The sequence below is a fragment of the Henckelia pumila genome, chromosome 4 (genome assembly GCF_033568475.1).
Source record: "Henckelia pumila isolate YLH828 chromosome 4, ASM3356847v2, whole genome shotgun sequence".
NCBI classification, from domain to species: Eukaryota; Viridiplantae; Streptophyta; class Magnoliopsida; order Lamiales; family Gesneriaceae; genus Henckelia; species Henckelia pumila.
The window spans coordinates 9,423,800-9,495,888 of record NC_133123.1 but is presented as its reverse complement, the minus strand read 5'-3'; the positions used below and the strand labels follow the sequence as shown (position 1 = coordinate 9,495,888).

The following is a 72,089-nucleotide window of genomic DNA, read 5'->3' as shown; positions in this document are numbered from 1 at the left end:
GCGTACTTCCTTACTACCAAGGATGATGATAAAGCAGCCTCTCCGGAAAAATGGTTAGCTCCCCCTAAAAATTGTTTAAGGTTGGATGTTGATGCGGCCTACAACGAAAAATCTAATGAATTTTCCTTTGGCGGAGTGATAAGGAACCACAAGGGCCATCCTTTTCTTGCATTTGGCAGACCTTTTGTGCAGCCAACATCAGTTAAGGTGGCTGAATTATTAGCCATTGAGGGTGGGTTGAGAATTGCTCAAGAAAATGGATTTCATGTGCATGTACTCACTTCTGACTCTCTTCTAGCAGTACAAGCAGTCACTTGTCTGGAAGAAGATCGTAGTTATGTCGGCTCAATAGCGACGGATGTTCGATCCCTACTGGAACAACAACGGGACATCAACGTTATACACGTGCGAAGATCAGCTAATAAGGTTGCGCATGCTCTTGCTGCTTTTGTTATTTCTTCCTCTTTCCAATTTGTGTGGGATCTAGAAAATTTTCCTCTATGGTTGAATAAGCTTGTAATGATGGACATTTCTATTTCTCAATAATATTACAAGAGTGTTAAAAAAAACAATATATCATCATAAATCAAATATTTTGAATCAGAAATAATAAAGATTACCAACTTTAAAACTTGTCTAAGAAAAGCAAAACTCTAAATATAGAATTTGAATGCAATAAGTAAATAATTTAAAATACATGTGCACAACATGTTCTTTCAAACTCCCCCTTTTTGCCTTTCTGGACAAAACACACACAAGTGTAAATAACTCCCCATATCTTATGCAACTAAAGCTCCCCCTGAATTTAATCATCTCAGAATACAGTGTGGTGCAGTCGTGTTGGCAACACAGATTCACAACACTTACTAGATCAGAGTAGCAGATAGTTTAATAGCATATCAGAGAGTAATAAGGAGCACAAACTAATCAACTCAGAAATATATATCGGACTTAGAGCAAAATAATAAAAATAAAAGATAAGGATAAGAAAAAATCCTAAAACCAATTATGATCAACCACATCTAATCATCTGCCTCTTCAGCTTGCTCAGCACTTGATTCTACTCCCCTTTTTTGTCCAGAGGGCCCTGGTAATCCAAGTTTAGTCCTGCACTCAGCCATTAAGGCTTCATAGTACTCGAGATCATCTTTGACTTGTGCAATTTTCAGTTCAGCATGAGCCATTTGAGCACGAATTGCAGCAGAATTCAACATAATCACAGCAGTATTATGAATGGTCATGGGTGGAACAGACTCAGTGTTGGCAACACTGGGTACAGCACCAGTCCATGGTAGATCAATCTTCTTATTTCCCTTCAGCAAACCAGATGCGATCTTGATAAGCTCATCTCCTCCAATCAACTCTTCATCATCATCCTTTTTGAAGCCTTGAGATTTCAGCATACCATAGATCAATGAAGGAAACGGAAACTTAGTTGCTTTCCAACCACCTTCTCTAAAGGTCATAATATTTTCAAATACCAAATTTTCAAAGTTCAAAGAAGCTTGAGTTCCAATGGCAAACAACGCAAGAGCCTGTGGTTTTGTAGCCACTGTTGTATTGGTAGATGGAGTCCAATTCCTGATTGCAATTTTGTGAAGCACATAGAAGAAGGAAGTAAGCTTTGAAGCTGACAACCTGTCTGGATGCAAAGGAAATGGTTGAACCATTCCTCCAGTGATCACCTTATTGATTTGATCAATATGGGAAAATTAGCATTTTGGTCATGTATGTTGGCTTCTTTTTGGTTTTGGTCATGTATGTTGGCTTGTTTTGGAAACGATCTTGTAACTCGATTTTGTTTTTGGATTTAGTCCTATATGTTGGCTTATTTTGGTTTTGGTCCTGTAAGTTGGTTTGTTTTTTGGTTTTCATCCCGTATGTTATCATGTTTTGGAATTTAAAATTTGATCTCTAATTATTTTTGTAATAAATATTTTTTATTCTTTCATGTTTTATCTGCTTATTGGTTTGAGATAATTACAACTAACTAATAAAAAAATATTTTTTTACGCTTAAACTTTTTTTAATCTAAATAATTTAATAAAATCTAAAATATGTTAATTTAATGTATTAAATGTAACATACTTTTGTTTTTTTAAAAAGTAACAAACAAACATTCAATTATATTGTTCTCAGCTGTAACTTCGATTTTTTTATTTATTTGGCACTAAGTGTTCGCCCACTTAGCACCTATTAATGATCATCAAAATAAGTTCCAACCTAAATTAACAAAATTAGCTAAAAAACTAAAAATATATTTAAAACATACTTTCGTTCTTTTAAAAAGTAACACTCTAATATATTTTTTTATCGTTCTCAACTATGGTTGACTTTTTTTGTTCCGCTTTTCTCGAAAGCAGAGCTTTTTAGGTATGTTTCACTTTTATCACGCTTAATCGCCACTTAAGCGTGCTTTTTAGAACACTGCAAATAAGCAAAATTTTGCTGCTCCCTCCAGTTTCGGCGACGGAGGAAAAATACAAAAAAAAATCAAGTTATTGTACCTTTTAGAACATAATTATTATTTTAAAAAATAATTAGAAGGTCAACATCTAAATTTTAACCTAATTTATTTAATTATAAAATCATAAAAAAAATATTTATTATAAAAGCTTAAGCGGTGAAGTTGGAAAGTCAACTTCTAAATTCTAAATTTAATTTATTATTTTAAAATAAAAAACATAAGTGCTTATTCTAACTTAACCGAGCTTAATTTGATCAAAACCGTATCTTTTCCATGACCAAAATAAAAAAAACAAGTCAACTAATAGGACCAAATCCAAAAAAATCCAAATTCCTGTACTTTTTTTCAAAACATAACTTTGTATAGGACCAAAATAAAAAAGTAAGTCAAATTATAGGACCAAAACCAAAACAATCAACATGTAGGACTAAATCCAAAATAAAAACAAAGTTACAGGATCTTTTCCAAAAAAAGCCAATATACAGGACCAAAACCAAAATGAAGCCAACATACAGGACTAAAATGCTAATTTTCCCTGATCAATATCCTCTGCAACTACATCATCATCTACATCAGCACTCTTGAAGTGTTCATTGATCAGAGCTGTAGTGAAATCATACACCTTTCCCCGGATGTACACTCTTTCAAATTTAAATGATTCTTCATCTCCAGTTCTTGTATTCAGATTGCAGTAAAACTCTAGCACAGCTCTTCTTGAAAATGGTCCGGCAGTAGTGACAGTAGAATATAAATTCTGCTGTTTCAAGAAAGTCACCAAGTTCTGCTTTTCGAAGGACACTTCATCAATAATTCTTTCTTCCCAAAAATCTTTACCAGAAAGGACTTCTCATTCATCAACAGATTCCTTTGAATAAAACTGAATATTGTATGCCTTAGCAGGATCAATCTTAGTGTCAGATTCAGCAGCAGTGTTGTCATCAGTGTTGCAAACACTGACATCAGCAGCTTGTTCCTCAGAACTCTCAGAATCATCAGAAGCAGCATCCTCATAATCTTCTTCCTCAAAACTCGAAGAAGATGAACTATCAGACTTCTGGGGCCGGTTATCCTCATACTCTTGCATCATTTCAGCATCAGGTTCATCATCATCAGATGGAACTAGTGAGGATTCAGCTGGTTTAGCTTTGGATTTCCGAATGTTCGCCATGAATGTGGCCAGTGAAATTTTCTCATCAGTAAACACTGGAGCCTCAGAAGGAATAGTATCTGTTTTGGTTGTTTGATCAGCACCAACATCAACAGGAGCACTAGATTTCTCTTTTTCAACAGTACCCACATCAGAGGAATCTTCATCAGACGAATCATCATCACTAGATGAATCTCCTTTCTTTGATTTGGCATTTTCAGCAACAGAGGTTGTTGTTCTAGCAACTACCTCAAAATTCTGATCCGCAAAATCATCTCCAGATGAGAAATCTTGATCATCTAAAATAGGATGAGACGACTCCCCCTTACCACAAAATCTCTTATTGGTAGTAAAATGGGGGTTGTAACCCGCTTGACGCTTAGACCTCCTCGCTATTGGCTGTGTTGGGAACACACGATTCAACACCGAAAAATCAGGAGGATTCTCAAGGTCAATTTTGTTGTCGGGTTCTCCTGGAGCAATTTCTGTCAACGGTGTAGGTTGAATGACAACAGGTATGATTGCGAGGGTAGGGTTTTCAGAATGAACCTCCGAAGACTTGTCATCCTCTTGGTAACCCATCTCCGATCGTATATCGTGAGAATCAAAAGCTTTGCCTGCCATTATCCAAAAATAAGAAAGTAAGGGTTTAAGAGAATTTTAGCAGAGGGATTTAGAGAAGATTTAGCCCAATAAAGAGTATAGAATCAATCTCCACAGTGATAGAATTATATAGAGAAGAAGGGTTCAAACGGTAAAAAAATCTCAATCCCTATCTATCATATCAAACTTGATTAATTAAGGATACCCTGAAAATCTCTTAATTAAAGAAATTAAATTTGATTAATTAAGGATACCCTGAAAATTATCACTTAATAATATATCAATATTTCCCAAAATAAATAACTCCACATCGAGTTTTAACGCCACTGAAACATATTCAATCACAACCAATTCAATTTTCAGCAAGTTGGGCAATTTTTCTAATTTTTGTTCGTCTTTGAACTTTTAACCATGAGCACGATATGATCACAGTAAATTCAAAATGCATGACCTAATTTATGTCTAAAACACAATGTAATGAGATTAGATCGAAAAAAATAATGCATGCAAAGTGTGTGCAGTACGTGTTAAGCACCAGTATTGACAACACTTCCCAACAACACTGTAGTCTTCAATTTTTTTTTTTTTGAACAAGTCACACTTCCAGAGCCATGTTTTTCTTCTTTTTGTTTTAATTCAGAAGTGGTAGCCTGCACACTAAAAAAACGGTCTTCATTGGACTCTTTTAGGTAGCTTTTTCCAATTTTCTTCCGATTTTAGTTTGATTTTCAAGACATTGGTCACTGAAATTTTATCAAACCATGCTTTTTAATTTTTCAAAACCACTTTTCACATGGGACAAGATCATGTAGTACACAAATATCCCTCAACTACTTCGTGGTTTAAAGCATATTTTCATGGCAAGTGTGATCTGAAAATAACTTTGGCAGAAGAACTACAAAGTGTCAGTCAGTATTACCAAACAGTGCAAAACATAGAACATTATGAATATGCAGTATGCCTAAAGTCCTAAAAATGCACATGCATGTTTGGTGTTGTCCGTCAGTGTTGGAAGCACTTAAGGACAGCACCCATGAGTGCTTATAAAGAACACATGTTGAGAGATTTCTTGAGACTGGATAATCTCTCGAAGTCTAATGCTTTTGTAAAAATATCGGCCAGTTGGTTATTGGTCCCAACAAACTCTATATGGATCACGTTCTTCTCAACTAAATCTCGAATGAAGTGATGTCTTATGTCAATGTGTTTAGTTCGAGAGTGTTGTACTGGGTTTTTTGATATATCTATAGCACTTGAGTTATCACATTACAAAATTGGAGTTTTACTTTTAAGACCATAGTCTTGTAGCATTTGATTCATCCAAATTAATTGAGAACAACAACTTCCCGCTGCCACATATTCGGATTCAACAGTGAAAAGTAACACACAGTTCTGCTTCCTACTATACAATGAAACCAAGTTGTTATCCAAATAAAAACATCCATCCGTGGTGCTTTTTCTCTCATCAACATCTCCTGCCCAATCAGCATCACTATAGCCTACTAAATGAGTATTGGTTTTCTTAGTGTACCATAAACCCAAGTCTAAAGTGCCTGCAACATACTTCAAAATTCTTTTTACAGCTTTCATATGTGTGACTTTAGGATCAGATTGATATCGGGCACACAAACACACACTGAACATAATATCAGGTCGACTTGCACTCAAGTACAGCAGACTCCCAATTATGCTTCTATACAGAGTGTTGTCAACACTGTCAGCAACACTGTTGTTGCACAGTTTTTCATTAGTTCCCATTGGTGTCTTCATATGTCTAACATGATCAGTACAAAACCTCTTTACCAAATTATTAGCATATTGGCTTTGACACAGAAAGATTTCATCACTCATTTGTTTCACTTGTAATCCTAGAAAGTAATTTAACTCACATACCATGCTCATTTCAAAGGTAGCAGTCATGCTTTCAACAAATTCATTCACAAGTTTTTTAGATGAAGCACAGAAAATTGTGTCATCAACATAGATTTGACAGATAAGAATGTTACCTTATACTTTTTGAACAAAAAGTGTTTTATCTACCTCACCTCTTTTGAATCCAATGTCAAGCAAATACTCCGTGAGCCTTCCATACCAAGCACTAGGTGCTTGTTTCAATCCATATAAGCCCTTCTTCAACTTATAAACATGATCAAAATGATGTGGATCTTCAAATCCCTTAGGTTGTCTTACATATACTTCTTCATTCAAAATTCAATTCAAAAATGCGCTTTTGACATCCATTTGAAAAAGTTTTATTTTCATGTGACATGCAATAGCCAACAATAATTTAACAGATTCTATTCGGGCTACAGGTGCGAAAGTTTCATCAAAGTCCACCCCCTCAACTTGTGTATACCCTTGAGCTACCAACCTAGTCTTGTTCCTTACAACATTTCCTGATTCATCGGTTTTGTTCTTAAAAATCCACTTTGTTCCAATGATATTACAATGATCAGGTGGAGGAACTAAGATCCATACATCATTCCTAACAAATTGTTCGAGTTCATCATGCATAGCATTGACCCAAAACTCATCTTTTAAAGCCTCACCAACATTTGTTGGTTCAATGTTTGACACAAAACATGAATGTTTTACCTGAGAGAATGCGGAAGTCATGCACACTAACCCACTCATCTTTTGATAATAAACTTTTTCCTTTCTTCGGGTTTGCATCCTTCTTTGTGCATCTCCTATGATTTGTGAAGTAGGATGGTTTTTCTGAATTCTGCTTGGTACATCATGTCCAACATCTTGTATTTCATCTTCAAAATCATCCTGATCTTCTGTACTCTGTTCATTCACATTCAATTTTGGACTTAGTATTGTGCTGTGTGATTTTTCAGGTGAGACAACACTAGTGACAACACTGGAATCAGTCTGGGGTGTAATAGTATCCAGAAGATCATCAATATTGTCTTCAATTGTTTTCCCTTTCAGATCTGCATTGTCATCAAATCTCACGTTAATAGATTCAATGATAGTTCTAGTTCTCAAGTTAAACACACGATAAGCTCGACTATTCAAAGCATATCCAAGAAATAAACACTTATCGCTTTTTGAATCAAACTTCGCCAACTGCATCCTATCATTTAAAATATAACATATGCATCCAAAAATATGAAACAATTTAAGGTTAGGCCTCTTTCCCATGAAAATTTCATAGGAAGTCATAGTAGAACCTTTCCTTAAATACACCCTATTGGATATATGGCATGCAGTATTTAAAGCCTCAGCCCAAAATCTTTTTGCAATATTTTTTGAGCTTAACATAACCCTTGCCATCTCTTGGAGGGTTCTGTTTTTCCTTTCGGCAATGCCATTCTACTGAGGTGTCTTAGGTGCTGAATATTCATGTGATATACCTTCCTTTTCACATAATTGATCAAACAATGAGTTTTCAAATTCCTTATCATGGTCGGTTCGAATCCTGATAACCTTCAAAGCATACAGATTAGTAATCTGCTTTATCAATTTTGTGAAAGAATCGAATGTCTCAGACTTTTCTCTTAGAAAACTTACCCATGAGTGCCTTGAAAAGTCATCAACACACACAAATGAATATCTCTTACCTCCACATCTTTCAACCTCCATAGGTCTCATTAAATCCATGTGTAGGAGTTCAAGACATCGTGTTGTCCCACAGTGTTGTAACACTGGATGAGATACACGAGTTTGCTTACCTTTCTGACAGTCTCCACACACGTATGGAACTCCTGAAGTCAGATTTGGCATTCCACGTACAACATCATACTGGCTCAGTTTCTTCAGTGCTTTGAAGTTGGCATGTACCAACTTGTGATGCCATAAATTCAAATCATCAACCTTGGTAAATTTGCAAGCAATTTCCTCTCCAAGTTGATAACAGTTGTCCGATGATCTAGACCCTGTCAAAACACACGAATTACTCTTATCAAAAACTTGACACAGATTCTTATCAAATTTAGCATAAAGATCATCATCACAAAGTTGACTAATACTAATAAGATTAGAATTTAATCCTTCAACATGTAGAACATTGTGACGCTTAGGCAGTCTTTCTACATTCAAGGTTCCTTTTTCAACAATCTTTCCATTGGCTCCTCCTCCATAACACTATTCATTTATCCTGTTCAACATAGTCAGAAAGATACTTCTTCAATCCTGTCATGTGGCGTGAACTGCCACTGTCGAAGTGCTAATGACCTGCAACATTAGTTTTCAAGGAAGTATAAACGACATTACAACTAGATTTAGCTTTTGGTACCCAAACTTTTTTCTCAGAATTTTTCTTCCAGACAGTGTTCTGGTTCAGTGTTGGCAACACTGATGGCAACACTTGTTTGGTATTCCAGTACATATAGTCATACCTGAGCTTAAATCAGTAAGGCTTGATGTGACCTTTCTTGTGACAGTAATGAAAAACAAACCTACGCTTCCTTTGTTTTTTCCTCTGAACATGAGCTTGTGCCTTCAATGAAATTGACTTTCCTTTGGAATTACAATTGGAACACTAGCAGAGTTACTGTTCTCTTTGACAAAAACAGTTTGTGATAACTCCCCTACTTCAAACTTGCTATTATGAAAGCCTAGACCAGCTCTATCATCTTTTCCCATCATCAGAATTGAATCCAACTTGGTCTTGCTTGAATTAAACTTTGCGAGAGTTGCATTGGCTCTTCCAAGCTCTTCTTTGACTTTTCATAGTTCTAAATCATTTTTGCTCAGAACAACTTCAAGTCTAGCCACTGATGCCTTCAGTTCACTGTTTTCTTTTGATAAAGCAGAATTTGACTTGTTCCTTACTATCCAATCATTATACAATTCTTCATACATCTTCTGAGCATTATCCCAAGAAAGTTCTACTTCATCAGCTTCCTGATTTGAGTCTCCAGAAACAGATGCATTCAGACAGAATAACTTCTGGTCAGTGTTGTGGCCAAGTGTTGTGTCACCTGTGACAACACTATTTTTCTGATGTACCAGAACTGACAGTGCATTGTGAGTCTCTTCTTCTCCTTGTTCTGTACCCTCCGTCTTCATCATTACTCAAGGAAACATACATTCCTTTGTGAAGTCTGGTTGGGCACTCATTAGCATAGTGACCAAAGCCTGTGCGCTCATGAAACTTTACAGATTCAAACTTCTTCGAGATATGTTTTTCCTTCTTTCTGAAACAGATTTTTACTCTTTGAAGGTATGGTATTCTGTTCTGGTCCGCAAATCCTCAATGGTTTTCCAACAGCAGAAGCATTTAAAACTTTAGGTTTCTGACCAGGTTTCTTATAATCTCTCATTCTCTTCAAGTAGTTACCAAATTGTTTGGTAAGTAAGGCAATAGAATCATCTCCTAATTCAGACTCGTTGACTAACAAAATCATTGTATGAGTCATTGGAAACTTGAAGTGCAATAGACTTACCTTTGTCCTTTTTTCCAAAATTCATCTCCAACTCATAGGTTCGAAGAGAACTCATCAATTCATCCAAGCCCAGAACTGATGTGTCTTTTGATTCATCAATAGCACAAATCTTCATTTGAAATCTTTCAGGCAGTGATCTCAACAATTTTCTCACCAGACGTTCATTCGAAATAGCATCACCAAGATCAATTGCCTCATTCTCGATCTTCCTTAAGCGGCTTTCATAATCATCAATTCTCTCACTCTCTTCCATTCTCAGATTTTCAAATTGAGTAGTGAGAATCCTTTTTTTGGTTCGACGCACACTTTCGGATCCTTCACAGTGCATTTGAAGTTTTTCTCATGCCTTTAGCACATACACAGTTAGTGACTAGTGAAAGCATATTAGAATCAAGAGAAGTAAATATAGCATTAAGGGCTTTGTTGTTCATATTCAAAGCATCCGTTTCATCGGCATTCCAGTCCGTTTCTGGTTTTAGGAGAAAATCTCCTTCTCCATCAGTTCTCCTTGGTGGATTTCAGCCTTTTAACACACGCTGCCAAGATTTTTCATCAATCGGCTTGATGTAGACACGCATCCTAACTTTCCAGATAGCGTAGTTGGATCCATCCAAGATTGGAGGACGTTGATCAGTTCCTGAATAAGGTATCTCCATTGTGATGTCCTGTCAAACACAAAAATAGAATCACACTTAGTATCATCAAGTGAATGTCTCTGACGCCACTTGTAAGGTTTGGACAGTCTAAAATCACAGAAATACCAGAAAACTTTTCGAGTGTGTGTTATCTTTCAGTGTTGTCAACACTTCAAGAAAACGCTGTGCAGCAGAATAATTAACTAACAGTAAAAGTGAATAGCACTCAGATATTTATGCAGAAGTACTAAGTACTTGTACGATGCCTCATGACTAAATAATCACTAGAAAAATCAAATCAGTTTACAAAAACCAACTAGTGATTGTTTTACGAAAAACTACTTTTCTCAACAGTTTGAGAAAATAAATGACTTCCGAAAAACTAGTAAGAACTAGAATAAAATATCAATAGGAAGTTCTAAGCCGAAAAACAAAAACCAAAGAAACACTTTCTGAACAACACTTCACTCGTGTGTTCTTTAGTGTTTCCAACACTACTCGGCAACACAGCGTAGCAATGATGAACACTCCAGAAATTCTTCAACAATCTATCTTCAAAGCTCCAGAATTTCTGCAGTAATTCTTTGTGTATTTTGCTCTCTACGTTCACTTTCTTGTCTCTGTTAATTTCGGTACTCTGATCGGTCCATGCACTCCTATAAATAGATCTTCAATATGTTTTCATAAATAAGAACCTACAAAGTATAGAAACAATATATCATCAGAAATCAAATATTTCGAATCAAAAATAATAAATATTACCAACTTTAAAACTTGTCTAAGAAAGACAAAACTCTAAATATAGAATTTGAATGCAATAAAAAAATAATTTAAAAGACATGTGCACAACATGTTCTTTCACATGGGTCAAACCAAGTCCAGCACACCACAGTTCCGACCAAGCCCAAGGTTAGCTCATATGTAAAGAGGGATTGTTCCTGGGCTCACCCAGAGGTATGACAAAATTGGGAAGCCCCGAGACAGCCCATCTTTGGGAGGCACGGTGCTTACTTTTTCACCAAATAAAATAAAATTGATTTGTATCCAAATCCCTTATATTTTATGCATCTCACATTCACCTCATTCATCAAGTCTAAAATACACAGAATACACAAGAGATGTGAATGTCAAAAATAAAAAGTTCTATACGAGGTGAATGCAAATTATTCTTTAAAACATTATAAAAAATAAATAAATTTTAGAACACCCCATCGTAATCATCATCCACACTTATTTAACCAAACAACACTTAGTCACCGTTTGGTTTGAGTGATAGGATAAGTAATACATAGATAAGTAATATAATGTAAATTAAAAATTAATAAGAAATAATAGTTAATACATTATTTGATTTGATGAATAGATTATAATTTATTTGATTTAATTGATGTAATATATGGATAAATAATATGATAAGAATAACGCGAAATTGAATTAGATAAATTATACGTAGATTAATAATACACCAAACCAAACAATGCCTAACGTGAAAAGTTCATATTTCTAAATTTGACATCCAAATGTGTGATATTCTTAAAAACGATTCTTATAATTCTTAAAATCAAACTGCTCGAAGTTACCATGTATCAAATTTTTTTTTATTAGATTGCATAAAATTCAGCCCGAGAGTGTTTGAGATTACAAAGAAGTAGGTGGTGAAAAGCAATTTAAAAAAAAAAAAGAGTTTGAAGTTTAAAACCAATATAAGCTAAAGTTTAACGATTTTGGCAAAAAATGTTTCCAACATTAATTTTTAATAAAATAACAATAATATCTTTAGCCTATATAATATTTATCTTTTTTAATTTAATTTTGGTACTCAGAAGTGACAACAATCACAACATCAACAATGTATTTATATAATAATAATTATTGTATTTTGAGTATTTTGTATTAGAATTAATTTATAATTTTATAACATGAATGCTTGAATTTATATAAGATTAATAAAATAAAAAAATGACAAAATTTGCATTCATGCACAAAATATGTAAAACATAAAAATCCGGTTATGAACATTATAAAAAAAATGCAAAACATTTTTAAAATAAAGGAGTGAGTCTGACTGTCTGAGAGAGAAAAAGTGGGCAAACATAATTGAAGGTAACAAATGTCAAATTATAATTTAAACCATTAAAAAAACGGAAAAAAAAACATCTTAATCTTACCTTTGATTAACAATTATAAAAGTTGGAGCAGATAATCACAAAAACCCAAAACAATTATAATAATCTAGAACTCATTTGATGAGATCGTATAGCATATGAGTAATACTCAAATCATCCATCCAAAAGTTTTTTTTTTTGTGACGTGGGAACCACGGTGCACTCTGGGTAAACCTTGGACTAACGCAATAGCTTGCAAACTACGCTAGTCAGGTAATCAAAATAGGATATTGAGTTTTAGTAGTCGCATACAAAAAAACCTGCACCTAAAGTGATCAAATTTTTTTAAAAAAAAACCCTTTACAAGTGGAAACCGTAGACAATTGAAGGGAGTTCACTGTACAGAAACCCTTTCCCTTTCTTCACTCGATTTCTGAATTTCTATCTGAGACTACTGTACATACAATAGTTGCGAAGAGGGGAAATTCGTAGGAAGCGGCAAGATGACGGAGGCGATGATAAGAAAGAAAGCGGGGATGGCGAGCGTGAAGGATATGCCCTTACTTCAGGACGGTCCGCCGCCGGGAGGGTTCGCACCGGTCCGATTTGCTCGGCGGATCCCGAGCAAAGGTCCCAGCGCAATGGCCATTTTCCTCGCCACTTTTGGTGCTTTCTCTTGGGGCATGTACCAGGTCGGCAAAGGCAACAAGATTCGCAGGTAAATTTTGATATTATCAAGTGATTTTTTTTAAAAAAAATTCCAGTGTGATTTGAAAGTTTCTGTTATTTATGATGAGCTCCTAATTTAGCATGATGTGTGTTTATTTGATTGGAGAAGCTGGCTGGCTTACTTTTGGTGATCAAATCTCACCTCCTTGTGAGATAGGAAGGTGAAATTTTTTGATGACTTCTTAAAGTTGCTTAGATTATGATGATCTTGAATAATAAGGGGATTGAACGTGGTTTCATTTTTAACATGCGAGGAAGGCTTCAGGGACTTGACATTATATGTTTATCAGTTGAGTTATTGTAAACTTTTAATTTTTACTGATTATATAGGCTATGTTCAAAGTTCCTCTTCAATTTGATGACCTTTGGATTCGAGTGAAAAATATATTTCTCTTGGTATGCTACATCTTATGTGTGTGACTCATGCGTAATCTGGGTACATGTCTACATGAGGGTGGGGATATGGTCTAATATCTGTGGTGTTTAATTTTGTTTGATATTGATGCTAGGATTGACGAAATCCCTAATACATCGAGCTTTCGTGTGGTTCCCACCCAAGAAGATGGATTGTAGGATACGGCATGATACGGATTTGAGATGTGATAATTTTCATAAAACTAGGATACAACCAGAAATATATTTTTGTGTTTGCATGCATAAGTCTATTTTTGTGTGTGACTGTGTAAATATTTTGTGATACTTTAATATGAACATAATCATTATAAATCACCATATATGTGCGAATGACAAATTTTGTAAAATCTAAAACTAAAAAACCAAAGGTATTGTTTCATATCCTAAATCACCTAATGAACGTAGCCAATGGCAGTTTTGGTTCTTGGCTGTATATCGGAATCCTCAAAGAAGGGCTTGAGGAGAGGAAAATGAAAGATGGATGTATATGAGCGGACTCAGTTAAGCCAATGCAGTATGCAACTGAATTTATGCATTCAAGAATTGAAAATAGCTGTAGAACCGATGATCAAGTTTAACATCCTTTTTCGAGGCATAACCGATGATCAAGTTTAACATCCTTTTTCGAGGCATAGCCGCATAGAATCCACTTCTTCAACGTCTTAAGTCCTTTGTTCATAAGCATTGAATAATTGATCCCATAGACTTTGCTTTCTAGCAGAGAAAACCTTCCCTCTTGTCCCTAGCCTGAGTTTGAGAACAGAAGTTTTAGCCAAATAACCCCTGCAAACACCCATCATACTTCTATTTCCTTCCTTGCTCCTTTTTTATGTGCTTTTGTCGATTATATTTTGTAATCTTCTGTTTTTCCTTTGCCATTAAATTTTGTAAATTTTGATACAGGGATAGTGTGAACCTGAGTACATCTTGCAAAACAACAAAAGGAACTAAAAAATTGTTTTAAAAAAGACGGCCATCGATACCGACTAAGAGTCACACAGTCCATATTCAACGAGCCAATTTTCAAGCACTGACTAATTTCTCTTTCTTTGCATAAACCATGATCTTAATAGTAATGGACATTGGCTACATATTAACTTAAAGACAATGAGTTATAAATTCTTGAAAGCCTCTGTAAACAATGAAATATGTTGTCAATATCTAGTTCTCTGGTTTATTTGCAGCCAGGTATGTGAATTATTAGCAAGTTGCTACGACCACTGTAGTATTAAGAGAACAATTCCAATCTTGTTTCTGTATCTCCTTCCTGATTTTACTAATCCTTATATTAGTAATTTTAGGTAGCTATAATGGGAAATATGTCCAATTACTTAAAATGGAGTTAAAAGGTTTCATTCATACAGGGAATTGAAAGAAGAAAAGTATGCCGCACGAAGGGCTATACTGCCAATACTTCAAGCTGAAGAAGATGAAAGGTGATTCATGCATTTCTTCATACCGGCCTTGAATATGATTCTACTTTTGTACGCTGACCTGATGGTCACTTGTTCTTTTGTATCAGATTCGTCAAAGAATGGCAGAAATATCTTGAGGAAGAGGCCAGAATCATGAAAGATGTGCCAGGTTGGAAAGTGGGTGAAAGTGTCTACAACTCGGGAAAATGGATGCCTCCTGCAACAGGCGAGCTCCGCCCTGATATCTGGTAAAATTGGCGCGCTTTGACCTCTGATCTTTCAACATAATGGAGTAAAAACACTGTTACTTACCTGCAAGCTTCACAAATTTCCTTGTGCTTGCTCCGTTTCTAAAATAAAATTGTTCAAAAACCTGTTTTCTTTTATTGGTAATTAGTGAAGAATTGAAGTTTTGATGGCATTGGATTTTACGTTTGATTGCTATACTTGATATGACAAATTGTTAGTCATATGCCGTCTGAAATGTTAATTCTATGAAATAGATAAATGAATAAACCGGTCAATTTGTTTAGTGTCTGCGATACAATAAATCTCCTTTCCAATTTTCAAAATAATGTCGCAAATTTATGTTATCGATCATAAAACTATGTACGAGGGTATGAGCAAATTTACTCATTTGTCGCAATATCGTTAATGTGAAAATCCCATGATTTTACATTGCATATGAATTTACGTGGTGTGACACTGTGGATCTTGTATCTTATATATGCAAATTAAGCTAAAATGGCATTCTCCCATGCCTTCCATTTCTGGTTAAGATTTTTGACGTTTTAATGCATTTGTTGAGGGCTCAAAATGTTACTGGTTAGTGGCAGAAGGTGGTTTTTATTTTTAGCAGTGATAATTCGACTTGGATGGAACAATTCGGGTGGTGATGTCATGTAACTTTGCCAATTTATATTTTGATCCAAGAATCATATGTCAAGGAGAGAGGAGTAGATCTTCTCGAACTTTCATCAACTCATCGTCTTTAGATCGACAAATAATGAACTGTCAATTTGTGCGCAAAATGCTAAATATGAATCATTAGGTTTATTAACAAGAAGTATTATTTACCCTTTAAAACAACACAAAGACGTGTTACCGTCAATTCTATGAGACAATCCAGCTCAGCCCACGGAAAAAATATAAATTTTTTGTCTTTAAAAATATATTAATGTTCACTACATAAATCAGATACTCTTAATTGGTATATTAAAATGATACCAATACACTAACGCATTTCTATTTTTTTTTTTTAAACAAATATCATGGTTATCTCACACAAGGATTTATGCACAACGAATCATGTTTTATCTTTTACAAAGAATTATTTAATATTTATCCTTCCCAAAATATAAATATAAATAGAATATATAAAAAATGTAGCCAATCTACTCGTTGTTTGAATTAGATCTGACAACATACGACGTCTCTTCGGCCAATAAAATGAACGACACAATCCTTTCCACTTTTTTTTTACTCATCACATACTCACATCTCGCCACGTATCCTACGAGCCACGAGGCGAACCCTCTGAGCCCGACACTTGCCAGGCTGTTTGAATTTCAATTCACATCAGCAGCTTTTTTCATTTAATTTCTGTGTTCTCTTTATTTCTTGGAATCTCTGTCAAATGCTCCCATAAACACACAAATCCAAAAACGTCCCCACAACATATATAAATCCTTGAACTTCCTCGAAATAGGAAAACAGAAAACAAGATTTCATACAACCAACCACAGTGAAAAGGAACCCGATTCAAAATCAAGAAAGTCAGCACCACACACATGCACACACATGCATACATAGATGTATACATACATGAGTACCCCACAACGGGTGAAACTAGCATATTAGCGATGGGAGATTTGTTCAGAAGATGAGGAGCGGAGGGCCAGTGCCATCTTCTCTGTCAGGATCAGGTACGGTAGTGTAGCAGTATAGATGGTTGGAGAGTTTCCAGCTCCCGTCTTCTTTTCTCTGCACAGACAGTTGAGGCCATCTGTTTATTCTTACGTAGTGTTCCCTTATCGTCCCATCCTCCAGCAAACCAGTTACAACGGTGTAGCAAGATTCATGGCCTCCCCACACCCCGTCGTCCGCATCGGCAGTAATGCTGCCATCTGGATGGAAGTATCGACGCATCGGAGTTCCAGAGCCCTGCCAGTAGGGATCCATGTTACGCCAGTACACGGGAGCTGCCTGCAGAAGATGAGGGATGATGGTCAGATAAATTGCAATGTAAGGATTTCAACCAACTAAATGCAAATGATGGTTCTTTTTCTTTTTCTTTTTCTTGAAAAGGTGCGTGCCCCTGCTTGGAATGGAATGCATGCATATTTAAGACTAAATAGTGATTATCTTGCTGTAGCTGGAAGTATTTTCAAGATGTGATGTCGAAAGTAAGAAATAAGAGGGTGTTCAAATTTGTAGGTTCGGCAGTAAGAATTGACAAGGGCGCAAGACAAGGAATACAAATGGTCAGGTTTAGGGGTAACTAGGTAAAGGGCTAATGGGTTAAAAGGGATAATGTCTTCCAAACAGTACAAGTTCCTGTATATAATATGCCTTATACATGCTTTCCTCGGCCAGTATTAGTTGTACTTTATATAGGATCGGGGATTGAATGAGCTTATTTCCTGCCTCTCAAATAAATCTCTATGCTATTTAACATGTTTATCCTCGAGAGTTTCATGAGCAGTACACACTATGATAGGATCGAACCACCACTGTGAAAGTGCCCAAATTCATGGAACATAAATTATTAATCTTGCCAATATGAACAAACTTACTTGGCCGGGCCAACGCTGCATCTCATGGACATGATAAGGAGAATTTATTATTGGCTTATTTGAAACTTTGATTCAGAACTAAGTAATGACTAATATGAGATTAATGGAAGCCCTAGAACACTGAGATTGAGGCCACTATAATTTCCTAAAGCAACCACATAGTTGGAGCTTCAACTAAGATTGTGAAAGAATGTATGTGAAGACCTTTTCGAGGCTTCAGGTGATTTCTTCAGTACCCATTTTAGACTGGGCTTCAGATGAAATTATATACTCATGAAGTACCTGAGGAAATTCTGTAGTCAAATAAGTGCCTGCCTGCCCTGCGAGGATTTCTGTCATGCAAAATTCATTTTTATGATTTTCATGATGACTTTGCACTTTCTTAAATTATTCTCTCTATCATGTGATCGACATTAAGGGGTAAATAATCTAATTCAGAATAAAAATTGGTAGCTGAGGTGTTGCAAGACAATATAAATGCTAATGTTGCCAGTCAGGAACAAAGCATGCCAAGGCCACAATAACAAGAAACTTCTAAAAGTCCATCGTTAAGAATCAACCCATAATTCGGTTTCAGAAATACTGAGGCTAATGTAGAAATGGGTTGACATTAAGGGGTAAGTAATCTACTAAAGAAAAATCGGGGAAAATTGCACTGGGTCGGGAATAGCTGAGGTGTTGCAAGACAATATAAATACTAAGTGAAGATATAGTATATATATATATACTTTCTGTATAAAGCTTCAATATACATGATTTTTTGACTGAAGCACATTATGACACAACATACTCAGGGAACACCCTTGATTTTTAACCATGTCGATTTTACTACCTGAGTGAAGATATAGTATATCATCCACTGATGTTATCTTATTCTCCTGCGTTGCTAACTGCCAGATATAAAAAATCCTTCTCTTAGGAAGTGAGTGGACTTAAAAACTGAGATTAAACCCTTTGACCATAAGGCGTCTTCATTCATTTCTGTCTTTTCTGGAGGCCAATATAAGACTAGGTAGTTTATTTGCTTAGTGGATTGAACACTGAACAGGTTATATAAAGCCTTCTCACAAGACCATTTTTCGTACAAGACTTTGATTCTGATCCCTACGCTGTATTGGTATCTTTTGCATAACAAGCAACTGACGGAAAGATCGGAAAGATCTCTTCATCAGGAGGGGTCCTTTTTCTGACATCAATTAGTTAGGGTATAAAGTCTGCCAGAAAATTGAATCAGTTTATAGTTTTGATTTTTGACACACTAGACCAGGATGAGGATAGGCAATTGGCTGACGAGCCACAGTTTGTCAAAAGGATGAGGCAGGGAACTGAATTTGTCTTACCTAGAGCCAGAGTTTGTCCAAAGTAGCAGACAAATATAGATAAAAAATTATCTAGTTCAGTTAAATCCTGTCATCAACCAGTTTAAAAAATCCATCCAAAACAAAGAATAACAAATCCTTATTCTCACGCACAGTTACAGATCTCAGCTGTAAAAACAAAATGCAAATAAATGTCACCAGGTTTAAAGCGTTAAGAATATGCACTAGATTTTACTTAGAAACCACAAAATGTACATGGATCAATTGTGGAAATACAATGGTCACATACCTCAGTAAAATGAAATATCCATACGTGATCACACAGATCATTCCGAGTTATTCTGGTCTGCCAATTAGCAACATTAATTAGAAAAGGCAGAATGGATGGATCATATGCTTTTACACATATTACATCGCACAATATATGTTTGAGTGATTTCATATCTGCGTCACTCACTCGTTTATAATCCATGACAGACAGTGAGTAGGCCGCCAACTTTGAAAGTCCTCCAACTTTTGATATGCGAGGTATGTGTGCCTTCCCCATCCATAACTCTTCACACTGATAAGAAGCCGGAAAGTTTCACTCCATATCACAAATTCATTTGGTTGATAGATAACTTTTATCCAACATAAGTACAAAGCAGCCAGTCAGAACTTCATCTAATAAAGACTATACATGTCACACTGGTAATCAGATGACATTATAAATCAACTTTAAGTAGCAACTCACAAGAGCAATGTGTTACAGATCTTAAGAAATTCAAAAAAGAAAACTTTAGGATGGCGATCATCGGCCAAAGGATGAACTAAATTTAATGATTCTTATAAAAAAGGATGAATTAAATTTAATAAATGCACTGTTAACTTATTAATGTAATTCTCAAGCACCATCACTTCACATTATTTGAACTTTGCATTATTTGATGAACAACTTGCCTCAACTTCTGTCACATAAGCCCTCCCCTCCCAAACATAAACCAAAGAGGAAAGGAAAACACGTCCATGGAAACATATAAATGGTAAGATAAATAATGCCTTTGCCAAATCAACGTTCTAAGCCAGAGGAAATGAAAAATTAAAACTCCAAGAGATGAAGTGGCTTAATGAGGGAGGCAAAAAGAGGATTAGCAGAACCCTGAAGACAAAGCTCAAGGGTGTTGACCCTAAACATTAACTCTGTAGCTCTTAGTTCTTCAGTTGATAATCTTTTCTTTTATAAAAAAATTTGGGCCTAGGAGGACATCTGCAGTAAAATTGGTGTAAAATTCTACCGCTCAAAATCTCAAATGATTTATCGCGTTTACCAAGTGAAAATCTCTACTTTTTTGCGATCTACCAACTACATATTTCTAGGGAACATAACAATCAGTTATCATGAAGCAGGCATCCACTGAAAATGAAGGCAGAAAAGTTTTTGGATTAATGCTTAGGACTATAGTACGACACTCGTCACGAAATTAGTTCTTGTGTTGCACAATTCTTCTTTCAATATTTAATTTGTTGTAGGTTTTCATGTTACGTTTTATTTAGTTCACTAAGTTAAGAGTAATAAGCTCTTTTATTAACTCTTTCATGCAGATAGCCCTTGTACCAATATCTATGCGGGCATCCAACATTCTTGCATCTTTTTGGCTATGTGATAGTAATTTCTAGGGTCGTTGTCTCTTTGGCTCAATTATAATCCCCCTAGCATACATTGGATGGGCCTTCCGTGTCCACTCTTCTAGAAACAACTTCACGAGTGGTTGGTCCTAATTCCCGAGGACGGTGATTGAATGCACCTGTTAACTCGTCCAAACTCATTTCACCATTCAACAAGGACTTTCTCAATAGTGCTAAAATAAATCAACCACTTTATGGCAAATGATTGACCCCAAGTCCAAAGGAAGCTCATCAAACTCACATCATTTCCACAACCCAAATGTAAGATAAAATAAGTACCTTCCATGTTAATGACAAATGATTGACCCAAATGCCAAGGAGAGCTCATTGAATTCATTGTTCTCTCCACAATCAATGTGATACATTCAAATAAGTACCGGATGATTTGAGAGTGACAACTAAAACACACTTGCAAAAACTTCTTCATATCTCACCATTTTAGGTTCAAGGGTAGGAATGACACTGAAGGAAGCTCATCTGACCAGTCGATAGATTATGTCAAACTCTAATCTCGATTTTCGCGAGACTATGAAGCACTCATTTCTCATTTGATATCGAGAGACCATCTAGGTTTGAGTATAGCGACGACAATGCTTTCATACTTGCAAAGACAAAAGCAAATTTGGACCATTTTAGGTTCTAAGATAAGACTGCCAATACTCGAGTAAACTAATCCAACCAACGGATAAATTAGGCCAAACTCTTATCTAGAATCTACAAATATTAAAATAATCACTTCTCATTTGGTATGGAGATATGATCTAAATCTATAATGCAACATAGAATATTTTGCATATCAATGATATCAAATGAGAAGTGATTATTTTAATATTTTGTTTTATTTGGCATAAACATCAGACAAGCACAATTACTTATCTTGTTGGTAAACTACAGTAGGCTTCAGAGAATTGAGTTCTATGGTTGGTAGCCTTTACATAGGGACCAAAGTTGCAATTGGAAAGAGTAGGGTTAGCTGCACAGTGAAATAGATGACAAGGGTTAAATGGCAACACGACGGATATGAGGGGTTCGGTTACGAATGCATTTTTTACTTATGTATATTTGTCAATTTATATGCCTCTACTGATTGTGATGATGTAAGACGCCACAACCATTGACATCAAAGACTAGTAGTACAACACATTAGGATAAAGATCATTCATGAATAATAGTGAAGTTGACCTATTTCTGGTACTAATAAGCTGTTAAGACAAACTTGCAGGGTATGATGTAATGTTTATCGAGATCAAGGTTAAAGTTGATACACGAATTCAAACTAAGATAAGAGTGGGGATAAGGAGAAGTTCTAGTGGAGCAATGTAAGAGTTGTTACAAGGTTCTTAATTTTATATTCCGGATTCTAGTATTTAGTATTTTGGAACTTATTTGTTCAAATTTTAGGGGTCTTCCACTTGATTCCACAATATAATATAGTATTATCATTTTATTTAATAAGAGCTATTTTCTTAAATTCCAAGCTATTTTAGAGAGTTTTAAAGTCGCAACATGAATTCACTAATTGATGTATTTTATGGTAGCAACATGCATTTAGAATAACAGAAGAAGTAAAATTTCAATTATTCTACTTTTGCAAAACTAGATCAAGGCATTTGTTAAGGCAACATAAATTATGGTCACATGACTGGTATGTATTGTTTCAGATCAAGGCATATTTTGTTAAGGCAACATAAATTTTGGTCACATGACTGGTATGTATTGTTTCAGTTTCAATAACTGGTTTCTTCTACGGTGATACCATTCTTCAAAATAATACACCTAAGTTGTTATTGAATCAAATGCAGAATAGAATAATAGAGTGAACCAATGAACGGTTGAAGCTTGTGTCAAAAGGCAGCTTCTAGGAAATTGCCAAGCTTCTTAGAGTTTGTGACCCCCGAGTGCCTGATGCATCTTAAGAGTACCCAAAGTATCTGCTAATGCACTTTTTCTTAGGTGTCAAAGACAGGTTTAACCTTCAACCATATAAAAATGTCAAGCACATCTGGGATATTGGTTCATTTAATTGCTCAATTAAGTTGAGTTACTAGAAAATAAATCTTAGGTTCAATACCTCTACAACAAGAAAAACGTAGTAAGAAATACATTCATAAGTATCAACTTACTGTTCCTAGAAATGAAACACAAGTTAACACCACTACTGAGACCAACACAGGAATATAAACCATTTTAGGTTTTGAACAATGCATGACACTTGAAGAAGAAAACTTTCAGAAAATTCTTCTTTGGGAGAAACGAAGTAATTTATTACAGCATGCATATATCTGAATACGGAAAATTTGAGAGCGATTTTGGAGAAACATTTGGAGCAAGTTTATTTATGTATTCTTAAAAGACAAGAACATATTCTTTTTCTTTTTTCTTTTTCAAAAAAAAGTGTGCTTAAATTTTTTTTTTTAAAAAAAGCGAATTCTAATGAAGATTTTTCCAAGTTAGAAATAAATTTGTATCAATTTTACTCCACGAGATTTTTAATCATATAAGCAAGACGATATCACTATAGTTTAATAGTATTGACCGTGTTGAATTATTCAAGTTCTTCATAAACAAACCGTTTTCCATTTTCTTCAACTTAATTGACATAGTAATTCAATATGATTTTATAACTTTTACCCATCAAAATTTCAATTCTTCGACCTACTATCACTTTAACCACTGCACAAGATTTTAAAAATAAACCAACAATTGCATTGTCTATAAAAATACATAATACTATCACAAACATTCGACATGCGTGTGCAAGACCCAAGCCCAAGTAGATCTTCAACTAGTTCCAAACCTATAATGGTTTACCATCACTAATTTACTAAATTTGAATCTGCAAGATTTTCAGGATTTGAAGGTTAATTTGGAATATTTGTGTCAATCTAAAATCTGCAGAATAGTGTGAAGATAAGGAAACGAAGAATTTTTATCCCTCAAAATACTTACCTATAAATACCACAACAATCATATGACACACAGAGTCTGCAAAAAATTGTGCTAGTTTCAGCTAAGGCAAGAAGAATCCTGGATAAGGTAGATTATGCAAAGAATACTCATTTGTTTAGCTTCTTTCACAATCAAACTTCATCTCCTACCGATTGTGAAATTAACAATAAGTACAACTTGTATTTTCTCATGCTTTTATGGTGTTTCAATGCCCGATCTCGCAAACTATTTTTTTAAACATTTTATTTGGTTCCCGTCTAGTAAGTTTAAATTAGACAAATATGACCCAATCTGGTATGGCTAAGCCAGAATTTATTGACATCTTATAATAGAGTTAAAACTAAAAATCAATAACACCTTCTAATAAGATGAAACTAAAAAATCTGTGTATGCTGTATATAATTTGATATGTTTATGAGATTGTGTATTATGCTGGAAAACAAGAATGAAATAAAAAATAAGCAGCAGTTCAAGTTTTGAGGGTGGAGAAAATTGGTCATGGCAGAAAAGGCCATAGTCGGAGTGGGTTTATCGCCATTCCCACTGCTGTTTTATTATTTTGGTGGCTATTATTGGTTTTAGACAGGATCAAATTTCTGGATTAATGGTTTAGTTGATTTATTTAACAAACGTCTCCGATCAACTTTAGACCATTGATTTTTAAAATAATACGTCATATTTAAGGATGTGATAGATTACAACCTACAGTATCTATTGCAGATATTATATCAACTAATTATCAATTTTACAAATGATTTTTGGCTTGGAGCCAAAGGTTGTGTTAAAGTTAGTGGTTGTGTGACAAATGCACCACAATGAATATCCTGAAGAGATTAAAAGTTATTGGTTGTATGACAAATACACTACAATGTATATTTGAAATGCTTTTGAGTTTTATTATCTATGATTTAGAATTTATAACAATGAAATTTTTACATCACAATTTCTCAATTGTTATTTCAGTAGTTTCTAACATTAGTGGAAGAAAATGGAAGCTAAAAGAAATTTATGGAGAATGTATTATTGTTCTATCAATTTGATCCACTCAATTCAATTTCCTTACATTTTCTTTTAGCTCTTATTAACTGTCATGTTGAACAATGGCTATAAATTGCCTGAAACGACCAACAAGAAAATGAGTGAACAGTTAAATGTCAAAAGGGAGACTGACTATCCTAAAGAGATCATGACATAACTGATAGTAAAACGCCATAAGAAGTTCTAGCACCTGGTAATTATGATTACAATGAAATAAATCAATATCTTGCATGATCACCTTTTATTTTATTTTTAGATGATATGTTAAAAAAAGGTTAATGAATTAAATTTGGAAGACATTATTCGTGAAAATACAAATACATGAAAATAATGAAATCCAAAAATACAGTAATTGAAAAAAATATAATTTTCATTGTGGATCTTGCCATTATGTAAATAATAAATATCATGATAATTTGTAGATATTGTCTTAAGTTTATAAACTCAACAGGTGTTCCATCCTAAAAGCTTCTCTATTGGGTGAGAATTTTTGTAGAACATGTCAATAAAGGGTGTAGAAAAATCTCAAGTGTGAATCTATCTAGCTCCAGCATGCCCTTTTGTCAAATAATAAAACCAAAAATTCTATTTCCCCTCCATGTACGAATAGAGCGAAAAGGGACGTAATAAGCCCAATCGATTAGTGGTAAAACTAAACACCTCTTGAGTCTATAACTTAACATTGGTGCTCTCATTGATAGTCGTCATAGTGGCAAGAGCGACCTAGAAAAGGATTATCATCGGATCAGTGTCGATGATTAGGGAAAAAAAACATAACTGTAGGCTAGATTAAGGTGCATGATACATGTACTTAATACGAAAAAAAACATAATTGTAGGCTGGATTAACATACATGATGCATGTATTGAATACTGAAAGGTGTGTGATAACAATCTAAAGTGGGTCGCCGCAGACGTAGGATTTACAAATCTCCCAAATCGAATATTAAATTAAAATTAATTAAAAATGTAGGTTATAAACCCAAGAGATTACACCACTCATTAGCTAAGATTTTTGGGATGCAACACCTCTTGAATTTTTAACCTAACAAACTGTCAACAAAGAATCGGTCCAAAATAAAACGTGGTCATATGGGATAAATTAAAATATTTGGATAATGCAAAGTGTTTAAACCTGTAGTTCAAACACCTAAGCATAATCCAAATACAATACAAAAGAGTTTTTTTCTTTAATTATAATTATAATTATTAAAAAAAAAAGATGTAAATTTGTACGATACGCAACATAATTTTTTAACACAATGTTTCTTGTAGACTTGGTGTCACTTGTGTTCATTTATTATCAACTTAATTTGAAACTTGTGGATATACTTCATTTGAGAGTCACATGTCTAACACAAAACTCCTATGTGACCGTCCCACATGTCAAATTTTTTAGGCGGATCTCTTGTTAAAAAATGGACTTTGGACATAACTCAACCTCAAAAGCTAGCTCAAGGGAGGAGGATTGTCCAAGACCATATATTGAACTCTCAGGAACTCCATCTTACCATTGTGGGACATATTTCAGCACACCCCACACGCCCAAGAAAGAACATATGGAGCGTAAAAATATTAACGGGTGACCCAACTGTGGGCAGCGCAATTATGGACAATCCAACACATACGACGGGTCTGAGCTCTGATACCACGTTAAGAAATGAACCTTGGATCTAACTCAACCCAAAAAACTAGCTCAAGGGGAGATGGTTTTCTAAGACCATATATTTAACTCTCAGGAACTATATCCTACCGATGTGAGACATATTTCAACATCTCTAACTCGACACGACTTATGAAAAACATTATTTTTCATATCAACAATTATATAAATTAAATCAATCCTGATGGATACGGTACACTACATTAGTACACCTAAAACTATTAGTCATTTGTAAAATGAATTTGAGAAAAAAGGAAAATCCTTCTCGCCCACTTGAAAAAGAGTCATTGGCCCCAAGTACCATAACCTGTCATATAACTAATATAGTGAAAGATTTCTAAATGCTAAATATGAACAAATGGATTCGTGGATATATGATGATTTCGTGGTTATATGATGACAGATATCAGGGAAGAATATGAAACAGAAAATATATCCATTTGTTTCAGACTCGGTACCACCCCAGTCATCATTCCCTTTAATTTGTACAACCATAAAACTAAACACAATTGAATCTTTATCATATATATTACAAATTACATTAGTGAGATATAACACTTCTCCAACCTGAAGACATTGGCATAGCGTGCAACACAAGTTGAACCGGCTATGTGTTTACATAGAGACTCGCATCGAACGAAGAAACATGACTAATTTTTTCACAAATTTATATATAACTTCAAATTATTGGACACGATCGGAATGTGATGATTTATTGATTTCATCTGATTTTAGCAAACAAGGGAGTAAACCCAAGCTCATACTTTTTCCCTTGTCTACGATCTATGATTTTTCCTTCATAGTTTTGCATGAAAAGGTTTTATACGAGCCAGTTCATAAAGAGCGAGGAATGTTTTACTCTTTTTCATTCACTGGTTTTTGTCATGGTTTTTCTAATAAAATTTGAACGATACAAGCCCATCGTCAAGAGGATATCTAAAGGGGAGAGTTGTATTATGCAATTGTACCGTATAATAAAGGTTTCGATTGTAAATAAAATAGTTTTGAGTCAACCCGAACTCACTTATCCTACTCTTCTTGTTAAATTTATGACAAAAGGTAATTAAATTCTAAATTGTCATGCTCAAGCCTTTTGGGATCATAGACATGGAAACTACCTTATTGCAAGTTTGTAGGCTTATGCTTGACATCTACATTCCATATACAATACCTATATTCCTTCAACATTTACTTAAAATCTCATACTAGAACACTCACAATCACAACTAAATATGTCAAATAAATGATTTTGCTAATAGCAAAAAATGAAGCAACGTATGATAACATGGGTTGAAACTTGAAAGACACATGAAGATTTGAAGTTGTTTTGTAAGGAACCTAACTGGACACACATTGATATGCTTAATAACAATTTTTATTTCCTTTGTTGAGATTGTGCGATTATAAAATATATATGAAAGAATATGATTTTCGAATGTAAAATTTTAAACATTTGTACAAATACCATAAACTCTTTTGTATGTTTAGCAAGGTACTCAAAGTTTCATGAGTTTTATACTTATGTCCAAATTTTTTTTTATCAAAGAGGAAAAATCAAGCTAGTTTGGAAGATGCCAAGCCAGCCGATAGCATTGAGATTTTTGCGTAATCATAATTTACAGTCTCACGAGTTCGTTAAAGACCATAAACTTTTAGAAAATCAACCAAAAATAATCAAGTTAATTAAAAGAAGTGAAGTTGACTGATGCATCGAGATAAACGGAATAAGTATCAGAGATCGTAGCAAGAGAGATGAAAGAAAAATACTAGATTTAGGGCCCGTTTGGTTTCTGTAGCCAAGCTTTAAAAAGTGTTTTTTTTTTAAAAAAAATGCTTTTGTAATTACCAAGGTGTTTGGGTGAGCTTTTAGTGCTTAAAAAAGCACTTTTTAAGTTAGAAATAGAGCTTTTTGAGAAGCCCAAATTTAGGCTTTTTTTAGCTTTTCATTAATTAAAAAAGTGTTTTTATCAATTCATCCAAACATGAAATCAACACAACTTTTACTTAAAAAAGCACTTTTAAAAGCTAACTTAAAAAACGAAAAGCAAACGGGCTCATTCTTGACAAAGTCAGGCAAATATAGAAGCAAGGCTATTGCAAGTTCCAATAGTGGCACATGAGGGCTATGCACATGGTCACATATATGATAGTACTTTGCCTGTACGTAAGAGTACGAGCGTAACAAGATTTTATGGGATTTGCACGAGCAAAATCGAGGGACCCTTGATTGAATTTCGGAATGAATACTATTCAACACCCCTAAGTCAATGAGCCCTTTGGATTCCAAACATCCCACAGTCAGATGTATAATTAAACTTACAAAGAGAGAAAAAATATAGTATATAAATGTACATTGCAAATTGGAAAGTCTAAAACATCTCCACATCACCATCAATAAATTGGGATGTAACAGAATTATTCGTGCTTTGCAGTTAACATAATTATATACAAATAGAAAGGTGTATGAGAGGTATTGGTGGCTTTGGTTTGGATTAGGTTTGGTAACAAATTGAACATATGCATAAAAAAAAAAAAAAAAACATATGAAAAAATTAACTAATTATTGATTTATTTTAATTCTTCATGTTAATATTATTACTCAAATTAGATAACCATAATATAATATCAATGAGACTTGAAGACAATACTATGTTACTAGATATATTTTCCAACTTAAAATGACTAAAGACAACTCGACCCTTTAAAGAATATAAAATCATATGCTTCATGGTAAAAAAAATTATTGAAAGGCGTTGCTTGGTTCACACCTAAATGTGGGAGTGGAGACTTTGAGCCTATGAGTACACCTTGCACAATGTTCACATTAGTTTGATCAATTTCATGTAAAAGCACTACTTATATCGTTCATAACTATTTTAGCATTTTTCCATGGTCAAATAAAAGACTAAATGAAAGGGTTGGTGCTTTGTTCACACCTAAATGTGGGCGTGAAATAAACATTTTGAGCCTGCGAGTGCGTCTGGCCCCATGTCCACATCAGTTTGATCAATTTTCATGTAAAAACACTACTAATATGGTTCGATAACCTCTCTACATTTTTTTTCATGGCCTAAACTTGTGAGTTGTAAAGTATATTAATAGACATCAAATTGAAACTTGATGATAGAACAATGTTGGCACAAAAACATTCTTTTGTTTCTTGTACTACTTGTGGATGTAGCTTTCAATTTTTACCCTTAACCATGAAAAAACAATCTTGTTGGTTATACGTTTCTTTACAGTTCGATATAAATTCGTCTTTCTTTTTACAGGTTAAAGTACCTCTCTCTCGTTCGTACTATATGAGTTTACTTCGCAATGGCGATGGCATCAGCTACCTTCTTCACCCCTTGATATTTAACCTCTCTCTTCGCTGATTTTGGAGACCGTACACGAGATAGAAGAATGCATCCAAGACTCAAGAATGCATCTTCATCGAACAACTTCGTCTATTTAAAGCATTAAGGTGGTTAATTGCTTGATTATCCCCAAGTTTCTTTCACTCTTCAAGCATAATATTGGTAGATAAAAGTGATGATCAAGCTACTTCTCGAATTCATTCTACGTCAATTTAATATAAATTCATATAATGTGCTCGCCGAGAAATGTAGAATTGTTGCACATACCTTTGTTATTGAGGCCTTCAAAGTTTAGTTCCACCCGCCACAAAAAATTCTCTACCCATTTTGTGCATCTCTCTTGCCTACTCGAGCCTAAGTGCTACCACCATTACTCAAGCTGGCACATCATGACATATTCTCACATACCTTGACGCCAGCATTTCTTGTATGCTTTGGCTCTAATGACCCTCTTGTCCATAACTCAACATCTGAGCTTGCTTGGTCCCTTTTCCTTTAAGCTTGAGTGTGAACCAACACTCCCTTTGCCCTTCAATCATCATTGAAGTTCTCAATCCCTATACAACTACGTTTTACATCGAGAATAATTAAACCCAAGTCCGGCTTTTAACCACTTATACAGACTTAGACCTTGACTCACATTCAACCCTTTGCCGATCGATTTTGCCCCAACAAGGTGATCATGGACGGTGAAAACTACTTGTAATACCACACAACGTTTGAGTATTGAGTGTGATGATCTTAATATGGTATGAGCTATCTACAACTATGCTTCTGAAAGATATCAAGATGGCTGCATGCAAGCACAAAGTGCTCTTATCTGGGATGTAAATAAACCAATTCGCTCATGAGCTATTTGGAGCTCGGTTTGATAAAAGCTCGGTTGAGCTCGTTTAATGAAAGTCATTAAGATAAAATAATCAAGCTTTACAATATTCGTCTCGTTAACTCTTGAACGGGTTTTTTAGTAGGCTCGTCTCTTAAATGAAAAAATAATAATTTTGATATTTGATTTAAAGATTTTACACTTTTATTTATGACAAATATAACAAATCTATTACATTTATTTATTAAAATTAAAATAAATAAATTACAAATTTAATAAAAATATCATATTTTACTCTATATATATAATTTAGTTTTTAACGAATTTAATGAATTAAAAGCCCAAATAAGCTCGTGAACCATGAATATATTCGTTAAATAAAACTCGACTCGATTAAAAACGAGTCAAGCTCAAACATTCAAGAGTTTGGCTCGACTCGATTACACCCTACTTTTGTCCTACACTGCTCTTAAAGGTGAATAGTCATGCAATGCCTCGCCCTAAACAACTTCAATTTAAAACTAACTTAGATTTTGTCGATTTCATTCCACTTGGAATCAATTTTACTGTATTTGAATATGATGCACTATTGATGTAATATAATGATGGAATGCTACCTAAAAAAAGGAAAAGAATATGAACAAAAATAATATTATCTGCAAAATGCTTGTTGATTTTCTTACAAATAAACTCCTACAAAGTAAAAAATAACACTTTCTTTCTCAATTTCACATTAATAATAGGCATCCCATCTTAGATTCTTATTTATTTAAATTAAATAGGCTAGCAAGCCTTATAGTCCCCAAATGATAACAAAAGATGAGTTAAATCTTAGCACTGCTATGGTGGTATTGTCTCCACAAAAATTGTTATTTTCCAATTTCTTACCAAATCTAATATGATTTTCCAAAAAGAAAAAGAATATACATAACTTTTAGAAACCAAAAATTTCTAAGAAACAAGTGTCATTCTAGTGATAAAATATAAGAGCTATATTGTCCCCCATTACCATTTACATGATGTCTTTAACGAAAATGATGACATTTCAACCATAATAGGGTTCTTACTACTCAAAACACTCAAAACAGGTGGTTCCAACACAATCATTAATCAACAATCAGTAACCACGTACAATCAACATTTCATAAGTCCTCTTCGCTACTTTAAATTAAAAGGTATTTATGTACTCTTAGTTAATCTATATATTTGGCTCGTAACCAAGTTTAAGGGAACATAGTCAAAATGGTCCTGTAAGTTTGCTCATTTTGTGTTTTGGTCCTGTAAGTATTTAATTTTGTGTTTTGGTCCTATAAGTTAAGTTATAATTTGTTTTTAGTCCTTTCTTCATAGAATGTTGACGTGGCATCAGAAAATGCTGACGTGACAGCTAAAATGCTTAAGTGACATTAAAAATGATGATGTGTCTGTTGTGATATTAACAAATAAATGTTATGTTTTGAAAACCGGACTGTACCGTCGGTTCAACCGGTTTGAACCGAAATCGGTCAATGATTTGATCTGAAACTCTCCCAAAAACCGTTTTAACGGTTGAACCACCAAAACTGGTCAAGAACAGGAAAATTGATTTTTCGATTTTTTGTTTGAAAAATTAGTTTTTTTATTTTAAAACCTTAATTTAATATTTATTATATATACATGATTATTTGGAAAAAAAATTCATTAAAAATATTATTTATTAATATTAGAGTTTATTTTTTAATATATTTATGTAGTTATTTAGTTTGAGACTACGATAAATATATATTTCATTTATATAAATTTTTTAGGTTTTTATAATTTAAAATATATTATTAATTATATTATATTATATAAACGATTTTCCGATCCGACAATCAGGTTAAACAGTTCAACCAGTTGGACCATTTTTTTTAAGTTAGATCGATTTAATCACCAGTCCGATTATAAAAACATTGCTTAAATGAAAAAGGACTAAAAACCAAAATATAACTAAACTTACAGGACCAAAACCCAAAATTGAATACTTACATGACCAAATCACAAAACAAGCAAACTTATAGGACTATTTTGGCTATTATCCCCAAGTTTAAACTAGAATAATAGTATACATCTAGCTCAACCCATAACACTTGTCAGGTTTAGGCAGCAATAAAGATCAAAGAGCAAGTGCCAGTCGCACAGAGAAAGAAATACATTCACCTACGATTGCTAACTAATAATAGAATCCATAATCATCATTCTAGAACCAATTGTTAGGACAAGGTGCTTGATGTTATACCAAAATAAATGATACTAAAAATACCCATCAATCAATCCTTTAAAGAATATGAACTCATATATACACATTCTGATTATTGGGCGACTTCGAAAACCACACCAAACAAAAAAAAACAAAACAAATATCCACATTGATAAGATTAAAAAAAATTAACGAACTTGGGACTTATTATTAAAATACAAGATTTTGTATTCTACACGAAGGTTAAACGTAAAGTACCTTTTTATTGTAGCCTTCCATGTGCATCATTGTCATCTATTAATTTCCACATTACATTAGATTTTTCGCGGTCTTCCCTCCTTAATAGTTAATTGTCAAATTTTTTTTCTATTATATATATTGTCATCTAGTCATTTTAAAAGGTATCGTCAATAACTTGTATAAGTCTAGCTAATTCTTAACCTATAAGATAAGAAAAATTAACAACTTGACCTCAGCCCAAGTATCATATTTGGTTATTTACTAATAATTACTAAAATCCACCTTTGGAGAAGGGTAGATTGTTAGTGTGAACAATTTAGAAGATGCTTCATCATATTTGCACAAAAGATCCAAGTCAATTCTACATTTGCTAATCCTTTATCTTTTACAGGCTTAATTACCACTTTATACTAGCAAGCAAACGACACACTACATCTTTCTTGCTCATCTTCCGCTAGATTGGTATCTTTAGCATAACTCTGTCACCCATGTACCTCAATCCCTTTTTTTTTGCGATTTCACCACTTTTTCTATTTCTGCTCTTATCTTCATCCTCAACTGACTATTTTCCTCCTTGAGATTGTCTTGGGAGCTTGTGTTCCTCTCATATCCCCATGGTTCTCCTAAGCGTCATTGGATATCCTCTTTTGCTAAAGAGTTTATACATTCACATTCCTAACAAAGAGGTCAACTATCCAATTTATTGCTCAAGTCGATATCATTACAACTAAAAGTACTAAGTGAAAATCCTAGTTTTTTCATATAGATATTGCACGTGTTTCAAAGAAATTTCATTCATTATTACACATGATAAATCATATATATTGATCCCATTAAGAAGTCTGTTCGACTCTTCCAAGCAATAATTTGTAGTTGTAACCGTCATGCAACCATTTGATATAGTGGTTTGAGGCATTGAGTGTGATTAATAATTCTTCGTGCTGATCCACACATAATCCACTGGGTTTAACCTCTTTTTGTTAAATGGTAGATTTTGTATTGATGCTTACCTCGAAAATATTAGCCTTGTCTTCACAACTCAAGCACCGTATTATCAATAAACTATATTTACCGGATACGCAAATTTTTTAAGTTATTAGCTAAAAATTTTCGTTGGCCAATTGCTTCAATCCTCATCGACCCATGGAATCATATTGTGACTTAATCTTATCAAGTTTTTTATCCTCTCTTGAATAATAGTTGATAGCCCATTTGTTTACTCATATCCTTCTCTTGCAATTCCACATCCACAAAGTTATGAAAATATCAAGTCATTGAACAAGAAGGATGTATTCCGGTCATTTCATCTACACTACCCCTGTGAAATCATGATATGTCGAAAACCCCCTGTGACTATTAACCCCTCGTGTTTTCAAATTTTGAGCACAAATACACCTGAAAACACGAACGAACAAGGGATTTTGTTCTCAAAATTTGAAAGCATGGGAACGTATGTGCTCAAGATTCAAAAACACAGGGAACTAATAGACCATTCTTTTTTCACATGTGATTTTTAGCAATCTCGATATTTCAAAAGGTAGTGTAAGCAATTACCCCCTATCTAGTCTAGACATTCACTATCCATGCACATAAATTTACTCAATATGCTCCTTGCGGATTGATTGCTACTCCTTTATGTCTACGAGTAACACCATTTTCAAATATTTTTACAAGTTTGATTTTTTTAAGAACTCGCCCATTAGATCCAGCAGTGATGTAGCAAAACTTTTTACGGAACATTTATTTAAAAAAAATATAATACTCTACTCAACTACTTTATATGTGATATACTTTGCATCATGAATTTAAGATTCTTTTTTGTTATCGTTGATAAATGAAAAAGGACTTCAGCATTAGAATCTCTTACATTTAGGTATATTATTTGGAATGTTATGATATTTTCATTATTTTCATATTGGGTAATATTTTCGTTCATACTTGTTTATTAATATTCACAATGTTTAATTTAATATTGTGTGATAATGTGCAAAATGAAAAAAAATAAAAAGAATAGCTTTTTTCTTTGTTTCTTTATATAGTATTATGAGGGTTCTAAATCTTTTATATTTCGTTCATCCTCTTCCACCAGCAACACCTCGTCTGATACTCTCAATGCTATTGGAAGCTCCACTATTTGTTCTCTTTCAAATGTTTATTTATTTGTCAGAACCACCCTCCAAATCACCATCCACAAATTCAATGGGAACAATTACCTCGAATGGGATGAGCCGGTCCATTTGGTAATCAAAGACAGATATTATACAGTCTACTTGGAGTGGCGCTTCCAAAACTCAATGATTATTGTGCCTAATAAACTCTGTGGAACCAACCATCTCTTCATTAAGTGTTCCCGGATGTGCTACACGAAGAATCATAATGTCTAGTCATGCCGAAACACATCGCAATCCACCACCTAACGGTGACCCGATTTTAAGACTAGAGATTCCTATGCAGCTCCGCCTTTGTAGTAAGAGCCGCTAATGTCACGATGGGTGAAAATCCTTTAGGCCCATGGTGAGATGTATGTGAACGATATAATCACAATCAGAGATTTTTTGGAAATGGAACGGCACACCCTCAAAGTGGCAAAGAAATGGTGGCATGATCAAATCTTAGCAACAATGTTTTTGAATAAAGGTCATACCCAAGTTCCACCACCCAACCACTTTTTTTCGCTAAAGAACATTATGTTATCCAATTCTTTGGGTCCTACCAATTCAATTCCTTTTGTCATGTTGCTCAAACAGGTATTTATCTTTTTATAACCTTTTCTTGTACCAGCTTCAAGCAACTCTAAGATTGATCTGGAGTTATTGATCATATGACTTGCTCGCAACAATCTTTTTTTATCATATATACACCTTGTGAAAACACAACCGAATTTAATATCATGGATGTGGCTTTTAGTTCGCTTTCATATTCCCCCGTTGCGAGAAAGCAATTGGTCATATTTTCCCATCACTATCAAAGATATCATGCATAGTCTATCCTAGTCTTATAATTTGTTATCTAATAGTAAAATCACTTGGGATATTAATTTTTAGATAACATTTCTTGCTTATTGTCAATTTTAGGATTAACCTTGGGAAAAATGATTTGGGATGCTAAACAAGGAAATGGTCTCTTTTAAATCTAACTTTGACAGCCAAGACAGATAACGTGCGTCAACTTTGTTTCTGTTTTTTATAATTGTGATATTGTTTTATAAAACTATAGATTAAAAATGTATACTTTAGTTATTCAAATTGACATATTTAAGTTATTCTTGACAACTCGATTTGTCAAGCAGATTTGTTAAATTTTTCTATCTCAACCATATAAAAATTCACAACAGTTTGTCGCTTATACAACCTTAATGTTAGAAATTGACTTGGACCTAACTCACTTCAAAAGCTAGCTCAAGAGGAGAGGTTTGCCCTTGAATATATAAAGAACTCTCAGGTTATTTAGCCAACCGATGTGGAACACAAACTAAGACACCAACACACCCCTCCCACGCCCAGGAATGAAATGATTGGAGCATGGAGATATTAACAGGTGGCCAACTATGGGACGGGTGAGGCCAAGTATGGGTCGTCCAACACATAACGATGAAACTCGGGCTCTGATACCATGTTAAAAATTGACTTGGACCTAACTCACCTCAAAAGCTAGCTCAAGAGAAGAGGTAAGCCTTTGTCTCTATAAAGGACTCTCAGGTTATTTAGCCAACCGATGTGAGACACAAACTAAGACACCAACACTTAACAATCGAAATAACCTTCCTAGCCTAAACAAGAATCTCATTTGTTGGTAAGTAGTACGACTTGATACCAATTGAACGCAAAATTAGACTCGTTTTTAAGCATTGCTGATGTATACATGAATTAAAAGATTTATCTTTATCTTAAACTACTAGATGAGGATTGGTTTGTTTATTGTTTTGATATATTTGGTGTTTCAGTCGAAGTAGGACTCTTAAGTTATTATTTATAGGACTTACGTCGTTATTCTTAGACAGTTTTTATTATTAATAAAGTTGAAAACGAGATTTTCTCTCAAACCGTAGTCTCCTTTGTATTTCGATTTACACCAGTTGGTATTCAGAGCCAGCAACTCTACCCAAATTTTTTTCCCATCATGGCATCACGAAGCCGTGTTGTCAATGCTCGTGCTCTTCTCACCACCCTTGTTGACGAAATAACCCTCCTACACCAGGAGGTTGCCGAGTTACGAGCCAATTGGATCCCTCATATACCCACAGATAATGAGAATGATGGAGATAATCCATATGCACCGCCTTGTGGTCACATCCCTCCACATCGAGTCGTAGCCGTAGTAGTCACAAACGATGATCATCGTTGGGAAGCAGCCTTCAAGGTAGATATCCCTGAATTTTTGGGTAAACTGGAACCGAATGACTTGATGGACTCGATTGCATCCGTGGATGAAATATTCTTCAATAAGGATGTGCCTTTGCAAAATCAAGTTGCGCTCACCGCCACTCCCTTTCAAGGGCATGTCGTCGTTTGGTGGCGACAACTTCAAACTTCTCGATCTCGAGATAGAAAGCCACATTAATTCTTGGACAAAGATTTTGAGGAATTCATTGATTTTTCACCACGTCTCGCTCTGTGCCAGCACATGGATGATTGGTATGACAACTCTTTGGTTCAGTCCATATGTCCTGTTAGGGAGCTTGACGACCCTCCATATTTGATGACGAATCCTTTTGACCTCGGGAGAATGATGTATACATGACTTAAAAGATTTATCTTTATCTTAAACTACTAGATGAGGATTGATTTGTTTATTGTTTTGATATCTTTGGTGTTTCAGTCGAAGTAGGACTCTTAAGTTATTATTTATAGAACTTACGTTACACAATTTTTATTATTAATAAAGTTGAAAACGAGAGTTCCTCTCAAACCCTAGCCTCCTTTGTATTTCAATTTACATTTATTGCAATACATGTTTTTAACCAAAACAAAAAGGTCTTACTTCATAGAGTTAGTAACTATGACGAGTCTTTTAATCATTCCACAATTTAGCAAACCACAGATAGTCACACCACATTCTATTAACCAAAAAAACCCTTGTTAGATAAATTCAGTTTCGTCGGTCACATCTTCGATCAAATAATTACTATCCAATTATTAGGATGATAATTTTTGGATTACAAAACGAGTTTGAGATTATGTTGCAACATATTTAGTTCATTCAGAAGATATTTAGATGCATTTTGGCCTTGACGATGGTAAAAAAATTAAACATACGACAAATATTCCATTATGTTTTACCTTAACTGAAGGCAGAACCATAGAATATACCTTAACCTGAAGCTAAAGAATAGTTGTCTATCAAAAGTTGAACAAACTTATCCAAATTGGAAATCAACTGTATTTCTCAACCAAAACAGCGTTGCAACTCTAACAGTAGGAAGCGCAACACAAGTTTTAGGAGCTACCAACCAATGCTAGCAATATCTTGGAGAAAGAACTAGCCAAAACAATATCTTTAGAAGAAATGAACATTATGAAACTACTTTCTTGCAAAATTTTAACAAAATAGTCTAAATTGAAAGGTGACTAAAGTATCCACAAAATGAGGCGTATAACTCTAAAATCTGGATGTGCAATGCAAGTTTTAACTAGGGGAGCTACCAACGAACGCTGGTAATACTCCGAGATCGAACTAGCCAAAACAATATCTAGAAGAAATGAACCATCTAAAACGATGGTTTCTTGCAAAAGCTAAACAAAATTGTCAAAATTGGAAGTTGACCAAAGTATTTCTCATCCAAAGCGGCGTATTAACTCTGATAGCCAGAAGTGCAACACAAATTTTAACTACTTACATGATATTCGCAACTACTGGTCCTATCTGAGGTTCACGAATGAAAATGCCAGACGATGATTGTCGCTATATATTCGTGAACCCATGCGATGACTATCACTATAAGGCAATTGTCGAACAAAAACGTATCCTTGAATTTTTATCATGTCTCAATACCACATTGGATGAGGTTCGCAGTTCCATATAGGGCACAAAACCATTGCCAAGTCTACGCTCCATTTTTCCAGAAGCCCGCCACGAGGAAAGTCGCCCAAGTCTCTCTGTCATTTCCATCATTTTCACTACCAATGTATTGGCTCGTTACTCGCCCATTACCAAAAACTCTCATGCTCCAAACCTAGATTGAAATTTATATCAACTTGATGTGAAGTTGATAGATAAGTTGTGAAAATTGAGGAACTCATTGTATAGTCATAAAAAATAACCCAGGGCCTGATTCTATCAATTCCCCGATATGTTGAAAGGAGATTGTTACACAATGCAATCCGATCACGTGTTATTTGTCACACTCTCTAGATTGGGTGAGGTCACGACTCTCATAACCTAAGTGGATGATATTGTTACTACAAAAAATCAAGGAAAAAAATGACTCATGATGTCTCTACTTTCAAAAGAATCTGATGTGAATCAGCAAGCAATCTAGTATTGTATCTTAATACAATGTCTCTTAAGCTTAGCAATCTAGTATTGTATCTCAATACATGTTCTCTCTCAAGCTCAATATGATTAACGATGATGAGAATTTTTACCGTGTTAGGTCACCTAATTTTTACCATTTGAAAACATTTATTTTCAACTTCGTTTCGAATAAGATTTACTAAATTTTATGTAAAAAATTTATAAACCATGTAAAAACCATCAAGTGCATTTACTTATTCAATCGTAGGAGGCATCCAAATATTCACAATGAAATATAGAGACCATGAGAAACTCGCAAAGCCTTGAGGAAATTTTTTTTATCAGGTTTACTTTGTAAATGAAGTCACAAATAGAAAATATTTTTCGAAATTTTTATATTTTGTTCTAAACATACTATCAAGGGAAAACAAACAAGTTTATAAGAGGTACAATGAAAACGAATTCTTTGATAAAATCTTGGATCAATTTTTCAAACAAATGATAAAATTCATCTTAGCTCTGGTATTAATACACCAACAAAACAGGGTTGATTGAAAGTAAAAAGCTACGTCTTCTAAAGGGGCAAGATCTTAAATGTTCTCGCTGGCATCCATAAATATTTTCGGTTTCTACAACAACAAAACAGGGTTGATTGAAAGTAAAAGGCTATGTCTCCTAAAGGGGCAAGATCTTAAATGTTCTCGCTGACATCCATAAATATTTTCGGAGAAACCCAGTGCTAACAGTTGGTCCTAGAAAAACATATTTGAATCATATTCTAGCTCTCGCTCACATTCATGCGAGGTAGATACTCCCAAATCTATATAGGAAACACCTAGTATTTAAAAACAAAAGCCAGCCTTAAAAAGATGGATGATTTGATTTTAAAAAAAAGTCAAATCTGGGATACGATGTCCTCACCCAAATAGAAACATACTGTCAAATGTAAAGATGTTCATTCGAAAAAGGATACAATGTCCTTATCCAAATAGTATGGATTGTTAAATGCAAGGATCACTAACTAATACTGATTTAATTTTAATATTAATATAATAGAAAATATAATATATTCACTACGAAATGTAATCCAAATGGACCGCTTAAAATGCTACATCGCAAGGTGTTCAAAAAAAATCTGAGGTACATACACGTTACAAGATATTTCTTCCATTCATCGTGAATTTGGATTGGCCCCAATCTCCGTTAAATGAGAAATATACATTATTAAATTGTATGCCTAAGTTAAAAGTATTTATGAATTGAAGCAGTCTCAAAGTCAGGTTTGTAATGACGACTCTTAGAAATACACTCAAGTGGTTTAATAAGACATACTATATTACCTTGGATCTCAGAATCTCACTAGATCCCGACTACGAGACATATCATGCACGGTTAATTATATTTAGACCGGTCACAACAAAAAAGTTGTTTTAGAACGTAACATTAGTATCTATAATTTATTTCGTAAAATTAAAATACATGCACTCAAATTGCTTACATCTGTTATTCCACAATAATGCATGCTATGAGGACATCGATGGGTACGTCGTGGCACATATTTGCATTGCCTAGGTTTTAAGCAGCATATTTTGTGTACCAATTTTTGGTCTATAAACTTACTTTTAGATCAAAAAAAATAGTGAAGTGAACAAGAAATGAAACACGATATTCTATTCCATATAAGAACGATATAATCTCTACCATAAATTATGATATTGAAGTCTTGCATCAAAATTTGAGGTTAAACTCCGAAGTCCCTGATGTTATTTCTTGAGAATGGATATTGATTGATATAAGAAAACAAAATCAGCATCCCATAGAAAAATGCTATAACGTTTGCAAACCAAGTGACACTCTTACGCCAAAGGACTCTAGTTATGATAGGCGCCGCCTAATCAGCCTATGCATCTATGCGCCGCGGAACTGCTGAAAATTGCTCCATGGCTCTTCCCAAAACCCGATTGCAGGTATGCAATTATTCAAATTCACAAAGTCGTCTGGTTCCTATTTCTTTATCGATTAGTACACTTGGCAAATAGTTGATGAAGTAACTAGAGCAGATGAAAATCTACAACTCCGAAGAAGCGTTAGAATGAGAACTTCACGAGTATGATTTTGCATCCGAAGAAAAGGATACGGATCGAAGTGATGAAATGGAGTTTGTGTCTGATGAAGAGATATTGTCGAAAATTATGAAGAAATATAATAGATTTGTGAGATTTTATTAGTTATGTAATTCTGAACACTTTTTGAATTTTATGTCGTCGTGCTGGAATAATAGTATGTGATTTATTAGGTTGATACCATGGAATCCACCTATTAGTGACTACTCCTTTCCTAAGGAGCCTAAGCGCTAGTTGTTGGTATTGCGCCCAACTAACGCCTAGTTAAAATCTTGCATTTTAGTAAAGGAAAAAATGGGAAGTAGGAACACGTGTATCGTTCATCACATCTGAACAACAAATGACCAATGCATTGTCAAAGAACAACTTTAAACACATCTTTGAAGATTCATTTATGAAGTTGGACATGTCAAATATCCATACACGAAGTTAAGGAAAAAAAAATACATAAAGCAAAAACAGTTGAACAATAAAGAAATAAAAAATTACGTCATCATTATCCCCTATTATTTCATATTATTTATTTATTCCTTAAATTTTATCATCTCAGATATGGATATTCGGTTTAAAGAGTCCAACAATGTACTAGTACAACCCCCGTCTGCTAAATTTTTTTCTTCCGTATGTATTTTTCCTAAATTTTTTTGTATCTTCCGTTAATCTATATTATTTGTTTTGTCATTGTTTTTATCCTTGCTTCATGCATCTTAAAACTCACCTAGATACAACACACACCCCATAGAATTTCTTTGCCTCGTGTTAGTTAAAAAATAAATTTTCTTTCCCCTTTCCCTAGTCTTATCAACTTAGAGAGGACTTGAAAAAAAAATGGCAAAATCTTGAAAATTTGAAGGAAAAAAAACGCGGGAAACGTTTTGGGATAAGATAAAATTCGGTCCCCCAGTCGGATTGAAAATCACGAGGACTTTTAAGTTATTTTCCGTGTCAAATTTAAGAGGATTTTTGACAATTTGGAAGAGAAGCACGAAGACTGCTGGGATGAGATAAAAAAACCGAGACTCCAGTTGGATTGGAAAGCACAAGGACTTTTAACTTATTTTCGATGTCATTTTTATATAGGAATTAGAGTTTTACATGTTAATATGTTCAGATCTTGGTGTTAAATCGTATGAACCACTTATTCGCTTTTATCATCCTTCATTTTAATATAATATATTATTGTTTTTTATGAAAAAAACAAACAAAACTGCATTGTCTTGAAAACTTGGCAAGAATTCACTAGAATCTTCAAAATATGATTTGTGAACATGGAAACAAGCTTGAATGACATAAAACTTGCATTTTCTCAAACATCAAAGAGAAAATAACACAACCACAATAAATAAATAAATAAAACTGCATTGTCCACACTCACTCTCTCTGAAAAACTTCTCAAAAGGTCACATTTTCCAAAATTGACCCACGCTTAACTTTGGAGCTTCCGTCACAAACTTCCGAAAAGAAAATACGTCTTATTGATATAAATAGTAATTGTACCTATTACTCTGATTGAGATTGGTCCATTCATGTTCTCTTTACTCCAATTACTGGTGGCTTTTCATTCTTTTTAAGTATTACTTACTCATATAATATGGACCATGTATCACCCCAAAAATTTCAGCTTTGGGCCACAATATATATATAACTAAAATTGATATTTTGTCTACATATGTAGAAAATATTTTTTAAAACTTATTTGCATATATATATTTATATTTATATTTATATATCAATGTTTTAAACAGCGTAGCGTTGGACCGTAATTTGGCCCTGTCATAACGTAGTATAAATAACGTAACGCATAACGCAAGCTCTTCGTGAACTATAATTATCACAAGTTATTCGTGCACAACAATTATTTAATTTTTTTAACTAAAACAAAATACATATTTATATTAAATTAAATACAAGTAAATAAGTGAGATAATTAATCATGAAACCATAATAATTGATCGTTAGATGCCAAAATATAGTTTCAACATCAGTCTTTTCCACATTAACAAGACCCAAACTTGCTTGTTTGGGCCTTTAATTTTGGTCAAAATATGTTAATTATGGGCTTCAAATTTTTGCCCAAATAGCCACGCTGTTCAGCAAATAGCACAAATAAGGCCTTTAATTTTGGTCAAAATATGTCAATTATGGGCCTTTAATTTTTGCCCAAATAGCCCACGCTATTCAGCAAATAGCACAAATAAGGCTTTGGCGCTATAGCGCACTTTCCTGAGAATAGCGTGCGCTATTCGTGCAAAACGCAAATATAATAATGCTATGTAGTGCTACGCCACAAAATCCATTTAAAACACCGAGACATATATATATATATATATATACACGCGTATTGTTTGAAATTTTGTCATATATTTTATTGTGTCAATAGTAGTTCTGTAATTTTATTCCAGTAATCAATTTTAAACATTCTCATCAAGATCATGTAACTAAATAACTAATAACATCATATTAAATTTAAATTTTAATACCCACATGGTTAAAAAAATATCTCGTAACATGCACGTGTTATTAAAAAATTAACAATGAAATTAATCCATTAATTATATTATTTTAACTAGAATTACTAAAATTAATCGTCAAAAGTTACATGACTATAATTGATTTAACAAAAAATGCAACACTTAAAATGTCATCTCTAGACCAAAATTGACATTTACCCACACATGTATATGTACAAACAAATACTTTTTTAAGATCTTTTCTAAATAATTATTTATGAATATTTAAAATGTGACTCATTTGGTCGGTTTATTCACGAATGAAGATTTTTATCATGTTGCCGGTCTCTCTCACAACTTTTAGAATTGTGATGTTAACAAGATTTCAGTGGATCGATTCATTCGATCATAACACTTTCGAGGCTTCAGTTTTGACATGATACTTAGATTGAACGTCCACGAGTAAGTGGGATATCGTTGATGACCATTACTGGCATTGGAGATTCATGGTGAAATCACAATTCTGGAGAAAGTTTTTAGCATATTTGGAGTTTATATGCTAAGTTTGAGAATTGTTTACAATTATAACCATTCACAGATTTGCAAGATAACGACTAATTAATGGACCCCGCATGTCATGATCAGTTGTCACTTGTTAGGTAACTCAAACGAACAATGTCATCGCAGTATCAACATTGTAAACTTAGAAGTTTTGTATCGACAATGTTGTATTCCATGTTCTAGATAAAATCGGTAAAGATCAATGGAAGAACCAAAGTCGGTGTAGAAAGTTATGATTTTGATTCATCCAATTAGGAAAGAATTAAGACTGCACAATGTTTATTATCAATTACATAAACACCTTATACTGATTTCAACAGTTCTCCAAGAGGAGAAAGATTCTTTGGATTTTCACTATAGATAACTTGAGTATTTGTTGTATAAATTACTCAAGGCTATTTTGAAGTATTATGTTCTAATTTTCAATTATTTTCAATATTAGCAATTATATTGCACTATGTGAGTCATTCTTGATTTCGAAGACGATATATTTTAAAGATGTGAGGAATGTTTTCGAGTTTCGTTTCACACATTTTAATGATAAAATAAAATAATAAAAAAAAAGATTACAAAGATCATTAATAAGCAAAACAGACCAAATCAGCGTCTAATGGATCAGAAGAACCGAACAGAGTTTGGAAGGCTTGATCCAGTTCGTACCGTCCGACCCAGAGTGACACTTAACCTCCCGACATGTTGAAATAAGCTTGAACATAACAATTTTGACTATCCGAACCCAAACCCCAGATAGGTGTCAAAACACCGAAAAAACGTAGCGGACACGCAGGATCGGACCATCCGAACCCCAACTCAGACAGTCCGAACTTCGCAAATAAATGGGCGCGAAATTTTCATTTCTAAGTGCAATTCAAAGGTTCTTGAGTCATTCGATTTATATTTGAGTGTTCATAATCATATTATCGAGGGTTAGGCAATAGCAATATACCACCGAGGTCGTAGCGAAGCTGTGCTCAAGTTTGAAGACTTTCAACATCGACATGCTCACGAATAACGAAGGTATAAACCTGAATCCTTAATAGTTATTGGGAGCAGCTATTAGATTAGTAAAGCCTTCTAGATTAGAAATAATGATATAGTGTTAACTTGATCCTTAGGCTGGGACCGTAGACCTTATGTTCCTAGACCATTTGTTTAGAGGTACGTGATGTACTGACTGAAATGGCCAGCATAATACATACACTTATATTATGCATATTTATCTAATGCATTATATTTGTTTTACTGTCTTGATAACATTATGATGCATTATATGATCACGTTGAGTCTATCCTTGATGGCCATTTTGAGAACGGCCGCCCAACCCTAGTTTTTCTTGGACAATCGAATATCGGGAGCCACCAACTGGTGCTTCGGCACAGAGTGCCACGATTACCCGAGACTTTGTAGGTCCAAGATCGGGCCCTGTGTGGGAGCACCCATTGGTGCTTCTAGGCAGAGTACTACGCACATGGAAAACCACAGTTTTAGCATGAGAATATTGAATTCATCCTTGATTTTCCAAGCATAGTGCATGCACATGCATCACATAACTTTGTTTACTCATAATTACATACTTGGCAAGTATCGCTCACGTCCTCACTTTTATCATGAACACCCCCCCTTCGACGAGGTAGTTGTAGGTTTTCTTTAGACGAACAAAACCTTGATCAGACGGTTACTAGAGCCTAGGAGCCAAGGTTTACCATTGAGTTATTTCATTGCATTTAAATTCAGTTCTATGCTTTCGATTAGGTTGTAGTATTTCTAAGTTTTCTGTTGTTTATCTAAGTATATTTTGATTTAATAATTATTTATGCAGGCTTATCAAGTGACTAGTAATGGATCCGAGTAAAGGTCGCAAATCTTATGGTATCATTCTTTCACCAAATAAAATACAATATATTGCATTGTATAAACCCAACCAAGGTACATATACTGTGGTTCTTCGGTCAAAACCAGTGTTTAAAAGGCTCGAGATATCCCGACCTTTAACCGTAACCGGCTAGGCTAGTTATCGACCAGTTCTAGGTTATGAGGATTCCAATTATGGTTTCAATTATGTTTAACCTCCAATTTTAATATAAACCTTAATTTTTTTAAAATATTATATTTTAACTTTTTGTCTGAATTATTATCTTAATGGCTCTATAAATTTTAAAAATAGAAAAGTAAATCCAACATTTGAAAATTAATTAAAATGTAACCGTAAATCATATATCATATCATATATCATATATCATATAAATACAAAAGAACATATAAATGAGACTTAAATTTAAATTTGAACGGTATATGCATCGTCTTAATTTGTAGTCATGACATTACAAATTAAAACAAGAAAATTTGACCGAGTTAACCGAACCATCGACCATGATAAATTTTACACTGGGTCCGACTCAAAGTTGAGCCATGGTCATCTACCATGGGAGAAGTGAATACATTCAACCTCACATGGTAAAAAATAAGTGATTGATTATCTTACCAATTGACATTGGAAAAGATAACTTCCAGATTACTTCCAATGATCTTCTTAAAATCTAAAAAAATACGCAAAGATTCTCATGAATCTCCCCGATAACTTAGGAACTTATTTCGCATATTCCGGGATTATATCTTTCCTTATTTCGATGTCTTCACATTAACTAATTGTGTATTCCGAAAATTGAAATAAAAGTTCTCTGTTTCTAGTTTACTACATGGTACCAGTATGATTCGTGAATAATATTTTACTATTTATTAAGTGTAGGTATATTAGAATAACTAACTTTGTGTCATTGTCTATTTTTCAATATACCCAAAATACCCTTCTTTTCAATTCTTACTCACTATCTCCACATCTCCAATAACATTCTTTGCCAATTCCAGTTTTCATTTTTTCTAATTAACCTAACTTGTTAAGCATCAAAATTCATATACATTGTAGTAACTATTTTAAACACGCAAATGCGTGTGCACCGTTGCTAGTGGATTATAAAACTTCTATGGTGAGTTCTTCTACTAATATAGTGAGTTCTTCTACTGATAGCGGTGATCCTTCCTTCACCCCCGGAGGCAAATCTTCCACAAAAAAAAGATTTCTTCTCCCAGTCTTGCCTTTACCGATCAACCCCTCGAAATTATAATTCACAAATTAAATGGGACCAGCTACCTTGAATGGTCTCAATTTGTTCGATTAGTAATCGATGGAAAAGGTAAACTTGGATACTTGTCTGGTCACAGTGCCCAACTGTCTCTTGATGATCCTTGTTACTTGCAGTGGCGTTCCGAGATATCGTCTGGTTAAATCAATTCTATGGATCCAGCCATCGGCAAGCAGTTCCTATTTCTCTCCATTGCCAAAGGTATGAGGGGCATCAATGGAACATACTTAGATTTGGACAACCATTCCCAGATGAATGAACTCACCACCAGGACGTGGTAAATACCACAGGGTGCAAGGTCTGTGACAACCTATTACAATGAATTGTTTGTATTGTGGCAAGAGTTGGATTTCTTTGAAAAAGAAAATTGGGCCTACATTACCGATGTCGTCACATACCAAGGAAAACTTAAACGAAGTCGGGTCTTTATTTTTCTCCAGGGCTTAAACTCCGTTCTTGATGAGGTTCGCGGCCGTCTCCTTGGTCGCAAGCCACTACACAGTCTCCGGGACATGTTTTCAGAAATTCGACGTGAGAAATCTCGTCGGCATGTCAAAAAATTCAACTTAATGACCCATAGCGCAGATGAAAGCTTTGCTTTTGCGGCCAGGTGTGATGATGGTGCGAAGCGAGGAAATCTTTCAGGTTTTTGGTGCGATGATCGTTGGAGTGGATCGCACAACGATGACAAGTGTTGGAAAGTCCATGGAAAGCTCCAAAATTGGAAGAAACGTGGTGTTAAAACTTCAAATCTGAGGAAGATAAACACGCATTGTCCAGTAATGTTTCTGCTTCAGGCCCAAGACCATCAATTCAGTCAGAGAAGCTTCTTTTTACAAAATAACAATTAGAGTTTTATCTATAGCATGTTCAAGTCAATTTCTATGGGAAATAATTGTAATTCTTCATATTCAGTTGCTCATACAATTACATTTTTCTCCACTACTCTTTTGAGTGTGAATCGTAATAGCTCTTGAATTTTAGATTCCGGTGCTCCTAATCATATGACTAGTTCCGTGCAATTTTTTTTATCCGTATAGTTCCTATGCAGACAATAAAAAAGTAAAAATTGTAGATGGGTCATTTGTTTCAATTGCACAGACGGGAATAATTCTTATTTCCCCTTCATTTGTTTTAAAAAAAAGTCTTGCATGTCCTTTCATTATCTTATAATTTGTTGTTTGTCAATAAAATTACTAGGGATTATAATTGCCAACTTAACTTTCATTCTTCTCATTGTCAATTTCAAGATTTAACCTCAAGAATGATGATTTGGGATGCTAAGCAAGATGGTGGTCTACATCTCTTAAACCACGGGTCAGCTTTTGACAGGCAAGACGGGACAACTGGTTTCAACACCGTTTATGATGTTAGCTCCCGTGATATTTTATTCGCATTACAACTTAGGGTATCTCATTTTCAGTACTTGAAACACGTGTTGCCAATGTTGTTTCCGAATAAAATCCACATATGTTACAATGTGAATTTGGCCAATTTTTCAAAAGCATCGTCTTGCAATTTTTCACTCCCACCCTTGTAAAAAATTGCAACCTTTTGGTGTTTTTTATAGTGATGTATGAGATTCTACAAGAATATCGTGTCAGGTAAATGATGGTTCATTATATTAATTGATGATCATACTCGACTTACCAAGTTCTTTTTGTTAAAAGCTAAACCTGATGTTACAGTGATTTGAAAAAACTTTTATCAAATGGTTAAAAATCAATTTCAAAGGGAAATCCAGATTTTTCGAAGTGAACGGGAAAGAATATAGAATTTTTTTTTTTTTGCTGACAAAGGGAATCATCAAAGTTCATGCACCAATAATCCCCAGCAGAATAGGATTGCGGAAGGAAAAAATAAACATCTCCTTGAAGTGATCAGGGCCTTATTTACGACAAAGGTTGGGGTGATACTTTGTTAACCTCCACCTACTTAAATCAATCGTGCTCCCTCTCGCATTCTCAATTACACTCGCAATCTTTCAACAACAAAAAAATTCCTAGTTCTCACCTTACATTGGAGATTCCTTTAAAAAGTTTTGAAAGTGTAGTGCTTGCTCATGATCATGAACCCTCGCTTTCAAAGTTGGACCCTCATGCGTGTAAATTTATCTTTGTATGATACCCTAAGAGTCAAAAAAATTACAAATGCTTCGAACCCCTCTCGAAAAAATAGTGTCCATGGATGTCACCTTCATTAAAGGAACCTCTATTGCACAAATTCTCATCTTTAGGGGATTCCACAATTGCATTTGATATTTCCTTCCCACGCAAGTTGAGGAAAACCACATCCAAAATAAACCCAAAAAAAATGAAAATAGTTCAAAATACTTGTCTATTCAAAGCAGCACTTGCAAAAAACGAGAAGTTGTCATCTCAAAACATGACAAAGCACCCTTTCAAAGGTTGGATCTGGAAGTTGGGGATAGCACATCCACTTTTCCAGGTAAACTTGACCTCTCAAACCAATATATGAACTTGATTTCCGTATGCTATAGATCATATACAAGACCCCTTATCTAATTTTGCATCATATAACCATTTATCCTCTCTTCATTTTAAGCCTTTGTTACTCAAATGTCTAGTGTATTTATTCCTAACAACGTTAATGAAACTCTAAAAGTTTTCGAGTGAAAGGAAACTATCTTTGAAGAGATGAAGGCCCTGAAAAAGAACGCTGCGTGGGAAGTGTGTGTATCAAAGGGGATTACCGGGGTTTCCATTCAAAGCAATTAACACTTCTCATTCCGACCTTCCAAAACCGGGCAGGTGTCAAGCCTCTTATGCATCATTTTACCACTTAACAGAGTCATGTTTTTAATAAACAATCTCTACTGAATGTGTCGGTTGTAAATGGGTATTTACTATATAATATGGCTCAGATAGATCTCTTGAAAAGTGTAAGGTCTCATTACTATCCAAAAGTGTAAGGTCTCATTACTATATAATATGGCTCAAATGTGTTGATAAATTAGAAACTTATTTTGAACAGCCCTGGATTATGATGTATTGATTGGTTTAAATCCACTTATATATACGAAATTATATATTTTCGTTTTTTGTTTTCTTCTTCACGTTAAATAAGTGTTTATCCTGTAAAGCAAATATGAAAAAATAATGAAATAAATGTTTTCTCAGATTTTAGTTTACTTACAAATCTAAGTTAATCTATTAATGAGTGTGTATTCGGTAAATTAAATATGAGAAAATAATGAAATAAATATTTTCTCTAATTTTAGTTTTTACTTGCAAATCTAAATTAATCTATTAATTGGATGACATTGCACAAATGAGGACATGTGCACCCAATCACTATGGAGCAAACCTCTACCAAAAGTTATTTGATATCATAGTTCATTAACCATTAGTACAAGTGTTTCCTTATTTTTCATCATATGATCCCAAATTAAATCACTAATAAACAATCTTCACCGAAAAGTTATTTGCTAGGGTTATTTGCTAGCATTGATAATTTATATGATCTTTAAGGCATAAAGACTTTAGGGAGGGAGGGAGGGAGGAAGGGAGGGAGGAAAGGCTATGCTCCCGATCACTATGGAGAGCATTGATAATTTATATGATAATTTATATGATCTTTAAGGCATAAAGACTAGAGGGAGGGAGGGCTATGCTCCCAATCACTATGGAGCAACCCTCCACCAAAAGGCTATTTGCTAACATAGTTCATCCACCATGAGTACAAGCGTTTCCTTATTTTTCATCAAATGAGTCCAAATTAAATCACTAATCAATAATACTTGTCCAAACATTTTTTGTTCGTCTAGCCTATACGAAGTCCATTATCCACTCGAAAATAATTATATTTATACAGCAGTCATGTAAAAGGTTATACTCTCGAGTCGAATCAATATTCACAAGCAATTATTCCATCCTCTCTGCAAATGTTTAAAAAATAAGGTTCAAAAGATCCTTAGTTCTTGAGTACAAACACCTTCCAACGAAAACAATTGCCCCTACTAAAAGCAACATATTATCCTAACATTAAAAAGACCACAAACTTCAACTAAATCTCTATTATTGGAATGAAGTCTCCCACATATTCATCCTTTTAACCATCTGGTCTTCGTCCTTTCATGTTATTGATTTAGTTTGGGCCCACGAAACTACAAGGGTTGAAGACCATCTCCAGAAAATGGACCAAATGTGTAACTTGTTTTATCTTGGAGCCTTGGTCAAATTTTGAGGGATATATCACATGAACATCTCCATGGAACACTTGAGCAAAGCCAAAGCATACGCATGATGCCTTTCCTCAGAAATAGGGGTATATTTTTTCAATCCCCATTTGCATTCGTTAGTTTTTATAATTTTTGTCATGCTAAAGCGCAAAGCTCAAAGTAAACCCTAAGCTTCATGTTCTTTGAAGAGTAAACGAGCCCTATTTTCAAAGATTTATGGTTCTTTCTTTAGTTAAAATCCAATTTTGCGCGTCTCCGAAATGAGAAGTAACGAGATGGTGAAAAAAAATCATATACCACACTAGCATATAAATTATTGATAGTCGCTCATAAAGTGAGATGAGTGATGCAAAGTCCAAGGGGAAAGTTATCAGACCAGTCGGCTCTCGTGCTTTAACAATGAAAACTTAAATTCAATGAGATCTAATTCGGTAGATAAAGTTTCACACACACGTAGTGAAAAAAATTAGGATAGAATTGGTTGCGATAACTTAAGACAACCATACAAGAACTCAACAAGATCAAGTAAACCTTGTAATGAATTTCTTACCACGTTCTAGAGATCGACGACTAGAATCTCATGCCACTCATTCCATGTTAGCATAGAGTGTTTGTCAGAAAAATGAAATCTCTTATTTCTTCAACGTATGTACACTGGTTTAAATAATTACAGGGAGAAAGACTAAAAAAGGAAAAATATAAACTATGGATTCATATCTACACATTCCATAATCTATAGCAATTTAAGATTCACATAATCAATCTAATTATATAGCCGATTTGATTGTGATCTCCAACACTCCCCCTCAAGCTGGTAGATATGGATCTTCCATTCCCAGCTTGGAAATCATGTCTTGAAAGGCTGGATTGTTCAGACCTTTAGTGAGCACATCAGCGAGCTGACCATTGGTAGGGACATATGGTGTACAAATAAGTCCACTATCAATCTTCTCCTTAATAAAGTGTCTATCCACTTCTACATGTTTCGTCCTATCATGCTGCACTGGATTGTGGGAAATATTAATAGCAGATTTATTATCGCATAAAAGTTTCATAGGTCCTTCCCACTTGATTTGAAGCTCATCAAGAATTATCTTGATCCACAATAACTCGCATATCCCCAAGGCCATTGCCCGAAATTCTGCTTCAGCACTTGATCGTGCTACCACATTTTGTTTCTTGCTTCTCCATGTCACCAAATTTCCCCCTAGGAAAGTGCAATATCCAGATGTAGATCTCCTGTCCACAGGTGATCCTGCATAATCTGCATCGGTATATGCTTTGATGCTCAATCCAATATTTCTTTTAAACAAAACACCCTTGCCAGGACTTGTCTTTAGATAATGTAGTATACGATGAACTGCTTGTAGATGTCCTTCTCTTGGATCATGCATAAATTGACTCACAACACTCACTGGATATGCAATATCCGGTCTCGTATGAGAAAGGTATATAAGCTTCCCTACCAGCTTTTGATACACTTCTCTATCGACCACAGGGCCTTTAGTGAATTCTCCAAACTTCTGATTAACATCGATTGGTGTATGGGCTGGTTTGCAATTCAACAGCCCTGTCTCCTTCAATAAGTCTGTGACATATTTCTGCTGTGAAATGAAGATGCCTCTGCTAGAATGTGCCACTTCAATTCCAAGAAAATATTTCAGCCTCCCAAGCTCCTTCACCTCAAATTCTTTTGTCAGACATTTTCTTAGAATCTGTTTTTCGTTTTCATCATTCCCAGTCATAATTATATCGTCAACATACACTAGGAGGATTGTGACTCCCCCTGAGCTTGAGTGTTTGAAGAAGAGCGTGTGATCTCCTTGACTTTGTTTGTACCCAGATGTAAGCATTACTTGGGTAAATCTTCCAAACCAAGCTCTTGGTGATTGTTTGAGTCCATAGAGAGCCTTTTTAAGTCTGCAAACTTTATTATCCCTTTCACCGCCCTTAAATCCTGGTGGTATCTCCATGTAGATCTCTTCATTCAAGGTGCCGTGTAGGAAAGCGTTCTTCACATCAAATTGATTTAAGTTCCAGTTAAAGTTGGCAGCAAGAGAGAGTAAGATCCTCACTGTATTCATCTTGGCAACTGGGGCAAAAGTCTCATGATAATCCACTCCATACGTCTGTGTGTACCCTTTCGCAACAAGTCTGGCTTTGTACCTTTCTAAGGATCCATCAGAGTTGTATTTCAATGTATACACCCATTTGCAGCCCACAATCTTTTTTCCCGGTGGTAGATCAGTGATCTCCCAAGTGTTATTCTTCTCTAGTGCCTGCATTTCCTGTTTCATAGCAAATCTCCAATTCTCATTAGATAAAGCCTCAGACAAAGAATTAGGAATATCAATAGTGTTTAGACTCGTTAAGAAACTTCTGTAGGATGAAGAAAATTTTTTAAATGTAACATGATTTGCCATAGGATAAAGAGGCCTCGTGGTACATTCTCTAGTTCCTTTTCGAATGGCAATAGGTAAATCATTTGTTTGGACAGATTGTGAGGCTGGGATTTCAGTTTCAGACCATACCTCAGTGACCGGATGTGGTGAGGCTTCTTGGACTTGTGCGGGATCAGCGTCAGGCCTTCTCCTCCTTGAGTATACTTGGTTAAAGCAAGTATGATCAGTTTCATTGGAGGGTGATGATGGATCACTCACTGCTGGAGTAGAATTTGGTGCTGAGGTGGTAGAAGGCAGTTCTAACAAGAATGCATCCTTATTTTCATCACTAAGAGATGACAAGTGAAGATCTTCAGGTGAATGAGGCTGGCTGAAATATGAACTGTGTTCATCAAATGTGACATCAATAGAGACAAAAAATCTTTGTAGGTGGATGATAACACTTGTACCCTTTCTTAGTCGAGGAATATCCAACGAAGATACACTTCACAGCTCTAGGATCTAGTTTCCCTCTATTTTGACTATGGATGTGAACAAAAGCAGTGCACCCAAAGATCCGTGGGGTAAAATTATTCGATGGTTGTAGGTCAGGATAAAATTGAGAAAGAATTTCCAGTGGTGTTCTGAATCCCAAAACTTTAGAAGGGAGACGGTTTATGATATGTGCAGCGGTTAGTACAGCTTCCCCCCAATAGTTTTTAGGAACTTTTTGGTGAAAGAGAAGTGCCCGAGTAGTGGCTAAGAGGTGACCATTCTTGCGTTCAGCTACTCCGTTTTGTTGTGGAGTATTAACGCATGAAGACTCATGAATGATTCCCTCTTTTTCAAGATATGGAGATAAAATTTGGTTGAAATAGTCTCTAGCATTATCTGACCTTAATCGTTTTATCTTCACCCCAAATTGATTTTGGATCATGGTATGAAAATTTCGAAACACATCACTTAGTTCAGTTTTGGATTTGAGAAGAAAAATCCATGAAATTCTAGTGCAATCATCCACAAATAAAACAAACCATCGAGATCCAGAAATATTCAAAACATTAGAAGGTCCCCAAATATCACTATGAATTAGATAGAAAGGGCTGGAACTTCTTTTACTGCTAGCTGGAAAAGAAACACGTTTGTGTTTTGCAAACTCACACACATCACAATGAAGGTGTTTATTTTCTAAACCTTTAAACAAAGATGGAAACATAACTTTTAAAATTCCAAAAGACGGATGTCCTAATCTGAAGTGGTGAAGCCAAATGCTACTGTTATTTGATGAAGATGAAAGAAAGGATGAAGATGTTTTATTGGTGCAGGTTTCCTCAAGGAGATAAAGGCCCTTTGCCTCCTTAGCAAGTCCAATCTTCCTCCCCGAATCCTGGTCCTGAAAAATACAGAATGAAGGATAAAACAAAACATTACACTTCAAATCAAATGTAAGCTTTTGAATGGATATCAAGTTCGTTGATAGTTTGGGCACATGGAGAACATTTCTTAGTGTAATCAATTCACTAATGCATACATCACCAATTCCTGCTACAGTGGTAAGAGAGCCATCAGCCATGGTTATTTTTCGGTTACTGGGACAAGGTGTGTAAGTAGTGAATATAAGAGATGAGTGTGCCATGTGGTCAGTGGCTCCGGAGTCTATCACCCATGAATCTCTAATATCTTTATCTGAGACATTTATTCCTAGAGAAATTGGGTACTTACCTGAAAGCGCCAAGGAACATCCTCCAGATTTTACTCCACTAGACTTTTCAAGGGACAAAATCATTCCCTTGAGCTTTTCAATTTCCTCTTTAAGGTCAGTCTGCATCAGATTTGATTCTTGACCTTGTTGGCCGATGCTGAGGTTGGCCTGTCCAGAATTGCGTGGCTGCTGTGGTTGTGATCCTCCTCGTTGAGTTCCTTCACGTGGTCTGCCATGAAGTTTCCAACAAGTTTCCTTTGTGTGTGAAGACTTTTTACAATAAGTACACCAAAGATTCTTTTTGTTGTCACGTCCGAATGTTTTTGGGAACTGCACTTCCTTCGCATTTTCTTGGATTGGATGAGAATGTTCTGATTTTGCTACCACCATAGCAGATCCTTCCAAATTTTGTGATTCAAGCATCACACCCCTTCTACTTTCTTCAGCTTGTATCATAGATATTGTCTCTTCCAGAGATGGAACTTCATCTTTCCCGAGAATTTGAATTCTAACTTGATCAAATTCAGAGTTTAACCCAGCCAAGAAGTCATATACTCGATCTTTTTCGATGAATCTTCGGAGTGTGGTTGCATCTTCAGGGTTCTTCATTTCAATGACTCTATAATGGTCGAGTTCCTGCCATAAATTCAGCAACATATTTGCATACTCAGTAACAGGTTTGTTCCCCTGTTTCAACGATCCCACTTTCATTTTTATTTCAAAGACGTGGGCTGTGTCTCGAGCCTTTGAGTAGGTTCGACGGATTGACTCCCATATTGCTTTGGCGGTGGTTAAGAACATAACGGTGTCACTGATCTTGGGATCCATTGAGTCCCACAGCCACGACATAACCATAGAATCAGCTTCGTCCCATGAGTCAAAGCCTTTTTCACCAGGTTTTGGTCCCTTGCCCAGAAGGTGACTAAGTTTGCCTTTGCCTTTCAAGTAGGTCTGCACGAATTGCGACCACTTCAAAAAAATTTTTCCATCCAGTCTGTAGCCTACCCGAAGATTCTGCAACTCTCCAATTGATTTATTGGGGTTAACTTCTTCAGTTTGAGTCGTAAATTTTGGTTCTTCAACTGCCGACATAATGATTGAATGGGGCTTTGATTAGAAGGACTAATAGGCTGTAAAGTGGATGAGAAAGAAACACAAATCGCAAGGTTAAAAACCCAGCTCTGATACCATGTCAGAAAAATGAAATCTCTTATTTCTTCAACGTATGTACACTGGTTTAAATAATTACAGGGAGAAAGACTAAAAAAGGAAAAAATATAAACTATGGATTCATATCTACACATTCCATAATCTATAGCAATTTAAGATTCACATAATCAATCTAATTATATAGCCGATTTGATTGTGATCTCCAACAGTGTTGACCAAAACGGGTCGTGCTTAGGGTATTTCACAATTACTTTTGGTGTTGCGGAAGCGAAAGATAGGTGTTTCAAACAAACAATAAAGATGTGGAATAAAGCATAGTGAATGAGGGCTACCCACTATGTAGGAAACTTGTTTGCCAACAAAACACCCCCTAAGCACGACACTATGTAGGAAACTTGTTTGCCAACAAAACACCCTCTAATATCTTGGAAGATGGTTTTGTCGATCGACAGATGACGGTGGTACATGGTTAAAAAATCTATTGATGTCGAACAAAGCACTGTTGTCGAAAAACATTTAGAAAGATCCATATGAAAAAGGATAATTTATGGATTCGGGTTACGTATACTTGAGATTTGGTGATATATGGGGGTGTCGATGGCATAAAGAAGATTCACCACTAATTATGATACGGGACAACATAATGTGTAGGTAGGTAATGTGGAAGAAGCGAAAAGATGATCGGAAGATTGGTTTGGAAATTAAGGAGGAATACATAAAGCCTACATGTTCTTTGTTCAAAGTATCGATAGATGGCCATAATCGTGCATCCTACCTAAACACGGGTTTGCTTTGTGGTTATTTGCGCATAAGAAATTCCTAACTAAAGATAGACAAAGCTGTTGAAGACGAGAGTTGTGTGCTTTGCCAATGAACGATGAAGATTTTGAACACTTGTTCTTTGAGTGTGGTGTAGCGAAGAGGATTTGGGGGATATTCGAGAATGGTTAAGCATGAAGATCATGGGATCTCAAAGAACTGCTCTTAGGGCTTTTTGAGGCCCATGCAGACATCAACAAACCACGATATCGAAGATGAGAAGTGTGACCATTGTGGCTTTAGTGTATCACATATGGAATGCACGAAACGAGGCTATATTTGAGATGGAGAATCCAAAAATAGAAAACATTTGTGGGAGCATTAAAATCTATGTTTTACGTTGTGTCCCATCACGTTATGATGTACTTCAATTTTCTTGTATGATGAATTGTTATGTATTGTCTTGAGGTTATGATGGAACACATTGTGGAATGATTCTCCCAAGTAAGCACAGTGCATCTTGTATATATACTTTTTATCTTCTAATAGAATTTATTTTCAATAAAAAAATCAAAACTAGAACTTACAACAATATAAATGAAAGATATTATTGATTGAAGTTGAATAAGAGTTCGAATGTCAGCAATAGACTTAAGAGTACTAATCTTAATCTTAATCCCAATCTATATCTATACTACATTAAAAGTCTTAACTATTATTATTATACATGATAAGTACAAGTCCTAATCCAAGAGAAATACTTAAAAAAGTTCTTATATACAGATAAAATAAACTAATAAAATCTATAAAATAATAATAATAATAATAATAATAGTTGAACTAATGTTGCATTAATCTCCTCTTGGTGAAAAAACTAGTCCTCAAACCTATTGAAAATATTCATATAACTTGCAAGAACACTTTTATCGGTCATCACCACCAATAATTTTTTAGAACTCCGGAATGACCAATTTTCTAGTCCATGAGCTTATTGTAAATGCCAATTGGAGATCTACATTATGCACACACGCACACACAATAACCAATCTACCTATATAAATTTTTCAAACTCAAAATTTTTTTGTAGCCAACTCATGTCGAATAATACCCTCTTTGATATTCTCTTATACTTGGAAAATTTCTAAACACCATAATTAACACGGATATCGATAGAAGGAACATTGATCAAATTCATAGTACAATTCGCTGCATTGGTGTAGATGACTTCAAAATGCATCATTTTGGTAGAATAGTTTGGCACACTACGTAAATCTATCTCCACCAACGAGAACATTAGATCTATGTGCAAGTATCACCATCATGGTTTCGCAAATTTCGATCTACGTGCCTAAAGTTTCAAGGTTTCCAATCAAAATATCGTCGTGTATCTCGGAGTCGCTATTCCCCAGACATTTAGTATCTTCATCTAGTGGCTTATTTATCCTTTTGCTAATGCCTTCCGTTATCAAGGCAGTTATCATCTGCATAAAATTCCGAAATTATTCTTCCATGGTACCGAGTCGTCGTTCAACTTTATATCAAATTATCAATCCATCCCTCATTGTCAAAGAACTATTTTCCACTAGAACCATACTCGGCCATCAAGTCTAGGTGAAATGCACTCTTATATGCAAATTTGGGGCCGCAGAAAAAGGGTTTTTCAATTGAAACAATAAAAAACTTCAAAACAAGAACTTAAAATAATACGAGTTTGAAATATTATTAAAGCTAAAATAATTTTTGAATGACAAGAGTACTAATCTTAACCATAACCCGTAATATTAAAAGTCCTAATACAATTTTAAAAAAAATGGTCTAAATAAATTAAAATACTAAAGAATCCTAATGCAAAGACTAAACGATAGAGCAAATACTAAGCGGCAAGTAGACGTGGGACTACACCTATTTGGAGCCAATGTGTCGAGCTACTAGTCCGATGAGTCTGAAGATTCACGTGTTTTGCTATTGATGTTGTCGCATATAACACAGTAGATATCAATCTTCCCTTTCCTATTGTTGATGTTGTCTCCACATTAGAAAGCAACCTTACCAATTATTATTTCAATTCTCTTGACACCTCTTTTATGGCTCATGCGGCCAACTAGAACATTACCAGCATCAATAGCTTAACACAACCTACCACGACTTATTCTAAGGAGATGATCAATCTCACTACTTGCCTCGCCCAAACAAATTTTTTTTAAAAAAATAGTACTTTTTGGAATATCCATGACCTGGCATTAATACCCGTTCTTAGGAATACCAACGCTATACAACTGCACCGAGAGTTCTAGCTTGTGGTTTCGGGCACAACATTTGATTTTTATGTTAAAGCAACATAGATCCGTAAACTTAACGACGGGATGGACATGAGGAGCTCCACCTATTTGGTTACCCAATGTCAAGTTGTTAGCCTCGCAGTGGAGATAGGAATGTATCTTACCAATGGTGGTCTCAAATCACACAACAATTAGTCTTTATCCTTCTTTTAGTACTAATAACACTTTCATAGAAGAGACTAATCTCGCTCATTAAGATCTAACATCTCCATATGACCTTTTTTATGGCTTACACGGCCAACCAAACCAGCATCAACGGCTTGACGCAACCTACTATGAAGTTTTTCAATAGATAACTTGTCTCAATCCTTCTCTCACACAATCACGATTAACCCAAACCAACTAAATTTAAATTTGAAAAACAAGGTTTCAATTGTTTTCAACATAAATTTTTGGAAATGAACATCATTTCTTTGATTTATAAAAATGGATGCATACAAGTCTTTTACATCGAAATCATATGATCTAATTAAGAACACTGTTTAAATGTATCACACATGTAAATAGATAGTTACTGTAGCATAAATTCGAGAAAAATAAATTCTTGAATGTTATTAGGCCCTTATAAGTAGAAGATGGATCAAACCACAATTTTCATTCTTTCAAGCAATGTAACCATGAAACTATATAATTAACTCAATCTAATTTCCTTTTGATATTAGCTACAAAGTTTTATCATGTTCACTTCATGCACGTTAAGATACTTTTTACTACTCACATAAGTGGAAGCTACATGATGAAGTTCATGAATCCAAATAGTACCTTGAAAAAAGCTATTTTGTGCATTAACTTAGATTAATATGTTGGTGGACATATTCATTCATTATTATCACATGTACGACAATGTGCTCGACATGAGGGACTCCTAGCAGTGGTTGTATTTTTTTTTCTACAAGTAATATTTTCTTTTTTTAATATCATGGAAATAGTCCTAACAGATAATAATAGTATGCTATAATTTATTTCGTTACTTTGATTTATCTCACATATCTTATTTATGTCTTCCTAGAACGAACATACTCACACATTCCTAACAGAGCTGATGTCAATGTCAGTGGGTAAAGGAGAAATACAACTCTACGAAAATTTCGGGGACGGCCCAGGTGGCTGAAAATTCGATTGTCCATTATATTCTTAATTTTATTTTCTCTTTGCAATATTAAAATGTTTGAGCTTAACAAATAGAAAATATTTGACTTCTATCTATCAAACCTGTATACCATCTCATCAAACATTAGAACACCAAATTCATTTCCACGCTCTCATTATTTTTGTACAAGCCCAAAATGCCACAACAAAAATATTTCCCACATGCACTTCTACAAATCTTTTATTAGTTTTTGAAAATGTCCTTGAATAAATACATTATTTTCAAACATATCCATATATGAATATTTTCCTTCCCAAACTGGCTTTTCAATTTTTTGCAATATACTCTTCCGAAATTGCCCTCACCTAAATATTTTTTCTTCCCAAATATTCACCCCTAGACAAATTTCCCCAAGTAAGACCTTCCTTAATTTGTCTATTCCCAAAAGTTCCCTACACTCAAAATATTACTTCAAACTTACCACAAATTCCCTTGAACAATTTATCTACACTTAGGGTCAAAAACCTCCCTAATTGGCAATTGCTCCATAAATATTACCTTTCTTTCCAATTTATTTTCTCGTGATGCACATATATGACCCAAAAGTTTCTCACGTGGATTTTCCTATAGTGAGTTTTCCTTTACTTTTAGAAGCTGCAACCTCCTTCCTTGGATCTAAGTATCTAACAAATATTGAACGTCCATTATCATCATTTCAGCAAATTACTGAACATGAGAATCGAATTAAGGCTTACTTATACAAACTAGAAGAGAGCATAGTAAAAAATTTTACCAAGTTTGGTCCGAGTTTGTATTAGAATTGGTGATATCGAGGATCACTCGCTTGGAAAATTAAAGAGTATTTTTCTGAACACGGATAACAGTCAAATAAAAGTCCAAGCTAAGACTGATCTCAATTTGTTTTGTGAAGAAAATGTGATGAGGATACTGTTTGGGATTTTCACAAATATTTGATGCAAGGAAAATGTAATAAACCGATTGGCAAATGCTGGGATAAGATAAAATTTACGGATCCGTTTTCGATTTCGAAGACAGGAGTTCATAGACTTCAAAGACACAGGAGTTCATAGACTTCTCGATTTCAGATCCAGGGGGTTTCAGTGTCAATATTATTATGTAATGGGGATGGATGGCCAAATCTTCTCGCTTATGATATCTTCTAGGATTTGGAAAATAGATTAAGAAAATTTTGTGTCTGCCAACAAAGGATGTTGTGCCTCAAAACTCACACTCACGTGGGAACCAAAGGTCACACCCGAGGAAGATTACAGGTTTGATGAATAAAATAAGCAAAAATTCATTGAAACCATGCGGAATAGGTCATTGAGATTATAATAACTAGTATGTCGAGTTAAAACTCATAAATCAAACTAATCATGTTCCAAAATATTATATGGTTATCAAATGGTATGGGCGAATATTTCATAATACACTGCCATACCTTGCTTCCAAGTAATAAATTAAGAAGGCCTTTGAAAGAAGGGAACCGAACGAACGTTCACAAATGAGAAAAGGAAGTGTACCTAATTTCTAAGTCTTATTGTAATCTAAGCACTATTCAGCATTGGGGGGCCCACAACAGTACGAATGTTATGGAAGTGTACCTGATTTTCTGAGTCTTACTGTAATCTAAGCACTATTCGGTATTGGGGGCCCACAAGAGTACGAATGCTATGGATATTAGGAAATTGACGTGACTTTGTATATGGGGAAGTACCAGACTAGCGGCACCCATCAAATCTAAGGAAACATTTTTTTTATATATATAAGAAACATATATATTAATATTAAAATAGGGAAAATCAATACAAGAGGTGGACCAGCGGTCCACAAATCTAAGGAAACATTGCCAAACTCATTATCAAAAATCTCTGTTAGTTGATAAAAATCAAGACAAGTGGAAATAATGTTGGTGAATGCATGAAACAATCAGTCCATGGAGAGGGATAAAAACAAGAAAAACCCCATTTACCACTGGTTTCTTTGCAAAAACAGGAGGAAATGTTAAAAAAAACTTGCAACTCTTAACAAGCTTGAGTTGTGAATAAAAGCAAGAAGATAATATCTAGGTTAAGTTGCATTGAGACGCCAAATTTGATATAAACAGTAAACGTCAATACCCCCATATTTTGGGTACTAACCACAAAAGAAAAAATATATGTGTAAATTCTATCAACTTAATTTTAGACCTTGACTTCCAATAAAACATACCCTGCTAAAAAAACATTTCAAGTCCCACAGCTACAACTTCCACAACAGTCAGTGTGGCCTAGGGTACTGCATTCCTATCCTGGTACAACTGCAATAGGATTCACACAGCTATTCGATTGTGTGTTGCATGAATATTCATGCATTAAGTCCCAAAGCATGGATTCTTTAAACTTCTTCAGACTTTGCACCTTACATCTGCATGCAGTGGCTTAACAAACTGGACACAGTACTTATATAATGAATAAGCAATTCCAAGGGTCCACAGATCCTTAGCTAGCCGAGCTGTAGAGCTTTCATTATCATACCTTCTGTATTTATCATTTCCTATATTATTTTGCAGATATTTTTTGTTCAACAATCCTAATGTCTTAAAATCCATGCGTGATATTGCTTTGGGCGAGGGCGAACCATTTCCAAACCAACCTAAGAATCACATCTTTCCCCAATCAAATACAATTATTACGGTCTCCAAGAAATTTAACATACTAGACAACTTCATGGCTCGAAAAGACTATTGTACTTGGTTCCAACAATGCTTGCATCAGATTGTTTGCCCTTGTAATACACCAAACTGTGGAGGATGTGATCCACCAGAAGGAACGATATCAACAGCTTGCCATGAAACAGATTTTTAGCGCAAATTATTAACATACATTTTCAGGATATTTTGTGGTCACTCCACATCCACCACATTTGAGGTCCTACACAATTAAATAACCTCAAAATCTGATACAGCTTCCACTCAGTTTAAAAACAGAGTTATGACACAATTCACGGACTTGGTTCAGGGCTCAACGTTCTAAGCAGAGCAAGGTAAGGTCTTTGGTCATCATGAAATTAAAACTTGCATACTTTCACTTAAAAGTGGTCCGAATCAAACCCGATGAGCAATGAAAACGAATTAGCAAAAAGAGTTGAGGGCTATGGTTAAGACTGCTTTTGGGAGTCAAGTGCTCCCTTTCCGGCAAATCGGAGAAAACACCAAAAAAAGAATAACTTGAGATGTTATAGTTGCTAACGATTCAAATCATGGACCAATTTCAAAAATGATGAAATTGATAGATGTCCCTCACCTCAACTCTGTAAACCAACTTAAAAGCCTTTTGAATATATACTTCTTTGCACTATTTACCACCACAGAAGCCAATAGAGTATCCTGTAGCTTTCATATTTCCAAGTCATGTTTCTAGAATGGACTTGATGCTTATTTCTCCCATATACACCATGAAATTCCCTCATCTAGTAGTAACCAAATACAGGGAAGATGTAAAACTACCCCACACATCATCATCAGCTTCAGTGTCATCCTTCCACCAAAACAGCCCTTCCAAATATCATGATCCAACGGTTCTGATAGGTTCACATATAAGCCCAGCCCTAGTCTTAGTCTATCATATGTTACTTGCCAGACAAATCCAATTGCACTTGAAACATTTTAACACTAATTCTAACTCTCTGAATGCATTAAAACTCTTACCATTTTCGAGACCAAAATGCGTCCATATGTTTCCAGTAATACAGCAACTAGCATTTCTCCTCCTGAGGAATAAAGTACTTAACCAATCAAATTTCAGTAAAATCCCTGGATTTCATGGAATAGATTTCATCAATGCATCAAAGTCCATTGTTGCAAAAGCTTACAGAAGGTTTATCCCAACTTAAACAAATAAACAGAAGATAACAGTGACAACTCAAAATAATTTCTTTCAGCAACTACAGGTGACTGATCGTGGCAACTCTCTCACATCGCAAATTGTTTTTTCTCCACAAGGGCTCGATCTGAATGATGGGTCTCAGCTCCGGAGGATTTGTTTTTTTCTTGATACACGGAGGCAATAGTATCCGCACTAACTATTTAACCTTGTACAACAGCATGATTTGCTCGCTAGGACACACAATCCTCCAACTTTTGGACAAGTCTTTTCGAATCAGCAATAAACCAAGATCGACAAAGTTCTACCCTAACATAATAGATAAGAGCACAACACTGTATTTTGTGTTCAGCCACCACCACAATACAATGATTGAGGTAACTAGATATTTTATATCATGAGTCCGAAGTCGAATTGACGGCCATGGACCGTAATAGGAACTAATACCCTAACACACGCGGTTGCATGCTCGTGCAGTCCGCTTTTTATAGCACAGTTATTCTTCAATTAAAATTGCTAAGGGTCAAATGATTAGTATCAAAATGAATAGGGGTGATTGTGCCCAAAAAAATAATAATAATAAATGGTCATACCACCATCTTTATGCACTATACGCAGAGACCCACGTAGCACCCTTTATTCCACGTGTTTCCAAGCCCAAAAAGAAGCGTAGGATAAAATTGTTATTGTATTTAAGGGATGATTGTGCCAACAAAAAAAAAAAAGTCGTACCGCCATCTTTATGCACTATATGCATAGACCCACGTAGCACCCTTTATTCCACGTGTTTCCAAGCCCAAAAAGAAGTGTAGGATAAAGTTGTTATTGTATTTAAGCAGCACCAAACGGACCAAAATGTTGGTCTCCTATGCTGAGGCTTAATATATAGGTATAGATAAACAGAGTTCTCAACATGCATGTTAAAATCTTAAATTAGAATATTAACTGGGTATCAACAATACAAAAACATTTCAAAAATTACTCAGAAAAACAAATTTCCAGAAGTCATTAAAGTTAGGGAATTCATTGTTCACATCTTTTTCTTGCTCGTGTACACCAGCACATTAGAGTCTTCAAACTCTCTGAGAGCCCATCACAAAAGATATCCTCCTGTTGATTTACTGAGGAGCACCAGCTCAATAAATAATCTCAAAGGGAACACACTTTTTTCTTCCTTATTTCGCCCTAATATTTTGTAATAAACGTAACAGAAAGTGAAAAAAGATCTCCAGCGTCCGATCCCTCATGGTTGGCAAGACATCGTTCCCCAAAATGGTGAATCATAATCCTCCATACAGAAAAGCAGAAGATAAATTTGGATTGGATCACCATTTAATATGCCATTTCTGAACATATGAAAGAGATCCTGTAACAGGTCCATACATAGGAATTCGCAATTTCAGCCAATAAGAAATGTAGAACAAAATGGGGGAATCAAGTAAACACTGAAACAATCTTTCTCCTTGCTGCAGTGCAGAATTTACAAATTTCACTATTCAAATATGAAACTCCAAAGGTAAAATGTTTCCACACCTGTCATTCTTGGGTTTAAGATTTTACAGCGCACTCTTGTTCATGTTATAGAGCAATAACAGAGTATCGCACAAAACATATCTGTATTCATGAAAATATTGTTCCAATTTAATTGAACGACTTCTACTATGTTGGGAAATTCAAACTAATATTTTCTTTATTAAATACATGTAGAAGCAAATCGATAACATGCACTCTATGTTTCTACTTTTTACATGGCAACGGAGCTTTGGAGATTTTGGAGACAGACAGGAGAGAAAACAGAGTCAAACCTAATGCTGCTATCTTGGCACTTGACCATGTTTAATTCCTCAAAACAACTTTCAAGTCGTTTATGGGAACTTCCAGACAACTGGATGGACACAACAAATCCAAATTGAAACACTTAAATATTGACGATATCAATATCGAAGTGGCAAAGAACAAAAAGAAAAGCAAGAAAAGATGAAAAACTGTAGGAATGTCAATTTAAACTGATAATTCATTTCACATAGAAATGAACAGGATCAGTCACTTGTACTACTCTCGAAGCAATCAAGCGATAATTACTCTCTTCCTGTTAAATGGATGGATACAACAAATACAAATTAAAAAACTTAAAAATCAGATATCCAAATCGAACGGTGAAAAAAACAAAAGTAGATAGTCCTTTTGGACCAAGCATGAAAATCTCAGACAGAGAATAGCGTGAAAGCAGAGGATCGAATGAAATAAGGAACCAAGGGCTTGTTTGTTGAACAGTGATTTGTAATTTCCGTCTTCTACACGTTTATATATCATTGTTGAAGATAATTTATATAGTGGAAGTCCATCAAGAAGAAAAAAGCATTTCTTGAGTGCCATCATATTCTTATACCCCGCTTAAAATTAATTCTGTCCAGCATCTCTGTAGCATATTTTATCAACTGCTACAGAACTGGAAAACTTCGATTATTCACATCTAAACATGGTTCAACACAAATTTCAAGAGGCCAACAGAGCGAGCTACAGGAAAAGGTAGATATCACAAGGTAACAAACTGGAAATTTGGAAAGGGGTCAGAGGCGGAACACAAAGAGGATACGAAGAGCCACGAATTAGTCTTTAATGCTTCTGACCAAAACTCATATTCAACAACGCTTTCTAAGTTACTGTGCACGTGTTCCAGTTAATACAAGCCAGATTCATGATGTTCTTAACTAAAGCTAAAAATATCAAAAAGGAGCCTCAGACCAAAAAGGCTACTCTTTAAACAAAATAAATAACAGCTGTAAGGCTGTCCAAACCAAAAGACACCTGGTAAAAGAATTATTCGACTAAAACACTTTCACACGACTACACAGTGTAAGGATGCTACTACTGGAGGTAGGGAAACCAACGCCCTATGCATCATTACTAAGCAAGAATTGGAACGGTACCAAGTTCCAAATGCATTTTTAAATACCATGGAACAGAGTCCATTAAAGATCTAACGGCCTAAAGACTAAACAGTAAGAAGCCTAAATTCCAAAGATGGCATCAATTTAACCAGAAGAGAGGCCAAGAAAACAGAAGTGAGAGAAGTATATTTGAATTCAAATAGCCACCCCCGCCTAATGTATAGTCATGATTCAAAAAACATACGAAAGGGGGGAACTGAAAGTCAATAAGTTGAAACAGAGCAATTCTTCTTTTTTCCCCCTTTTTTGAAGGAAAAAAACAGAGCAATTCAATAGCCAAAGAAGAAGCGATAAACTAGAAGCAAATATCAAATAATCAGCAGCATGTAAAAACAGAAGGAATAGAAATACCTTGGGCGCCCAAATTTTATCGCTGGAAGCAACTGTACGCCAATCACCAGAAACCAAACGAGCTTGTGCCACGCTGCGTGCGTCCAGTTTGTTGAGTATAATCATCATGATTCCTGAACCAAACACCGTCAATGGGTCCAACTCCTCCTCCACTCCGCCGTTCTCCTGCTGCTTCCATGCACTGCCACCAGAATCTTCAATTCCTCCGTTAGGGATGTTCACCATTCCACACCATGGGGGAGGGGGCCAAGAACGAAAACTCGAACGGCCGTCTTCCAAATCACCAGTCTTGGCCTTTTTTTTGCCATGTTCACCAGATTCACCGAACTTTGAGCCGGACATGGTACAATAACAAGGGGGCGAAAAAAAAAAAGAGGGTTAACTCGAAGGAGGTTAAAGTCAGACACCCACCCCAAGTAACAGGATAAAAATAGAAAGTTTCCAAAGATTCATCGACCAAGAAATGGGTATAAATATCCCGGGGTACACTTTTTTGTGGGTGCGACTGCGTTTTCTTGAGTGAGAGAGAGAAAAAGTTAGAGAGAGTTTATGGAAGATAAGGACACAAATAAACTGTGAAATAATTGATGCGAAAGCTAATCTTAAGCGGTTCGCCTCGCAGGTAACGATTTGCGTAATGTAGTGGCACAGTGTGACCTTTTTGGGGTGTCGTGCCGCACCGCTTGCGGTGCTGAGAAAACTTGGTCATGCAGAAATGTATGGCGTGGCACTTCAGTGAATACACGACGCTGCCCAATCGCCAAACCACACGACATGTTTCCTCAGATAAGACAAAACTAATACAACCTTATTTATCGATCTATATATCGACGGATAACACTGGAAAATTAAAAAAAATATATTTATATTTATGTTCTTTTTTTTTTTTGATGAAATTTATATTTATGTTCTTATCTTAGCAAGAAAATAAAAGTATATCACAATATGATTTCAAACATAACATTTTCGAATGGGTACGTTTTTTTTTTTTAAATGGTCTTGTAGATTTATATTTGTACGATTGATTAATATTATCAATATCTAAAATAAAAAATAATACTTTATAAAAAATAATATATTTTTGTGTCGAATCAATAAAGACATGCATTAAACATAAACATTTTATTGATTATTTTTACATTTTTTTTTTGTATACAAGATTCAGATGGTTCGTGTGTCAATATATACTAGTGTTTTTTGCACGACATGATGCATGTATATACATAATTTTTTATGTTAATTAATTTTCATGTTATTTTTAGAACTCGCGTGATGAATAAAAATATTCAAAAGTTTTAAAAGTGATAACTATCTAATTTAAAAATTTTAAAATACAAACAAAAATATCAAAAGTCATTTGGATAAATAAGATAAAATCTAATCTAATAGTTAAAATACACACAATATGTACGGATTCCATGCGTATGCTAAATTTTTTTTATACTTTTGTGTCAAATTTTAAAGACTATATTATAAAACTACAAACTCTTATATATGGTTTTTTAAAACTTTAAAACTGCATATTATAATAATTTAATATTATTTGTGGTTGGATTATTTAATTTAAAATTTCGATAGTATAGATTGAGATAAATAATTTTTTTCTTCGGACAATTTTGAAAAAGATAATATGCAAGTTTATTAAAACTTAATTAATCATTGATAATATGAATAAAAAAAATTAGATAATATATTCAAATTAACGATGGATTAACAAATAAGAAGATGGGGGTTTATTAACATGTATAATATTAAGAAAATGAGGGGTAGAAGAGAAAATTCACAATGAAATCTGCATATTTATAGATAAAAAAAATAATAATAGAATAATAGATAGGTTTAATGTCAATTTTTTGTTAAACAAAACTAGAATAGTTTGTAATTTGAGAAAATTGACATTTTTGTTTCACGAGTAACACTCTTATGAGACGGTCTCACAAATGAGACGGGTCAATACTACCCATATTTACAATAATAAGTAATATTTTTGACATAAAATATAATACTTTTTAATGGATAACCCATATAAAAGATTCGTCTCAAGAAAATGACCTTTAAGACAGTCTCATATGAGTTTTTGCCTTGTTTCACTAAAAAAAAAACTGTTCCGTTTGGGCATGTACTTTAAAAACGTTTTTAATATTTTATAAGTGAAAAAACATAAAGTATGTGTTTGGATAAAAGTTTTGTAAAATATTTTTGAAAACTATTTTTTAAAAAGTGTTCTCCTAGTATAGTTTTTAAAGAACACTTGGTGTTTTTAGATGTTTTTAGCATAGAACCATGGAAGGTAAAGATGAACATGAATTTTGAAATGTTAAAATGTTTTTATAGAATAGTTATCCAAACACATATTTATTTTTAAAAAAACTTTAAAAACATTTTACAAAAAGTTTTTAAAAACACTTTTATAAAAATGTTTTATAAGTACGTATTCAAACGAAATCTTTATATCAGTCTTAGACGTAATGATATAGCAAGTATCTCAAACTCAACAATATAGTATAGATATTCTAGAAGTGTACGTAAAATATTTAGATACGTAATCTCCTCTATTTTAAAATTATATATAATTTCTCTAAAAATAAGTTTATGATAGATTTTTTTCTTAACAAATTTGTGAAAGAAAACTTCATGATCACTCATCTTCAGAAGTTGCAGACATTACCTTAAATAGTTATGTAAATTGGTGAATTTACCATAAGAATATTTATTTTCCAATATTAAACATTATATATATTATAGAATTAAAAACAGAGATAATTTTTTACCATATATGTAAAAGAAAAGACCATGACATCAATTATCAAACAAGTCTCTCAAGTTTTAATTGTATAGCGTCCACCTCCCTCATATTCCACGGAATCCACACTCATATATATATGTGTGTGTGTGGAGAGAGAGAGAGAGAACCTATAAATAATAAATATTTAAAATCAATTACTAAATTCAATCGAGAGAAAAAAAAATTAATCACTCGAATTTAAAAAAATTAAATTTCAAAATATCTACGTAAAATTAATGTTAATTTTCTACCTAAATAACATATAATTAATTAAGATAGTTTTTCACCAAATTTTTTTATTTTAATTATTTTTATATAATTATATTTATTTTCACCTCAAAAAACAAAAACATGCGTATTAAGATGAACAAAATTCATAAAAACGAAAGAGAACTATTTTGAATCAATAAATTTATTGCATAATAAAACATAGAGAATTGATAAATGATAATGAATGTTTTGGGATAGCAAAACGTAATTAAAAAATGTTCACAATTGTCTATAAACAACCTACAAATATGTTTAAAATCACAAAAACTGCTATTATTTGTCTTAAAAAATATACGCATTACTCAAAACTAATTACGAAATATATATACTAAAATGATTACAAATATTGTCAACATAATTATTCGTATTTTTATATAAAAAAATAACCCAACATTAAAAAATAATAATAATAAGTATCCAAAGGGCCACAAAAACCAACCGCACAATGTGTACATAAATTGCACTAATATAAATATGTCTGTGTGTGTGTTTGATCT

General features: G+C 34.5%; 2 protein-coding genes across 3 annotated transcripts; one reads left to right on the top strand and one right to left on the bottom strand.

Moving 5' to 3' along the window:
- The first annotated feature begins 12,707 nt into the window (after positions 1-12,707).
- LOC140864521 (NADH dehydrogenase [ubiquinone] 1 alpha subcomplex subunit 13-B) lies at positions 12,708-15,332 on the top strand. The gene is made up of 3 exons (XM_073268758.1): positions 12,708-13,071; positions 14,861-14,932; positions 15,019-15,332. Exons 1-3 carry the CDS (start codon positions 12,857-12,859, stop codon positions 15,161-15,163), a joined length of 432 nt encoding a protein of 143 aa, XP_073124859.1. The 5' UTR covers positions 12,708-12,856; the 3' UTR covers positions 15,164-15,332.
- Positions 15,333-16,407: 1,075 nt separating this feature from the next.
- LOC140863825 (uncharacterized) lies at positions 16,408-69,099 on the bottom strand. Of its 2 annotated transcripts, XM_073267540.1 has the most exons (4): positions 68,538-69,099; positions 19,483-19,587; positions 19,315-19,371; positions 16,412-17,116 (listed from the first exon to the last, which is right to left on the bottom strand). In XM_073267540.1, exons 1-4 carry the CDS (start codon positions 68,877-68,879, stop codon positions 16,787-16,789), a joined length of 834 nt encoding a protein of 277 aa, XP_073123641.1. In that variant the 5' UTR covers positions 68,880-69,099; the 3' UTR covers positions 16,412-16,786. The 2 variants fall into 2 exon arrangements, with proteins under 2 accessions (XP_073123642.1, XP_073123641.1); XM_073267541.1 differs by lacking the exons at positions 19,315-19,371; positions 19,483-19,587 and having other exon boundaries at positions 16,408-17,116.
- Positions 69,100-72,089: the final 2,990 nt, after the last annotated feature.

Bases quoted from the DNA above. Each gene is read 5' to 3' on its own strand.
- LOC140864521 (XM_073268758.1), top strand. From the start codon at position 12,857: ATGACGGAGGCGATGATAAGAAAGAAAGCGGGGATGGCGAGCGTGAAG. The intron at 13,072-14,860 runs GTAAATTTTGAT...TCATTCATACAG, and splicing joins AAAGGCAACAAGATTCGCAG to GGAATTGAAAGAAGAAAAGT. The intron at 14,933-15,018 runs GTGATTCATGCA...CTTTTGTATCAG, and splicing joins CAAGCTGAAGAAGATGAAAG to ATTCGTCAAAGAATGGCAGA.
- LOC140863825 (XM_073267540.1), bottom strand. From the start codon at position 68,879: ATGTCCGGCTCAAAGTTCGGTGAATCTGGTGAACATGGCAAAAAAAAG. The intron at 19,588-68,537 runs GTATTTCTATTC...GCTTCTTATCAG, and splicing joins ATAAAATTTGGGCGCCCAAG to TGTGAAGAGTTATGGATGGG. The intron at 19,372-19,482 runs GTGAGTGACGCA...GCTAATTGGCAG, and splicing joins CTGTCATGGATTATAAACGA to ACCAGAATAACTCGGAATGA.